Source organism: Oryctolagus cuniculus, chromosome 1 (genome assembly GCF_964237555.1).
Source record: "Oryctolagus cuniculus chromosome 1, mOryCun1.1, whole genome shotgun sequence".
Taxonomy (NCBI): Eukaryota; Metazoa; Chordata; class Mammalia; order Lagomorpha; family Leporidae; genus Oryctolagus; species Oryctolagus cuniculus.
This window is the reverse complement of record NC_091432.1, coordinates 157,225,048-157,297,136: the sequence shown is the minus strand read 5'-3', so window position 1 is coordinate 157,297,136 and position 72,089 is coordinate 157,225,048. Positions and strand designations below refer to the sequence as shown.

Here is a 72,089-nt window from a genome sequence, read left to right as displayed (position 1 = left end):
TCTGTGTAACTCGGACTTTCAAATAAAATAAATGAATCTTTTTTAAAAAGAAAAACATTAACGACTTTTCATGAAAAGTTAATACAAAACAAATCTTGTAGTTTGGGGTTGCTTGCCTGAGCCCAGTTGGAATTAAAATCAAGTCGCTTGTATCAAAACCCTAACACCAACAAAAAAGCATAAAGCTGGGAAGTAGTGAGCGAGAACCCTCATGCACACATGCCTATGATAAGAACTATTAGGAAGACTTCCTGAAGGGCTCCTAAACACATACATTGTAACAAGCACTCTTATCAAGGACTTTCCAAACTACAGTTTGCTACAAGGGTCTCAAGCACAGTAAGCTGGATGCACAAGAGATGGCTGACACACTTTCCTATCTAATGAACTGACTTCAACCCCTGTGATGAGATCCTGGAGCCAATATTCTCTATGTGCTTCTCTCTTTAGACTTTACTAGTTTCCCCTTGTATCAGCCTCCCTGGATATGCCCTTGGTTCACCATGGCACAAATCCCAGGTTATAATCCTTTTGTTTATTCCCAGATAATCTCATTATTTTGGGAGACTCTCTTTCTGTTGTTATTTAAGTTATTATGATTTGATGTTCAGGAATGAGAGGGATTCTGTAGTTCGTTCGTTTCCATCTCTGAGCTGATACCTACCAGCTGTGTACTTCCTCCACTTGGTTGGATTATCTGAGCCTCAGTTTCTGTACTCAGTTGCTCAGTTTTCATTTATTCTGCAAAATGGAGAAAACAGAAGCAGTCTCGCATGGCTGTTGAGAGAGGAAAATGAGATATTAACACTGAATGCCCACAGAATAGTGTCTGTTGTAAGCTGGTGTGCCGGAGAAGGTGCTGTGTTCTGGCTTGTTCCATGGCAGCTGCCCTTTCCACTCTGCGTGGAGAAGCATGAAGTGTTGGCGTGCTGGGTGGTCTTAGCCCAACTCAGCAGTTGGGCCCAGGGAGACAGAGCCAGGTTCGTGTGTTGACAACCCCACTTCCTTTGGGCTAGGAAGTTTGGAGAGGATCATTCTGTCTGGCAGGGTGAGCACCAGTATGACAAAAGGCCCCATTAGAAAAGCCACATGCTTTCTGCCTTCCAAGCATGACTCGTGAATGGAAACACAGGGGTCAAAAATCTCCAGAGCTGTCAGTGTTTGTGTAAAAACACAGGGCACACTCTCACATAGATGGCCCTCAGCCATACTCCTGGGCACTCTTTAGTGTCTAGCATGGAAGCTCCTGCTGTTTTCTCAAATGTAACTTACAATGTCAGCAGAGATTCAGTTACAGCTCCAGAAACTGGTAGCTAGAACATTCCACACTTCTGTCAACAGATTCTCCTCCTGCTAGCCTACCTCCCCTTGCCATGCTATACATATGTGTAGCTGGGCTGTGGTAATACAGGTCAACTGTATTCAAACTTTTTTTTTTTTTAATGAGCCTTTCTCTAAAGATAAGTGTCAAGATAATTCCCATTAAGGTGGTAAAATGCAATCATCTGTAGTTCTGTATGATTCAATGCAGGAAAGAACCTGGATGAATCTCCAGAGGATTATGCTGGGTGAAAAATAAAATGCCCATTCCCCAAAATTACCTTCTGTGTAATTCTTTTTTTAAAACTTTTATTTAATGAATATAAATTTCCAAAGTACAGCTTATGGATTACAGTGGCTTCCCCCTTCCCCCAATAACTTCCCTCCCACTTGCAACCCTCCCCTCTCCCACGCTCTCTCTCCCCTTCCATTCACATCAAGACTCATTTTCAATTCTCTTTATATACAGAAGATCAATTTAGTATATATTAAGTAAAGATGTCAACAGTTTGCATGCACACAGAAACACAAAGTGTAAAATACTGTTTGAGTACTAGTTATAGCATTAAATCACAACGTACAGCACATTAAGGACAGAGATCCTATATAAGGAGTAAGTGCACAGTGACTCCTGTTGTTAACTTAACAAATTGACACTCTTGTTTATGGCATCAGTAATCACCCGAGGCTCTTGTCATGAGTTTCCAAGACTATGGAAGCCTTTTGAGTTCACCAACTCTGATCATATTTAGACAAGGTCATAGTCAAAGTGGAAGTTCTCTCCTCCCTTCAGAGAAAGGTACCTCCTTCTTTGACGACCTGTTCTTTTCACTGGGATCTCACTTGCAGAGATCTTTCATTTAGGTCATTTTTTTTTTTTTTTTTTTTTGCCAGAGTGTCTTGGCTTTCCATGCCTGAAATACTCTCATGGACTTTTCAGCCAGATCCGTGTGCCTTAAGGGCTGATTCTGAGGCCAGAGTGCTGTTTAGGACATCTGCCGTTCTATGAGTCTGCTGTGTAACCTGCTTCCCATGTTGGATCATTCTCTCCCTTTTTTTTATTCTAATGGTTAGTATTTTCAGACATTAGTCTGTGTAATTCTTAAAATGACAAAATTCTGGAAACGGAGGACAGATTTGTAGGAGTTTAGGAAGCGAATGGAAGGGACATGAACTGACAATCAAATGGCAACATGAGGGATTCACATGATGATGGAAATGTTCTTGAATTCAGCTGTAATGACACCAGCATCCTGAATTTGATTTTCCATTAGATTGTTTTTTTTTTTTTTTTTTTTGACAGGCAGAGTGGACAGTGAGAGAGAGAGAGAGACAGAGAGAAAGGTCTTCCTTTTTTTGTTGGTTCACCCCCCAAGTGGCCGCTACGGCTGGCGTATTGTGGCCGGTGCGCTGCACTGATCTGAAGCCAGGAGCCAGGTGCTTCCTCCTGGTCTCCCATGCGGGTGCAGGGCCCAAGGTCTTGGGCCATCCTCCACTGCACTCCCGGGCCACAGCAGAGAGCTGAACTGGAAGAGGACCAAGCAGAACAGAATCCGGCGCCCCAACTGGGACTAGAACCCAGTGTGCTGGCACTGCAGGTGGAGGATTAGCCTAGTGAGCTGTGGTGCTGGCCTTCCATCAGAGTTTTGCAAGATGTTACCACTGAGGAAACTGGGTAAAGGGTACATGGGACTCGCTCCTATTATTTTTAACATCCACGTGTAAATCTACAACTATTTAAAGTAAAAATTTAATAAACAATCCAGCCACAGTGAATTTACCATTCATTTTGAGTTTCTTCCTTGCCTGATTAAGTTTTCATGCCCTGACTTGGAATTTGGGTTTCCATGACCTTAGCCCAAATGGTCTAGTTTTACCTATTAACCAAACAGAACTTTGCTGCATGAACTTCGGGCTTTCCCACATTTACTGCTCATTTCTAAAACAGAAAATCCTTCCTGCTTCATCTGTACATGTTCATGTTCTACTCAGTATTAGAGGCTAGGCCAAATGCTGCCTATTCCATGACGGTCACTTCAGAGAGAAGCCATTTTCCTGCCTCCAAACAATTGCAGATTTTTTTTCTAAAAATATTGTGATCCTCTATATTCTACCTTTAATTTGCATGATTTGTGTGCATTTCTCCTTTTATTAGATTTAAACATCATGAGGATAGGAACTTTTCTTTTTATATGAGGCAATTAATTTCTGCATGGCATTCGGAACTACATTTGCACAGAACAAGAAAATCATATCCATAATTTCTGTTGCAGTCCTAGATATTTTGTCCACAGTATTCTGACTCTTCAGTGACTCGTAGACAGGGGTGGATGCTGCAGCATAGTGGGGTAAGTCTCCGCCTGAGGCACTGGCATCCCACATGGGCACCAGTTCATGTCCCGGCTACCTCTCTTCTGATCCAGCTCTCTGCTATGGCCTGGGAAAGCAGTGAAAGATGGCCCAAGTTCTTGGGCCCCAGCATCCATGTGGGAGACCCAGATGAAGCTCCTGGCTCCTGGCTTCAGATCGGCACAGCTCCTGCTGCTGAGGCCATTTGGGGAGTGAACCAGTAGAAGGAAAACCCTTCTCTCTGTCTCTCCCTCTCTGCCCATAACTCTCTCTTGCAAATAAATAATAAAAAGTTTTAGAAAATTTTAAAAAGTGCCTATTAAATAAATGTTAAATATAAGAGTGAGAATAAGAGTGGGAAGAGATGTGCAATTTGGGACATGCTCAAGCTGACTTACCTCAAATGGTAGAGTTAGAAACATACCAAGGGATTCCAATTCAATCCCATCAAGGTGGCATGTACCAATGCCATCTCACTAGTCCCGGTGATCAATTTCTGTTCACAATTGATCATAATGATAGGACTAAGAGCCAAAGGGAGCACACAAACAAGACTAGTGTCTGCAAATACTAGCTGATAGAATAAAAAAGGGAGAGAACGATCCAACATGGGAAGTGAGATACACAGCAGACCCATAGAATGGCAGATGTCCTAAACAGCACTCTGGCCTCAGAATCAGCCCTTAAGGCATTCGGATCCGGCTGAAGAGCCCATGAGAGTATTTTAGGCATGGAAAGCCAAAACACTCTGGCAAAACAAACAAACAAACAAACAAAAAAACAAAAACAAAACCTAAATGAAAGATCTCTGTGAGTGAGACGAGTGAGATCCCAGTGAAAAGAACAGGTCATCAAAGAAGGAGGTACCTTTCTCTGAAGGGAGGAGAGAACTTCCACTTTGACTATGACCTTGTCTAAATATGATCAGAGTTTGTGAACTCAAAAGGCTTCCATAGCCTTGGCAACTCATGACAAGAGCCTCGGGTGATTACTGATGCCATAAACAAGAGTGTCAATTTGTTAAGTTAACAACAGGAGTCACTGTGCACTTACTCCTCATGTAGGATCTCTGTCCTTAATGTGCTGTACATTGTGATCTAAGCTATAACTAGTATTCAAACAGTATTTTTCACTTTGTGTCTCTGTGTGGGTGCAAACTGTTGAAATCTTTACTTAATATATGCTAAACTGATCTTCTGTATATAAAGAGAATTGAAAATGAATCTTGATGTGAATGGAAGGGGAGAGAGAGAGGGAAAGGGGAGGGTTGTGTGTGGGAGAGAAGTTATGGGGGGGAGGGGGAAGCCATTGTAATCCATAAGCTGTACTTTGGAAATTTATATTCATTAAATGAAAGTTAAAAAATAAAAAAATAAAAGAAAAAAAGAAAAAAAATTTTAAAAAGTGACTATTAAATAAATGTGGAATTTTTGGGACTTAAATTTTCAATTTTATTTTTGTAACTAAATGATCAAGATACTCTATTTGCAAATGTTTGAAATTAATTTGCATTATTTTAGGGCTAATAAAATCTACCATTTAGAACTTTAACAACAGGAATAAATTCCAATAAATAAATGCATACAAATGAAATGTAGCAATGGATATTATATAACTTGGCCTTTTTCAGGGAAAAGGAATAAAATATATACATATAAAATGCAATAATAGCTATTACATATTTAACCATATATCAGTCAAATGTCTCCAAATGAGACAAGGGTAGTAGCAGAGAAGCAGGAGTTACAACACAAACAGTATTAACTAGATTCTGCTGCTGATAATTTAGAAATCTTTCAAGTGTCACTTGATTTCTCTATGCCTCTGTGAACTGAAGTTATTGGGCCAGAAGAACACCAGGTTCTTTTCTAGCTCTGGCATTTTGTGGTTTTATGAATGTGGGATGACTGAGCATTGGGCACAAATGCTAAGCCATGTGCCTTTCAGTCCACTAATCCTTCCCATTGAATTCATGTGGGTTGAGTCTCTGAATCAGCCATCGGGTGACCAGCATCATTGTGGGCTCCTGTGCCGCATGTGAAACCAGCCTCTTCCGTTTGTTGTGCACTTAGTTCTGCTGTCCCTGACTATTAGCTACAGATTAATCATGATGACTGGTAACTCTCGGGTGAAAGTCAGTTGAGTTCAGACTTTGGTATTAGATGTGTTTAAATTTCTAAGCTCAACTCCAAGCCCAGCTTTTGGCTTACATTCCCACCTTTTTCTTTCTTTGATGGCAAATTTTAAGCTTTACCTGAAGGCAAAGACTTAAAAAAAAATAAGATGGAAGGGATGCTTCTTGTGTGTATAACTATGGCATTGCCTTTTTCAGTCCACAGAAATAGGGTTATAACTGAAGCTAGTCTAAGAGCTAGTACAAAGGGAGACTGCGAGAAAGAGCATGAAGCAAGTACACATGAGGTCAACATCAAGAGGAAAACTTTAGTCACTTAGACATTATTTTGTTGAAATAACTAGTGTCACAATATTCATTGAATAGATGAATAGCACACATAGGGCATCAGTTATATCCAAGGAACTCTGCTAAGGATTTTAGAAGCACTTAATATTGCTTAGTAGAAAATCCAATTAGATACATGTCATTATTAATTCCATTTTATAAATACACCAACAGGAACTTAGAAAGATTGAATAAGTGGTCCCAAATTTCATGAACAGTGAGTACAGAACAGAGATCTGAAACCAGATTGCTGGGCTCCAAGGGACCAGGTTATTATGCAGAACAATTATTGCTTCTCAAATATCAAAAGCCACATTATCATCTGAATGATTACTATATGAGAATTGTTTAATAATTGACCTGAGATCGTGCCACTAGTGAGTGGCAGAACCAGAATTTAGCATCTATTTGACTTCAAGGGTCAAGATATTTCTAGCATTATTGTACTTTGAAAGAAAAGCATAATTTCCATGTGACTAAGGGATTTGCAACTAATTGATATTAAGGTACTTCTCCAGATGTCATTTAGGAAAAATATTCAAATGAGTAAGCCAGGAAATGAAAGGACACAGGGTAATACTCTAATTATGTACACAAGGATCACTTACTAAAATCCTCAAGGGAACACAGAACTTTTCTTCACAGTTGTCTTCAGTCCTGAAATATTCTCATTGAGTTTATCACAGCACGTGCTAATTAACCAAATACTGATATGATTTTTTTTTTTTTTTTTTGTTAAAACCACCAACCTCTTTTGGCTGATTCTTTTTCAGTAACTCTGAGTTTGGTGTGTTTTTTAGGGTTTCTCTTCCAGGCTGAGACAGTGCTAACCAGCTTTACAGAATATTAAGGGTGCTTACAAGTTGTGTCCTTGTGTTAAGGAATAGCGAAACAAAAGGAATCCAAGATAACTAAATGCAATACACGATTCCAGATTAATATTTATCATAAGGGAAATGTCATAAAGGGAATTATAGGGATGATAAGAGAAAACTGGAAGTGCCAATAAACTGTACATTAGGTTCTAGTGTTCTGTCAATGTTTAGTTTCTGGAGTTAAAAAATTGTACTCTGGTGTTGTGAAAGAATGATTTTATTCCTAATTTTTTTATCTTTTTGATTTTTAAAATTTTCGTTGATCTACCAAGAATAGAGTTCATATATATTTCATAGAAAAAGCTCTAAGAACACAACCACATTTCCCTCACTCTTGTATAAAAGAGTTAAAAAACATGCCATCTGCAGATTACTCTCATTTGTCTCATGAGGAAAATGTGTCTATATAGAGAATGGGAGTGATAATAATATGAAGACTATTGCAAATGGAGAAATAAATGTACAAAAGGGTTCTGTGTACTGCTCTAGCAATTTTGAAATTTGAAATAATTTTACAATAAAAAATTAAAAATCAGTTGCCAGCCTAAATCAGTTTTATATTTACTGTTTACTACATTTTTCCCCAGGCCGGATCAATCTGTAAAAAGTCACTTGATAAAAACCAAGCAAACATGAGTTGCCAAGGCTATGGAAGCCATTTGAGTTCACCGACTTCGATCTTATTCCGACAGGGTCATAGTCAAAGTGGAAGTTCTCTCCTCCCTTCAGAGAAAGGTACCTCCTTCTTTGATGGCCCCGTTCTTTCCATTGGGATCTCACTCGCAGAGGTCTTTCATTTAGGTCTTCTTTTTTTTTTTTTTTTTTTTTTTTTTTTTTGCCAGAGTGTCTTGGCTTTCCATGCCTAAAATACTCTCATGGGCTCTTCAGCCATATCCGAATGCCTTAAGGGCTGATTCTGAGGCCAGAGTGCTGTTTAGGACATCTGCCATTCTATGGGTCTGCTGTGTATCCCGCTTCCCATGATGGATCGTTCTCTCCCTTTTTGATTCTATCAGTTAGTATTAGCAGACATTAGTCTAGTCATGACTAGAGCCTAGGGAGATAACTGACACCATAAACAAGAGTGTCAAATTGTTAAGTCAACAACAGGAGTCACTGTGTACTTACTTCTCATGTGGGATCTGTCCTTAATGTGTTGTCCAATGTGAAGTAATGCTATAACTAGTACTGAAACAGTATTTTATACTTTGTGTTTCTGTGTGGGTGCAAACTGATGAAATCTTTACTTAATATATACCAAATCGATCTTCTGCATATAAAGATAATTGAAAATGAATCTTGATGTGAATGGAATGGGAGAGGGAGCAGGAGATGGGAGGGTGGAAGTGGGAGGAAAATTATGGGGGGGGGTCATTGTAATCCATAAAGTGTACTTTGGAAATCTATATTTACTAAATAAATAATAATAAAAAAAAAACAAGCAAACAACAATGCTAAAACTCCAGTGAAACCACATCAGGATAGCAACATGTCAATTTCTCATGAGCATTTCTATAGGTCAGAAATGTCCATTTTTTTAAGATTTTATTTATTTTATTTGAAAGTCAGGGTTACACAGAGAGAGAAGGAGAGGCAGAGAGAGAGAGAGAGAGAGGTCTTCCATCCGTTAATTCACTCCCCAGTTGGCCACCATGGCCGGAGCTGCACCAATCCGAAGCAGGAGCCAGGAGTTTCTTCTGAGGCTCCCGCATGGTGCAGGGGCCCAAAGACTTGGGCCATCTTCTACTGCTTTCCCAGGCCATTGCAGAGAGCTGGATTGGAAGTGGAGTAGTTGGGACTCAAATTGGTATCCATATGTGATGCCGGCACTGCAGGTGGCAGCTTTACCCACTACATCACAACACCGGTCCCAGATATGTCCATTTTTAAAAAAAATACTAAATTCTTGTTAAATTGCTCAGCACTGAATTATGTATTTAAAAGCATTGCCATTCTCTTGGTATAAATATCTATTAAGAGATGAAGTTAACTTCCTAGTGATTTTGTAATTAACCTAAATATTTATGTATATGATTATTTTTTTCTGGAATAAACCCACTGCCCAGAAGCTAAGGGCCACTTCAGAACCATGGCCTAGAGTGTTTCAAGCCCCCATGGAGAATTTTGTGGTCTTTTCTTCATAGAGACACTATGTCTCCTTCACCGTGTGTTAAAGTGATGTTAAAATGACAATTGAGTTTTCTCCCAAACTTGTTTCTTGCCTCAGGTTTTTATTTTCCAGAATGCCACCTTCCTAGTGTGCTACAACAGAAAACTTTCAACCATTCTGAAAGTCACTGAATTTGGATATCCAAGGAATTTAGCTATCATCTCTAATTCTCCTTCTTAAATATCCTTTCACCCATCAAAATAGGAAGGCTCAAATATGTCTTCAGAGGACATAAAAATCCCAGAGTACATCAGCAAGTGAAATTCTAATGGAGAACTTGTGTTCCGTGTGAAATTGTAACCTGGCTATTCAGTATATTCTGAGATAGTCATCAGAAGACGGGTGTTTTGTAGATGGCACACGTGTACAACATCACTTCCAAAGGTCAAGTGAACTTAGTGAAATTCCAAGGGTCAAGTGAAATTAAAAGTACATGAATTACCCAAGGAAAGAGGCTTTGGAGTTCACACTCCCATCTGAATTATGTGAGCAAATAGCTAAACTTCTCTACCTTGAGGTGGCTTTATTTTGAGTTCATCTCAAAAATTAAAAAAAAATCCCCTATTCGTCTTCGGTTATTTCAAAGTAAAGTCAGAAGTAGAGATTTGACATTCTCTCTCTGGGAATGATGAATTCAGACTTCTAGAGCAGAAAATACTTTGTGCTATATGGATACTGAGGCCAATGAGATTGCATTTATGCCTGTAAAATAGAATTCTTCATGATAAAATTCCTCGTGGGCTCTCCTGCAGCACATGGGGGAATAAGATACTATTAACTTTTCAAGGTTTTAAGAATTATTATATGTATGGCTTTCATACAAATAATGAAATACAAATAATGTCTAAAGATTCAGGACAAGCCAATATAAAACAGATATTTTCTGTTTAATCCTTTAATGTCTTATTTAAACAGTGAAGATTTAATTTTCAAATATTTAAACTTGCTTCTGGCTTTTGTCTTGTTTTGTGTTCAGTACTTTTTGTTATACATTAACAATGTTCTGGTGGGATGGTGAGATGCCATTACAACATTAACTTGTCTACGTATTAATTTATTTATGCATAGTTTTATATACATCTTTTAGAAATATAGGCACTGTCTGGTTTCAGGAAAAGGAAATTCTCCTCTGTATTTAGATATTTTCCTTTCCCAGTGTCCAAAAAGCTTTCACTTCTTTTTAAGACTTTGGTAATTCCAGTGTTCAAAATGGTAATTATGTCTCAAATCTCACAAGGTAGTCCAAATTGCATATCTTATAGGCCCACACATGTCTGAGAAACCTTTGAAATAGGGATTGAAATTTATTTCAGATCTAAGCAGCTAATGAAATTCACTCATAATTACATCATTGCACTTGACTGTGGCAGCTACCATGGTGTCCTAACAATAGTGTCACTGAAGTATCTGTTAACATGAAATGATGGACTTATTTATACTCATGTAAAATTATTGTCCTTGAAATCACTAGGTTTAGATTTTAGGCTGGTGTACTGAGAACATTTTGGAAACTGCATAGGAATATACAAGCGTCCACTTGATTTTACTTGGGTCCAAGTCAGTTCAACAGGAGAGCATGACAGAATGAAAGCACCATTAGCAGCGCTGGTGTGAGGACAGAAGTGTGTCAGCACGGTGCAGTTATGGAGGACGTGTCTACAGCGGCTCCCTTTTGATCCTCAGATCTCTCCTTAAAAGGATCAAGAAGTGCTCTCTCGCTGCATAAAACAGCACCTCCCAATATGAGTTTTCTGGATGTTAATTGACAATAAATGAGGGTAGTGGAAAGGCCAGGCCTCTGCTAAAATGAATTTGAAAAGAAAGTAAAAAAAAAAAAAAAAAAAAAAAAAAAGCTTTAAAACTAAACAGGTTGCATGGTTTTTCAGACCCTAATATGCAATTTGAAAGTCCAAGAGGGGAATATATTGTATAGACTATTTCCAAAATTTTTAATGGAATATTGCCTGAGAGATTGTAGAACTTCTATCATTTTTTTAAATTTGTTAATATGAAGAGAATTGATTATATGTGTTTTATAGGTACAATTCTTGGAAGATAGCTATATTTCTTCCCACCCTCTTTACCTTGCTCAATCCCCTCTTCCTGCCTTGTACCATTTTACCCTTTATTTTTTGCAAATCTTATTAAGGTGCCAGTCCCATCAACTTCCGTTTGTGCGATCAGTCCCAGTTCGCATTAGACTTCCCAGTTCTCCTCCTTTGGCACATCACTGCACTGTCTGGGTTTTTAGAATCCTCATCGCTGTTTCACATCACCCTTCACAGCTTGCTTTCCTTTAGGTGGGTGGGATTGAGTCTTCGTTTACCTCTAAATTAAAGCATTTTGAGATAATGGAACATTCACTATTCTTCTGCCTTCTGTAATAACCATCATGGTGCCCAGAACTTTGTAGGAATTGAATACATGCTTATTGAAGGACTGATGCCATTTATCTCAAATGTGTGCTACTGGTTTCAAAATTCTTGCAGAAAATGTTTCTGTACCCTTTGAAAATGATTGATACTTTAATTTTTTATTTGCCTGGTACAGAGAGGGAGAGAACGAGAGTACCCATTTTTTCACTCCCCAGATTAATTCCCTTAACATTGTAGAGTGGTCCAAGACTGGAGCCAGGATGATAACACACAGTGCATGCCTTCCACATGGGTGGCAAGAACACAACCATTTGAGCCATCACTGCTACCTTAGCAGGTAGCTAAAGTCAGGAACAAGGAATTAAACTGAAACTCCAGTGTGGGATATGGGTGTCCTTTTTTATTTAGTTTATTTTTATGTATATGAAAGGCCTAGTAAAAGAGATATGGAGATCTTCTATTTGCTGATGCACTTGCCAAATGCTCACAACAGCTCATGGTGGGCTAAGTCAAAGTCAGGAGCCAGAAACTCCATCTGTGTCTCCCATGTAGGTGGCAGGGGCCCAAGTATTTGAGCCATCATCTGCTGATTATCAAGATCTAAATAAGCAGGATGCTGGAATTGCAAGTGGAGATGGGATTCAGTCTCAGGCACATGAATAAAGAATGTGGGGTATCCAAAGCTTAACAGGCCACGGTAACATCTCCACTCCACCTCTGGCCGACCTCACCACCTTTTTTAAGAATTTATTTTTATTTATTTGAAAGGCAGAGAGAGAGAGAGACAGAGACAGAGAGACAAGAACTTAACTGCTAGGCCAAATCCCACCCTTAGGACTTTTTTTTAACATATATTTATGCTCAGTTTAACAGTGTTTTAGAGGGACAAGGATAGTAAATCACTCTAACCGATACTTCTATTTGAAAAAAAAAAATTCAGACGGAAAAAGAATCATGCTAGGTTGTTTTATTAAGCTTTCTATTCAGATTACAGCTGAGTACTGCAGGCATTACTCATTCGACAAGCAGACAGGGCATTCTAGGAACTATCTCAGGACACTGAGGACTTCCTAACTCCTGGGAACAGAGCAACGTGCTCTGCAGTTATCGTCTATGTTAAGCACTTGAAGGAGTCATTAAGGGAAAGAGGCTAAATGACTACTGGTTCTCTTCTATAAAGTGATTTTCCTGAATAAGTAGCTACAAAAAAAAAAAAAAAAAAAAAAAAGCACATGACTAGGACAGAGCTACAGAGAGCTTGTATCTAAATCTGTGCTTTCTATTTAGCCTAGGACCTGGGGGTCACATAGCAGGGAGCAAACGATTCTTCCAAATAAGCTGCCTGTCAAGACTTTAATGTGTAGCATTAATACTAATGTGATTAGTTTATGCTAAAGAAAATCAGGAACAGAACAATTGAAGGTCTAAAACACATTCTATTTGTGACTGCTGCTGATATGTAGCCATTGCAGAGTCGTCTCTCTCAGAAGTTCCTTTACGAGTTCTTCTGTGAGATTTTCACTGTGACTGTCTTGACCTCTGTATATTGTTGGAGACCATATTCTCCCCTAGAAAGAGAGAGAGAAAAATCCACAGACACCATTTAGCTTAGCAGTGCAAATGTACTATAGTTCATGATTTCGTGCAAGTTTCTTTTTGCTTATTTGACTAAGGTTGATGGAAAAGTATTTTATGTGTATGGAGCATTTCACATAATAGCTTACCATAATAGTATTGTTTTTATATAAATTCTTTTGTAGGAAACTTTAAAATTTTCTTTCATTTTTAAATAGCCATGTACTCTTAGTTGAATTTCATAAAAATTGTCCGTTTTGGACAGTGTTCTACTTGACTCTAAAGTTCTAAATTACTCAAAAGATGACTCACCCCAACAAGGATTTTATCACTTCTGGTGTAAATTAAAGAAATTAAGATGGATGTAGTATAAGAGGATAGGTATTAAATAATCACATGAGAAGGGTACAGTAAAACTGGGAACTGAAGTACAGCTGGCATTCACCAAGTACGACTGGCATAGAAATGTGTGGAGTGGAACAGGATCACGTTTCCATTCTCCTTCTAAGGTGCTCCCACATTTTTCTGCTATGTTTTTAGCAGTATCTTCTAGCTCTTGGCAAAACAAAACCTGACCTTACTGCTAGAGTTTTCTTTCCATTTTCATTGTTGTTTGCTTTCTTTTTAAGAGGCAGAGATAGAGTAGGTAGTCCTAAATTCAGGTTTGGGGCTTTTTGTAGCATCTGCTTCTATACAACTTCCTTTATTCCCTGCTATTTGCCTATGTAACTCTTAGGTTCACCCCAAATAATCAGAAATTACCCCCCAACTCAGTCAGTTGGTACCCTGGTATCTTGTCAGATTTATGGGGACCTTTTATCAGTTTTGGAAACTTGCTGATTTATCCTTTTGGAAGAGGAAGCTGAAAGCAGCGGGTTCAGTTATTCTCCGTATTGTTTTGATGAGGGGACAAAATTCCATGTTTATAAGAGTATTCATAAAGTCACAGCACCATACACATGGATGCTTATAGAGAAATAAGATCTGCATCCCTTCTTGTGAGGGAGACAGGTAGGTTCTCCTGGGTAACCTAATCTCCTTACACTGATTATTTTCTTGGGCAATTAAGCTTCTGAAAATACTATTTAAAAGCTTCAATGAGCATGTTCTTCAAAGTAATTAAAGGGTTTAGCCTAAGTTGTCTGAAACCCATTAAGAGATAATATTTTAATAAGTATTTTATCTCACAGAGGTACTTAAATTAACCCATGATTTTCACCAATAGGCTTTCCATTGTGTTTTGGGTTACATGGGCACTTGAAATTCCTGCGAGGACTAAGTGGTTATTGTCACGTGCAGGCTGAAAATGGTCGTATTCTTCCAGTTTACAGGGCATATATTTAATTTATAATATGACACAAAGACATCCATTTGCATTTCTTTGTATCTCACTAAGTCTGTGAGTTACCAGTTCTGTGTGTCTCAAGTCTTCAGTGGACAAATTAGCTGAGACCTTATTCAAATACGGATTCTGATTCTGAAGGTCTGGAGTATCTGAGACTATTTCTGGTATACTTCCATGCAATACCCAGATTTCTCGTCCAGGGTTCATACTACGTGTAAACTATACAAGTAATGGGGACCCCCATTTCTCCTCTGTACTCAGAAATGAGCCTCACTGAGTCAGCAGGCACTGAGGAAACGTTTGCTAAACTGACTTAGAAAATGTAAGCCAGCCCCAAATATTAATTTGAGTTTTGCTTTAAAGCCAGCAGTTTAAAACACTGCCTTGCTCCTCTTTTCTGAAAGAGGAAAGAAATACCTTGTGAGGAGCTAAGAGCCGCCTGAATTTGAAGTGGTGTACAGAAGGACTATCCCTTCTCCAAAAACGCATGGGTCTAGAAGTGTCTCAGGTATTTTTTAAGCTTGTAGAATGTTCGCATATACGTAATAAGATATTTTGGGGATAGGACTCAAAATATGAAATTTATTTATGATCCAGATATCCTTATAAATATACCCTGAAGGTAATTTTAAATAATATTTTAAATAATTTGTGCATCAAAACAGTTGTGTGTACCTTGTACCACCAAGGTTATGACTTGAATACTTAATACTAATACTTAAATGATTGCCTATTTTCAATAAACTTTGTAAATCTCTTGAAATTTATGTACTTATTAGGCTAGAACCAATTTTCTCTTGCAATTGCAAAGCCTATCATGTTATTAAGTTCATTTTTTTCATTAATTGGTTCAATTAATGGCTTAAACAGCGGTCTTGGCAGGAGTTGAATTATCATTCAAAACCTTTCAAATTTTGTGGTATTTCAGGTCTCATATTTTTGCATTAGGGATACTCAACTTGTATTAGCAAAAATCTCACGTGATCAGTATTAAGTGAAAATTAATGCAGTTACATAAAAGGAGAAATTTCTATGCATGATGCCATTGGATTTGTATATGAAACTTTTTCCTTTGTAAGATTTTTAATGTAATAAGAAAATTTTGAGAAATAAAATGGTTAGAATTATTTGAGCAAAATTATCCATACTGGCACTAATTTTTGTGCATACATATGTATGTGTATTTTGGAAAAGAAAAAAGATTGTATCCCGATTTCAAAAGCAACTAAAAGCTCTCAATCTAGTCAAGACTATAAAATATTTTCTTTCATCAATGTTCCTTTTATATTTTTCTTAGTGCCCCAGATAACCCATTCAGGTGAGTTAAAATTCAAAGGCTTAATCATTAACATTTCAGCAAGTGAGAATCCACATACGCTGAAGGTTTTTGAGATAAGTCACCTAATTTACTTATTTAAGAAGTATATTCAAATAACTACAATGTTATATTTCCATACTTCTGACAATAACCAAATAGGATCCTCACCTCACTTCTGGAAATGATTTCCAAATCGATAATATGCACACATATAGCAAGCAGCTCTAAGAGTAGGCAATAGTTCAATTAGCAATATAATATCTTATTATGATTCCTTGTGACTAGTAGGAACTTAAAAAATTATATTTCCTCTCTGCCACCGCCTTGTTGTATTTATGGGGTACATCCAGCACTTAATAAGCTATTTGTTGTTATGAATCTCCAGGAAAGAACAAATGCAGATTTTCATTTAAGGTGGTATCTCTGGGTTCATTCCTCAGTAATGACAACCATTTTCAAGATTAGCATCTAACTTAATAAAATTCTTACAGTTCTCGTCCATTTCCAGACATCTTGAATCCACCAAAGGGGACCTGGGCAGATACCACGCTGTAGCAATTCACCCTGAAAAGAAAGAAACATAGCGCATTATAGAAAATAGTTAATCTGTGCAATAAGTCTTAAAGTTGGAATTGGAAAAATTCAGTAAGTTTCTAAGACCTGCATTCATTTCAATATACCATACTCACTGAGATTAAAGAAAAAGCAGCACTACAGGTTAGAATGCAGTATATGGATGTATATGAAGGTACTTCAAACTGGTAATTGGAAACTTGGAATTAAGAAATCAATTTATACTATATTCCTAGAAGTGCATCTGTGAGCTATATTGAATCTGTTCTCTTGGTACTACTATCACATTAGTATCAGATGGTAACAAACTATCAGATGGTATCAATATAAAAGTAAAAATAAAAAAAATAAGAACCCAGGGCCAGTGCTGTGGTGTAGAGCATGAAGCCGCTGTCTGTGATGCCGGCATCTGTTATGGGTGCCACATTGGGTCCTGGCTGCTCCACTTTCAGTCCAGCTCCCTCATGTGCCTGGAAAAGCAGCAGAAGATAGCCCAATTCCTTGGCCCCCTGAACCCACCTAAGAGACCACAGAGAAGTTCCTGCCTCCTAGCTGGACTTAAGATTGGCCCAGCTCCAGCTGTGGCCATTTCGAGAGTGAAACAGTAGATGGTAGATCTCTCTCTCTCTCTTTTTCTGACTCCGCCTTTCAAAGATAAGTGGATCTTTAGAAAAAATAAATGATTACTTGTTTTCAATAAGCTTTGTGAATCTCTTTAAGTTTATGCGCTTAATAGGCTAGAATCAATTTTTTCCTGCAATTGCAATGTCTGTCATGTTATTAAGTTCATTTTTTTCATTAGTTGGTTCAATTAATTGCTTATACAGAGGTTTGGCAGGAGTTGGATTTAATTATCAATTTGTTTGCTATCATATCTCGTAAAGGGTTTAACATACTTATGTCCACAAACATAAGTACAAAACATGAATAAGTGGAAGAAATAGGATAAAAGACCAAGACATGTAGTAAAAATTAGAATGCAGTTATACAAGCCATGAATGATTTGTGTAGCTCAAATTTCCTGCTGGCCAAAGGTAACAGTAAAATTTAATTATCTACATTTTTTTTTTTACCTCACATAACAGGAAAACAAATTTTTTAAAGAAAAACAATTTTCCTTTTTTATATATAACTTTCATGTCATAAAGTCCTAATAATAGGTGGGCAAGAATTTAACTGCCAAACTACACTGTACTTGGAAGAGTTGGGTCTTGTCTTTGATCTTGAGATAACATTCAGTTATTTTCTCAGTTAAAAAATCTTGCTGTCCCAGATCCCAAGTTCAATATTCTCACTAATCACAGAGATCTTAACCATGTCTTCCATATTGGAGGGGTAGTTCCTTAAACAAACTTGCTCTTTGAGATTTATTTTTTATTTATTTGAAAGGCAGAGTTACATAGAGAGATAGGGAGAAACAGAGAGAGGTCTTCCATCTGCTGTTACACTCCTAAATGGCTGTAATGTCAGGGACTGGGCCAGGAGCCAGGAGCTTCCTCTGCTGTCTTCCACGTGGGAGCAGGGGCCCAAAGACCTGGGCCATCTTCTGCTGCTTTCCCAGGCATGTTAGCATGGAGCTAGATTGGAAATGGAGCAGCCAGGACTCAAATTTGTGTCCATACAGAATTCCAGTGCTGCAGGCAGTGGCTTAATTTGCTATGCCACAAAGGTGGCCCCAAATTTGCACTTTAGAAAAGTAGATCATCTCCTTTTTGTTTAGCTGCTGCTTAAATTGAAAAATCAAATCCCTACTTTGAAATCATAGTTAAAACTACAGCAACTTTGAGATTGAACAGTTGTCCTAAAAACACCAAGCAGCTTTTATGCCTAGAACAATTGTAGAATAATATTATGCTCTAGGATAAGCTAAGGAAAATAGGCATGACTTATTATTGAGAAATAATAGTCCAGGGACCAGGAACAGAAGATGCAAACATTTGAGAAGCATAGTCAGAGTTCCTATCCTATCAAGTATAAAAATCAGCCACACAAACTAGGGCAAAGGTGAGAGTTCCTTGAGACTCAGTATGTTCTTCCAAAGTAAGAACTGCAGACAGCTGTAATAACCTCCAAGCAGGGAGCTGATAAGAGTTAAATGTTTGCACACTTAGGGTGCTGAATAAATGTGGTCTTTTCTAATCAAACTTGATTAAAGCAGAACTTTCCTTCCACTGCCTTTGTATGCATGATAACGTCAAGTGCCTAGAAATGACTTAGCAACACATATTGTATTAGCCTAACAATTAAATATTTTGGGGAGGCGATTTCAGGAAGCTAGACAGAATTAAAGTAAAAGCCTTCTAAAGTTCTTTCAAAATAGCAGTTACATTTTTATTTAATGGCGGCAACTGCTCTTCTAGCAGGTCATGTGATTTCAAATGAAATATTCAGTTCTGGAAAGGTTCAAGGTAACCTGCTAATGTGGTGGAAGGCTACGTTTCTTCCCTTTGACTTACCACACTGTTCCAGCCTGCAGAGCCGAGGACACTGTTACGGCTTTATCGAGGTCTTTGGTAAAGATTCCTGCTGATAAGCCATATGTAGTGTTATTTGCTCTCTTGATCACATCATCTAGAGATTTAAACTTCATGATTTGCTGCACTGGTCCAAATATCTGTATCACAAGAAGTGAATGATGTAAGCCCAAATAATAGGTTAAAGTTCAAGATTGTAAATATTGTAGATTTTTCTACAAACTATCTTAAGATTTTACAAGAACCAAAATAGGTAGCTGCAAAAATGGAAGGTGAAAACAGGTGAGTCTTAATCGTGTGTTACATCTCTTTCCAACAAGATAGGCTACAACGAACTAGGATTTATTTTCTTGACACTGGAATTCAAGAATCTGTGATTGTATATCAAATCATTAACTTCAGAATTTCTTTTCCATTTGGAAACATTTTAAATTCTGACTAATTTTCTTCATTTTCAAGTAAGTACAAATAATAGCAAGCCCAAGAAAGCAACACTTGCTTTCCTGGATAAATGGAAAGACAATGATTGATAAAAAGTATAAATACCAGTACACCATTGATTAAAATACCAGCTATGCTACTATATCTGGCTCTTTCCAGAATTAGCCAAATTAGAGAAAACAGCATGAATTTCTATTTGGATTCTACTGTAGCCAAATCATATAAACTTACACACACCAAACACAATGGTTCCTTACAGCATGAGCATAAATCCCAAACCACCCTGTACTAACGGAAGCATGAGTTCACTTGCAGTGGCTCTAATCACAGGATAGGAAACAAAAGCCACAATTTGCTTCTTCCAGCCTAAACCACTCAAAGTCCTCTCAGTAGGCTCTCTAGACAGTGCAACCCAAACGCAACTCTTCCTGTCTCTCAGCTCCAAGTAGGAGAAAAACAACTAGATCCTCTCTTAAAAATTAAGCTCTTGTTTCAATAAAATATTTATTAAAATTAAATAAAACAGGGGCTCCTGTGTTAGAGTTTTCTGGGAAATGTGAAGAAGGAAAGCAAAAATCAAAAATGATTAATGTTTTCTGATGTTCCGCATTGATTTAAGAGTTTGAGAGCTGGAGGTTACCATTCAATACAGGCTGAGTGCAAATCTTAAGGCTATAAATCTACACCTGATATTGTAACTGAGGAGCTAGATATCAGCTACTGCAATGAATTGTCCATATTTTACATTTTAGCTGAACATAATTCCTGGCTCCAGGCTCCTACTTTGAAGTAGCAAACTGACTGTTCTACAGATACTGCAGGAAAACAATAAATGTTTTCTTGTTTGAAGACTTTTCCTCCTAATCCTTTCTATCTGATATAATTGAAGATATAGAAAAACAACAGCTCTGATTAGAAAAGCTTTTGCCAACTAATGCAAAGTTATAATTATAATTCAATTGAGGCCAGAATTAATGTGGACAAAACTATGTTTGATTGTACACATGCATCTTTTAAAAAAGTATTTACTGTTTGCAATCTGATTATGTACTTTTCCCCTGGTTTGATGTTTTGGGGGATAAAGAAAATAACTTTCTCAGATTCTTTCATATCGTGGATGTGAAATACACACTTCTTGAAGGAAAGAATTTTAATTCCATAACTTCGAGTAGTCAATGTTTTATATTATAGCATACTATCTAACACTATTATAGCCCAAAGCCACTATATCTATCTCTGTGTTTATTAAAATCTCCACTGTCTATGAGTAGATTATTTATAATTATTAAATAGAAACTAGGTTTTCTTAGTTATTTGTCATATCCGGATAACATTTTTATTGATATTGATTAGTTCATGCTCACCAAATATTTACGTATAGTATGTAATCTGTCACATAATTATGTGTATGTATATTATATAATAGTAAAAATAAATATTTGCATTGTGTGCATAAATATTGTAAGCAATCATCATCTTGCCTCCCTATATTTTTCAGCTGTTACTTTTTAATTTTGTATATTACAATTAAATATTTGGTAAGCATATATATACCATATACGTACATATATATTCACACATAATTTTGTAATTGTAATTTTTAGTTATAATTAAGTATTTGGGAAGCATGTATATCATGCAAAAATATATTCATAATGTACATATTTATGTATAACGTACAAAAATGTTCAGTTATATATACACATTTAGGGAGTATAACAGCTAAAAAATATAAGGCCAAGAGTACACAGAGGATTGGGAGGGAAAGAAGGGATGAATATCATTTTCAAATACATGGATGACTCTTGGGCAGAAATATCATCTGGCAAATATGGGACCAGCAAGTAAACATAAGAAGCTATTTTAAGTGCATACTCACCCAGCAGCTTTCAAGAATACATATATTGTTATTAAATATTTCTACCGTATTATAAAATAGAAATAAATAAATAAAATAGAAAGTTTTTCTCCCATCTATAGAAACTTTGGATCCTTTGACTAATGTCTCCCCGTCCTCACCACCCACCCCACTCCAAGGCCTCTGACCCTGGTAACCACCATTTCACTCTGCTTTTATTATTTCCAAAGTTTTGGATTTCACATAAAAATGAAGTCATTATTTGTCTTTCTGTGCCAGGGAAATTTCACTTAACACAGCCTCCTCCGTTTATCCATGTTGTTGGAAATGATGAGATTCTTTTCCATTAATTAAAAGCTATAAAGGAAGCCCCTAAAAATTTGGCTGGAAATTCTTGGATAACCCAACAGATTCTTACCATTTTTAGTCTGGATCACAAATAACAAACTTTTATCAGTAATACAAATGAAGAATAACATTTAAGAAGAGATGTTAGAAATTGAAAGGGACACTGTGTTCACCCACCCACGGAGACAAAGCACAGCAGTAAAAGGAGCAGAACAGAACCATTTACCTCCTCTTTGGCAATGCGCATCTCATCTGTCACGTTGGAGAAAACTGTGGGCTGGATAAAGTAGCCTTTATTCCCCCATGGGCCTCCACCACATTCCAGTTTGGCCCCTTCTTTCTTCCCACTCTCAATGAGGTCAAGTATTTTATTATATTGTTCTTTGTCAATCTATTAAAAAAACAGCACAGGGAAGGAGAAGAAACAAAATTAGCAACATGTAAAGGTAACACATTGCTCAACCTGCTAGCCAGGTCTTCCCAATGCTAGATATTGCTGTTAAATACTGAAACAAAGCAGGGGAGGTTCAGGTTCATTCTTTGGGTATATGTACTTCTCACAAGTTTTTAGGAAAGAAACCTTGATGACAAAGTTTGGTATATTTATGGGGGAAAAACCCGCAGTTTTGTACTGCGGAAATATATAAACCTTTCAAACCACCATCATTTATTCACACTAGAAACGTGTCTGTTAATAATCTAACACATTTACGGGAAACTGTCATCTTAGCTGAAACTGCCATCTTAGGGAGAAAAAGAAAGAAAAAGAGAGCTCCGATACCCTGCTTCAATAGATCTGGCAGTTGGAAAGCCGATACTTTAAGAAGATTCCTACACCTGTTTGGATTTCACCATCTCTGAAGCATCCCCTCTGGCCAGGTCCATGCCCTTGGGCACCACCCACTACGGTAGTTACGGAGTTACGGCAGCCCTCTCAGATCAGGTCCCACTGGGATGGTGAGTAGATTTGATTTCAATTTCTGGCCTGTCCTAAGTGCCAGCAACCTGCCTCATCAAATGGGCCACATTGTACATGACAAGCATAACAGATTTTTTTTTTTTATTAACAATAGATTTATAAGAAAAAAAAAGATTAAGGAATTCTTGTTGGGAACACCAGGAGCACATATCTCTTCCCATTTCCCAGAATGTGGGGGGGAGTGGGGGCAGGGGGCTATCCATGACCTCACTTGCTACTTTGGGACGTTAAGTAAATATTTTGTTAGATTGCACATTACCGATCAGGGCTGCCTGTCTTGGGTGTGTCAGGGTTGAAGATCAAAGGATAGACAAGAAATAAGATAGCAGTGTCACTTTCATGGGTCTCTTATCTACTAAAAAATTGATTGCAGGCTTTTGGTGCAGATGCTACTTCCATGTCGGAGCACCTGACTGGAGTCCCTTCCCGTCCAACTTCCTGCTAATGTGCATCTCGGGAGGCACAAGGTTATGGTACTTGAGCTATAAACTTACCACCCACGTATGAAACCCAAATTGAGTTCTGAACTCCTGTGCGTGGGGAAGCAGCAGAAGATGGCCCAAGTGGTTGGGCCCCTGCTGCCCACATGGGATGGATTTCTGGGCTCCTGGCCTCGGCCTAGCCCAGCCATGTCCAATACAGCCACTTGGGAAGTGAACCAGTGGATGTGGGATCTCTCCCTCTCTCTCTTTCCAAAAATAAACAAATAAATATTAAATAAACAACATTTTTCCATGTAAAGGTCCAGATTGAAATATGTTAGTCTTGAGGCTGGCATTGTGCCATAGCAGGTTAAGCCACTGCCTACGTTGCCAGCATCCCGTGTTATGGTGCCGTTTTAAGTCCCAGTTGCTCTGCTTCCAATCCAACTCCCTGCTAATGTGCCTGGGTAAGCAGCAGAAGATGGCCCAACTGCTTGGGCCCCTGACACCCACATGAAATGGAGTTCAGGTCTGCACAACCTTTGGCTTAGCCCAGCCCTGTCCATTGTAGCTATTTGGGAAGTGCGCCAGTGGATGGGAGATCTTGATATCTCTCTCTCTTTCTCCCCTTCTTCCCTCCCTCCTTCTCCCCCCTCTGCTTCTCTCCCTCTGCCTTTCAAATAAATAAATCTTTTAAAAAGAAAAAAAAAAGTGATTGCAGGCTTTTGGTGCAGATGCTACTTCCATGTCGGAGCACCTGACTGGAGTCCCTTCCCGTCCAACTTCCTGCTAATGTGCATCTCGGGAGGCACAAGGTTATGGTACTTGAGCTATAAACTTACCACCCACGTATGAAACCCAAATTGAGTTCTGAACTCCTGTGCGTGGGGAAGCAGCAGAAGATGGCCCAAGTGGTTGGGCCCCTGCTGCCCACATGGGATGGATTTCTGGGCTCCTGGCCTCGGCCTAGCCCAGCCATGTCCAATACAGCCACTTGGGAAGTGAACCAGTGGATGTGGGATCTCTCCCTCTCTCTCTTTCCAAAAATAAACAAATAAATATTAAATAAACAACATTTTTCCATGTAAAGGTCCAGATTGAAATATGTTAGTCTTGAGGCTGGCATTGTGCCATAGCAGGTTAAGCCACTGCCTACGTTGCCAGCATCCCGTGTTATGGTGCCGTTTTAAGTCCCAGTTGCTCTGCTTCCAATCCAACTCCCTGCTAATGTGCCTGGGTAAGCAGCAGAAGATGGCCCAACTGCTTGGGCCCCTGACACCCACATGAAATGGAGTTCAGGTCTGCACAACCTTTGGCTTAGCCCAGCCCTGTCCATTGTAGCTATTTGGGAAGTGCGCCAGTGGATGGGAGATCTTGATATCTCTCTCTCTTTCTCCCCTTCTTCCCTCCCTCCTTCTCCCCCCTCTGCTTCTCTCCCTCTGCCTTTCAAATAAATAAATCTTTTAAAAAGAAAAAAAAAAGTGATTGCAGGCTTTTGGTGCAGATGCTACTTCCATGTCGGAGCACCTGACTGGAGTCCCTTCCCGTCCAACTTCCTGCTAATGTGCATCTCGGGAGGCACAAGGTTATGGTACTTGAGCTATAAACTTACCACCCACGTATGAAACCCAAATTGAGTTCTGAACTCCTGGCTTTGGCCTGGTCTATCCCTGGTTGCTTTATGCATCTGGAGAGTGAACAAGCTGATGGAACATCTCTTTCAAATAAAATGAAACAAAACTAAAACAAAAAATAAAGAAGGAAGAAAGGAAAGAAGGAAGGAGGGAGAGGCGAGGCCAGGGAAGGGAAGGGGAGGGGACAGGGGGTTGGGGAGTGGAGGGAAGGGGAGGTCATTCTCCTGGAGTGAGCTTTAGCCTGCAGTTAAGACACCAAACTCCAACATCAGAGTGTATGGTTTCAGTTACTGGCTCTGACTCCTGACTCCAGCTTACCACCAGTGCAAAACATGGGAGTCAGTTGGGATGGCTCAAGTAATTAGATTCCTATCGCCTATGTGGGAGAATTGCAATGAATTCCTGGGGTCCTGTGGACATTTTGGGAGTAAACCTGTTAAAGGGAACTCTTTGTTCCTTTATGTCCCAAATACAAGATATTCTGTAACTTCTTTGAATCTGAAATTCTTCCCCATATTCCAAGGTTCAGATAAAGCTCCCACACAGTTATTTCTAACTGCATACAACCCAGCTTGTTTATCTAGCTAGATTAAGTTCTATATGAAACCAAAAACTATTTTCTAAAATTTGTACAATGTTTGATACAATGATAGATATGATAGATCTTTAGAAAGAAAAGTAATCAGAACAGAAAACATAGAATCTCAACTTTTTTTGGAATGGGAGACCAACTCAAGATTAAGTTTAATATGTCTCTTGGCACCATTTGAAATTACCAAATATGATAAAAATTGACAACTATTTCTATATACTCATTAAACTCATGAACAAATATAAGGTGTTAATGGGATTCAGAGAGTTATTTTAGAGCTTTTAGGTTTCAATATCTGACATTGCCTAAATCCTGATTTTATAGCAGTGTTCACTACATTTGGCTTAAAAATGTTTGATTTGAAATCAACAGCATAAAACAGTATATAATCTTTAATGTGAAAGAATAAAGCTCTAGATTTAACTGCTAGGCTGTAGAGCAGCAGGATTTCTCAGCAACAGCCTTATTGGCATTTAAGGTCTGAAAATGCTTTGTTGAGGGGCACGCTGAATCACTGTTCTAGCATAAGATCCCAAAGAGCAGGAAGAAATTCAGGACCGAAGTTCCAGGAAACTGCTTAGTAGACAATGAACCAAGAACTGTGCAAGGAAGAAGGGAGAGTGGACCAGAGATTTTCTGAGTGAATATGGTTGTAAGTAGGTAGAAGAACACTGGGGGCCCCAGCAGAATAATTGTACTTTAACAACTCAAATGAGAAGTTTGCTACAAACCCAGGAAGTCAGGATCTTTGAGGATGTCTGTGCTACCTTTAGAAGGTAACTGAGGACCCTGGAGATGACTTATGGGACTCCTAGCTGTCTATATCTGGGGGATGGCAGCAGAGATGACAGATTAATGCCATGGAGAAATGATAGGAAGAGATGAGACGTTCCAAGTAGACAGAGCTATGACAGGTGCTTCAAAGGACATTTTGCTTTTTATTTGCTAAACTTCTTATTTGTTGATAAAATAAGCTTTTTATAGTAATATGAATTTAAAATGTTATTCCAAAATGAATGAAAGAGAAACAGAGAAATAGAAAAAGAAGAAAAGGAAAGAAAGTAAAGGAGAGGGAGGGAGGGTGGGAAGGAGAGAGCAGCAGGGAGGCAGGGAATATCATTATATTTTTAAGATTATGTATACAAATGATATTTAACTAATTAAATATAAAAATATGCTAAATAAAGTGTATGAAAGGGGCCATCATTGTGGCATAGCAGGTAAAGCCATAACCCGTGATGCTAGTCTCCCCTATGGCAGTCAATTTCTGTCTTGGCTGCTCTACTTCCAACACTCTCTAATGGCCTGGAGAAAGCAGTGGAAGATGGCCCAAGTGCTTGGGGCCCTGCCACCCACATTGGAGACCTAGATGAAGCTCCTGGCTCCTGGCTTCAGCTTGACCCAACCCTGGCCATAGCAGCCACTTGGGGAGTGAACCACCAGAAGGGAAGATCTCTCTCTCTCTCTCTCTCTCTCTCTCTCTCTGTGTCTCTCTCTAATTTTTTTTCAAATAAATAATTTTTTAAAACAAACGTTTATAAAGATGGTATCAAGATAAATTTATTATTGTGCAAAAAATTAGATCCATACAAATGATTCGATGGGTCATCTAAATTATCATGGACAATGTACATTATGAAAAGCTATGGCCGGCGCCGTGGCTCACTAGGCTAATCCTCCGCATTGTGGCACCAGCACACCCAGTTCTAGTCCCAGCTGGGGCGCTGGATTCTGTCCCGGTTGCCCCTCTCCCAGGCCAGCTCTCTGCTATGGCCAGGGAGTGCAGTGGAGGATGGCCCAAGTGCTTGGGCCCTGCACCCGCATGGGAGACCAGGAGAAGCACCTGGCTCCTGGCTTCGAATCAGCGCGATGCGCCGGCCACGGCAGCCATTGGAGGGTGAACCAATGGCAAAAGGAAGACCTTTCTCTCTGTCTCTCTCTCTGTCTACTCTGCCTGTCAAAAAAAAAAAAAAAAAAAAAAAGGAAAAGCTATGCATGGATTTCAATTTTATTTTGCTGCAAAAAATGTTTCTTTTATTTTGATTTTTTGAGAACTTTTAAGAATAATCTCATATTTAAAAACCAACAGATTGAGTAAAGCAACAGATATATAGCATTTGTCAATTTTCCTCATATCTTTAATTCCTAGCATAGCTATAACTTTTTTCGGCAGGAGAAATGAGTAATACAAAAACAGGATGATATCTTTTCCATTGGGAGTTAGGTCTTTTTGTAAATCACCCAAGTGGTATAGTATTTTCACCTAGGAAGATACATTGATGGGAAGTAATCTTACTCAATAAAAGTAAGGACACACTATTCTTGACCCTTGCGAATGTTATCCCTTCTGTTGTATACTCACCTGAGGGCCTTGGTTTACTTCTGGGGCCAGAGGATTTCCAAGAACATACTTCTTGGCCCGCTCAACACTCCTTCGAACAAACTCATCGTAAATGGATTCCTCCACAAAAAGCCTGGATGCAGCTATGCAACACTGGCCCTGATGGTAGAACACCCCTTGGTGTGCAAACTCAACGGCATTGTCCACTGCAAAGAAAGAAGACATTCACCTTACACAGCCACTTTCTAAAGGTTTTACATATAATCTTATATATATATATAATATATATTATATATAATATATATAATATAATCTATCTTATATATAATCTTATAACCTTATATATATAAGATTATAATAATATAATCTCAGAGGCAGTGATGCAGAATAGTCATGTGTTGTATAGTCAGACACAGACATCTTTTAAGTCCTTTTCCAAAAAATAATAGCAAATAGTACAATATGAATAAAATAATTGTAATTATAATAAGATTAATGGCATTATCAAGTACATTTGATGTGTTTTATGATTTTTATAAATATCTTCATTTATAACTGTACTGTGAATATTTCTTTCAGAATTTACTTTTTAACTAGATGACAAAGAAAATCTGAAATGTATATGGTATTAAGTAATTTTCAAAACATTCTTAGATACCCTGAGCCAGAGAAAAGTGATCTTTCTGTAAACAAAATATAACAACGAGGGCCCAGCACTGGGTGCTGGTTCGAGTCCCAGCTGCTCCACTCTGATCCAGCTCTCTGCTATGGCCTGGGAAAGCAGTAGAAGATGGCCCAAGTCCTTGGACCCCCTGCATCCATGGGGGAGACCTGGAGCTTCATTGTGGCCATCTGGGGAGTGAACCAGTAGATGGAAGAGCTCTCTTTCTCTCTCTCTCTGCCTCTGCCTCTGCCTCTAATTCTTTCAAATAAATAAACTTTAAAAACAAACAAAACCAAAAAAACCCAAAATATGGCAACTAAACTAATATACAGTCACCCTCCTACCTTCCATAACCTTATATTAAGAAATATATTTTCAAAAAGCAACCTAACATATACTGTATTATTTCATAGGTGTCTATAAATCTTCCTATCCATTTGTTTTATATGGTAGAATATGTTTTAAAAGGAAGAAATAAGTTGCTTCCTTAGTAGATATTAAACAATAAAATAATTTTCATTTTAATGTTCTAAGGCTGAAAATGGAAACATGAAAGTAATCCAGGTGTTGTTTTTACTAACTGGTGAACTAATCACACCTGTTGAAGTTGCAGCAAAAGCAGTGTTTGCTCAGGTTTGGCAACATAATCATGTCTGCAGACTGTTTAATAACATTGGATATTCTAAAAATCCTCCATTTAAGATCACCATATTAACATAAGCCCAAGAAAATTTGTGTTTATAGGTTCACGCCAATAATACAGCACTTAAAAAGTTTTAGGAATGTTTGATCATGTATTTCCTCAAATTAGTTTCTATTAATTTTGGATTTTATTTGGTAATATGATCAGATTGAGCTTATGATATTATATAGCAAAGCCGCGTCATAATTGTAGATTTAGTATATGTAAATTCAACCACATTTGTAAGGAAAACATATGTCTAAATAGGTTTAATTTTCTTTTGGCCATTTCATTTAATGAATGGATGACTCATACATATGGGAGGTGGAGGACATATAACTGCCTTCCCCTCAGTTGGTCTCAGTCCAAAGTGTTTGGGGTATCTCGTTACACTTAATTACACTAATTATTATATTATATTAATTAGTAACACTAATAATTAAATGTAAAAAGTATATCATGGCCTCTAAACACAAAACATTTCTGCCATCTGAGCCTCAACTGAAGAAACAGCTGTCTATTTCAAATCAGGATGAAACGATGTCTGTTAAACTTGTCTATGCATTTGATCTTAGGACAATGGAGGAGACTGTCAAGAGTATTTCTGGACTTTGATGTTAGAAGCAGACTCTTTTGTAAAATTCAAGTTCACTGTCTAGCACAATCAGGCACCAAAAAGGCTGAAGAGTGAAAAGTTGCCAAGTGGCTTCTACTCACAGTCAGCATCAGCAAACACAATGCAGGGGCTCTTCCCCCCGAGCTCCAGGGTCACCCTCTTCAGGTTGCTTTTCCCAGCAGCTTCTTTGATCAATTTGCCAACCTGAAAGGGAGCATTACAAAGGAGGTGGCTTATGCTGTGCTCATGAATTTATACGACACTGGTGCTGTATTCAAATTCCATTTGAGAGAAACATTCAACGGTTTTAAGATTTGACATCTTTATATCTAAAGATATATATTATATATAAATGTATATATCTCAGTGTATTCTATGATATTGGGGCAATGCTGTGTGGGGCAGAAATAACAAGTGCTCATGAAAATGTGCTAATATATTACCTCTGTGCAGTGGAGACAAGGGTCTTTTTTACATGAATCTAATGGGACATTAAAATTCTTACCTTGCCAAAAGTTTTGTTAGAATGGTTCTCATTGCTTTGATGGTGATAAAGGATGCAATCTACTGTTAGCCTCTTTGGTGAGATTTGGCAAGTTCCTTAATAGAAGCCAAGCAACACACCTGAAGAGAACTGAGAAAGATGGTTCTGGGAGCTCTTGAGCTGGTACTCCCACTAATTTGTGTGTGTGTGTGTGTGTGTGTGTGTGTCTTCTAAAATTATGTTATTCAAAGTTAATTCCATAGTTCTAATTCAGAAGTAGTTAGTGTACGTGTTCAGGCTTATGGAGATAACAATGAACAAAGACAGTCTTTGAAGACAGTCAAGCAAGAGATACACAACAAGGCGATGGGTGTGTACCCTCATGATTGTGTATCATGGACAATGGGAATACATTCAGAATGCTCCTCAGGTGCAGAGATAAGGAGAAAGCCAGAGAGGAAGCCAAGCTAGAGCAGGTCATGGCTACACATGAGCAAAAGCCTTGAGGAATGAAAAGATATATGGAGTACTCAGGAGTAACAGGGCAGAGTGGCAGCGATGGAGACAAATTATGTGGTAAGGAAGCTCTTCCCCTCCGCTTTTAAAACTAATGTGAGAAATTAAATGAGTGGGGAAGAGAAAACGGAAACGAGTACAGGACGCACATGATAACAACGCCATTTCCTGAGTGCTCTGTAACGTGCTAAATGTGTTACTGCTCTTGGGTTGTTCAGTTTTGCTCCACACAACTACTAAGGTAGATACCATTCTCTCTATTTTACAAATGAAGAAGCTCAAATTTAGCAAGGATATTTAACTTTATGAAGACACACTTCTGGGGAAGGTAAAGTTAGAATCTGAATCCAAATGTTTCTCAGTCTTTGGGTAGGTTAGTGTCCCCTCCAGTTTGCTACAGGGGCTCAGGGATGAGCCAAGGCAAAATGCTGGAGGTAGAATCTCAAGTGGTGGCCCCTGGTCCTAACAAACTGGAGAAATGAGTAGGCATAGGATCCAGACTTGCGAATGTATATGGAATCCTTACTGGGTAAGATCTAGAATGCAGGCTAATGAACTTGGAGGTTGCTTCATTTGCATCCTCTGTTACGATTTTAACTTGTGATCATTTTAAAATTCCTTGCCATGTCTTGAAAAATCAATTGTTTTGTCTACAGTAAATTCTAACTGTGAAGTTGCTTTTTCCCTCCCTCAGGGCTTAGTAAAATGCAAACCTTTTCTACTATATGTAGAAAGTATATATTTGTACATCTAATTTTTAAAAGATCAAGAAAAATAAATTTTATTTTCTACCATTTCAGTTCCTTATGTAAATATTTCTTTACATTGGATTGCTGACTAGGATTATAAAATAATCATAAAATTATCAAATTACTCTCATATGACTATCTACAATGTTCTTTTTGCTTCTGTCTCCAGGGAGTTAAAGAAACCAGTTTTCAAAATTCAGAGCAAGTTCTAGCACTGATTTAGGCATCACCATCCCTGTCTGTGAACCCCCTTGTATATTTCTTGGTACATTTTTATATCCTGCTATATTTCTTACTTGTATCAACGACTTTTAAGATGGGCTTAGCTTATTCTTCCCCCTCTATCCCACATTACAATGAGGAATGCACTATATTTTTGCATAAAGTATCTAATAAAGTCACATCATTTAACAGAATGACTCAAGAATTATTTTTGCCTAATACCATATGATTGCACCTCTTTCTTTTGCTTAGGACAGAAACTGTCTCAATAAACAGGACTCCATCCTTCCAAAGTCTGCCTTCCCTCTTGCTGTCTTGCTTCTACTTACAGTGCACACGGCTGAGGTCCTGTCCTTAAACCTTTAGGATGACCAGACAGGAACCAGAGAGACAGAAAATAGATCAGCTGTCTCTGGCTGCCTTTCAGAAGACCCACAGAAGAGAGAGCCCCAAACAAGGAGCTAAGTTGATTCACACAATCTAAGGAATAAAAATTACATTAATTTGTACAGCTCACTATGGCCTAATTTATATTTTCTGTCACTGCCTTACTAATCATAGCAGGGTCTCCATGGTCATATTTCTCATCAGCAAAGGTAGTGAGCACATTATGAATGGTTTACTCTAGTCCTTCTGAGTTTGTAATAGGTATTCCATTTCATCCAAACTGTATCTGCTTATGTTCTATAAACATATTTGAAGGCTTGAATAAGGAACAAATCATTAAAAAGAACTTTTGTTTTAAGGAAGTGTCGGCTCAAAACTAGTTACATAAAACATGCTTCTGGTGGCTGGACACGCACACACCCTGAACTCCTGGCCTGAGTAAATGATATTACCTCTGTTGATCCTGTGAAGGCAACTTTGTCTATGTCCATGTGGGAAGAAATGGCTGCCCCTGCAGTCGGCCCATAACCAGGGACAATGTTCACCACGCCGGGAGGAAACCCTGCCTAAGAGGTGAAAAGCAAAATAGTTACAAGAGGAACAAGAATGGAGTTCAAAAAAGGGGAGAGTATGGGATCAAGGCTGCTGTTTTAAACGACCTTGTGAGTTTCTCTACCAAGAAAAATCCGCTTAGGTTTATTAACACCATCAGCACTTCTAAAAGCCAAAGGAATCTCAAAGGTTTAGTTTTCTATCTATCTGTCAGAGTATAACAGGTCAGTTGCAAATTCCCATTAGCATTATTTAATCAGTAGAAACAGAAGTGTGATCATGCCATTCATGATGAAGCACGGATTAGTTCCTCCCCATGGAAAGACTCAGGGGGGAGTACTCAGACAACTGAGTGGGGGCACATCGACAGTTCATGTTATTTTCATCAAATACCTCATGTTGACATCTATTTGAAGAAATAGGTTTAGATTTTCTAATTTGTCTTTTTTTTCCTTTTTTTTTTTTTTTTTTTTTTTTTTTTTTTGACAGACAGAGTGGACAGTGAGAGAGAGAGACAGAGAGAAAGCCTTCTTTTGCCGTTGGTTCACTGCGCTGATCCAATGGCAGGAGCCAGGTCTCCCATGGGGTGCAGAGCCCAAGCACTTGGGCCATCCTCCACTGCACTCCCGGGCCACAGCAGAGAGCTGGCCTGGAAGAGGAGCAACTGGGACAGAATCTGGCACCCCGACCAGGACTAGAACCTGGTGTGCCGGCACCGCTAGGTGGAGGATTAGCCTATTGAGCCTCGGCGCCGGCCTAGATTTTCTAATTTGAATATTCCAGAGACTGTTTCTTTTAAAGCTTTGGTAAGATATGAATGCCAAAGGACAACAAATGTTTTGTAAGAAAAATATTTTAACACAATTTGGATAGTTAAAGTAAGTTTCATGTGTTCTTCCATCACTTTAGAACAGGAAGAGGCAACCAACATAGAAAGGTGAATCCACTCACGGGTAGAAATGCTACGGGATAATGGGGCACAGTATTCAAAACCAACAGATTGGTGAACATGGCCTTCAACCTTCAGATAGACTAAAAGTTGCAATTTGCTTAAGTTTAAACTAATTTGCAGAAACCACCAGGCCATTCATGGCAGTTAGCAAACTAATGCAACATTTCAACGTGAGAAATAATGCTATATTACTTGCAACATGAATTTATGGTCACAAGAGTTGGACAAAAGAAATGAAAACTGATCACAGGTGTCACACCAAGCCTTTGAGTCTGACTTCCTGTTTGTATTTGGGCAGAAACTCATTTGAGTTGACTGCCAGAAATCTCAGCCAGCAGCCACGCTAAATATATCCCCACCAGTGGATGGGGGTCAGTTGTAAATACCACAGTCTATTGGCCAGGGCAAAGCAAGTCTTCCTCTTGAGTTCTTGTATGTACTTTAGCTTAGGAAACTTACCTCTTTTATTAAAGACGCCACATGAAGAGCAGTGAGGGGAGTTTGTTCTGCAGGTTTCACGATCACAGTGTTTCCACAGCTCAGGGCAGGCCCTATCTTCCAAATGAGCATAACCAACGGGAAATTCCACTAGAAAGCAATATATAAAAATAGGTTCTTTGTATTAATGAAAGGCACATTTGCCAATCTAACTTTCACATTATGCACTCTGTAGATGTTAAATAATAATTACAACAGTTGTGTAACCATCTTTGTGTATTCTCGTTAAGTTCTTTGCGAAAAGAAACTAGTAGGGCTGAAAAGCCCTAAATAAACCATATATGGAAGGGGAGCACGAGAACGAGACAACATTTAATCAACTGCTATTATTTTTAGTTCATTTTCTACCAGGAAAAAATAATCACTTCATGATTTGGTTTATTAGTAAGCACAACATAACTTATCTGTGTTTCAAAAGTATGATTATTCCTCTCTCCCCATGCACCATCTATTGTAACTATTTACTGAATAACATTATTTAGTAGCATTTATATTCAGGACAAATATTTTGTTAACAAATATGTTAAGGGTCAGAGGCTGAAGCTGATTCAAATCTGATCTCAGACAAAAATCAGCCATGTGAACTTAAACAAATTCCTTGCTCTCCAAGTATGATTTCATTACCCGTAAGTGCCTCAGAAGTTTGTCCTGAGGATTAATCAAGAATGTGGGCCAAGAATTTAGATATATTTTACTATTCTGGATTTGTGATTTTCATACATTCCATTGCAATTTTTAAACTAATGAGAAATTTCTTTTAATGTTTACATTTCAATTTCATTAGAGCAAAACATAAGTCAATGCCACTTCTTATCTAAGAACTCAGGAAACTTCAGTAGTCTTTTATTTGACCTTTGTAGGTATGTCAATTCAAGAAAAATCATTTAGATAATCTCCTGTCTGTTAGGCTTAAAAAGAAATCTTTATGACTCTATATAAGAATATTACCTTCTCTACTACAATGAATTGAGAATATTTGATTCTGTAATCAAAAGATACAATATATTTCAAACCATGTCCCAAATGCCTCTGGTATAATTTCTGCCATGCCTTTTTTTTTTTTTTTTTTTTTTGAAAGGCAGAGTTACAGAGAGAGGGAGAGATCTTCCATCTGCATTCACTCCCTGAACAGCCACCACGCCCAGGGCTGAGTTAGGCAGAAGCCAGGAGCCTGGGTCTCCCATGAGGATGGCAGGGGCCCAAGTATTGACCTGTATTCTGCTACTTTCCCAGGCACATTAGCAGGGAGCTGGATTGGAAGTGGAGCAGCCAGGACTTGAACCAGTGATCATATGGGATGCTAGGGTCACAGGCAGTGGCTTAACCATCCATAATCCCAGCCCAATTTCTTCCATCCTTACTTAAAAATATTCAAGATTTGGTCACATAACATCCATTTGCTACTCTTCCCCACAATGAGAAGTCTCAAGGAGGAGATAAGAGTGCTGGAGAGTAAGACATACCACATTTCACTAAAATGATTTCCTGCAGCTGATGTGCTTATGACCTACACTTTACCACATACGTATACAACTTGGCTCTTAGAGTGAAACAACTTTTTTTAAAAAAAAGATTCATTTATTGGTCTGATTGATTAGAGAGAGGGAGAGACAGAACGAGCTCTTCCATCTGCTGGTTCAGTCCCAAATGGCTGCAACGGCCGGAGCTGAGTCCATCTGAAGCCAGGAGCCAGGAGCTTCTTCTGGGTCTCCCACGTGGGTGCAGGGTCCCAAGTACTTGGGGCATCTTCAGATACTTTCCCAGGTGCATTAACAAGGAGCTGGATTGGAAGTGGTGCAGCCAGGACTGGAACTGGTGTCCATACGGGATGCTGGTGCTGCAGGTGGCAGCTTAATCAAGTTCAACAAGTCCTACCTTTACTCTATATTAAACAAATATCTAAGCATCCACTTATGTTGGATGAAGCTTCACTCTCAAGTCAAATATAATTTGAACTTTTTTTTAAAAAAAAAAACATGTTAATTTTATAAAGACCAACTTACAGGAATGATTTGGCCACATACACCAACAGGTTCATGTCTTGTGTAACAAAAAAAGTCTCCATCTGGGAAAGAAAATACAGAGTAATATATTGACAAGTGCTTTTGACATTCATTAAGGTGGCCTGGAAATCATTTTATAAAATGAAAAATTAAAGCTTTTTTATTTTTTAGATTTATTTATTCGAGATGCATAGTTACAGAGAGAAGGAGGGACAGAGATCGAGGTCTTCCATCCACTGGTTCACTTCCCAGATGGCAGCAGTGGCCGAAGCTGGGTGAATCCAAAGCCAGATGCCTCCTCTGGGCCTCCCACACAGGTGCAGGGGCCCAAGCACGTGGAACATCCTCCACTGCCTTCCCAGGCCATCAGCAAGGGTCTGGAGTGGAGGTGGAGTAGCCAGGACTTGAACTGGCACCTATATGGGATGCTAGCTCCACAGGAAGAGGCTTAACCTACTATGCCATAGCACTAGCCCCAAAATTAAGGTCTTAAATAGTAATTTGGATTGATAGGTACCATGGAACTGAGCTAGGAAAAAGTAACAATGCAAAACTGGATAAAAATCTGAATGATAATGAATTCTCTCAACATCTAGGAGATCTATTCTCTAAATGATTTTTTTCTCAAAGTTTCAAATAGAAAAGGAATGAAAAATGAGGTTGGAGATGTCTGGCTAAGAAAAATTGTAGTTAAGTAGGAAAAATGTATTTTTTGACAGTTTTTGAAAGTCAAGTCCTACTGCAGGTAGAATTCTTTAAAAAATTAAATGCTATACAAAGAATCTTGAAAATGTTATAGGAAATGAGTATTAAACTGCATTGATTGCAAAAAGTTTTGAATCAAAATAAACTTATGCTTTACTTCTTCAAACAGTTTAAAGTATCACAATTGATCATGACAGGATTAAAAGTCAAAGGGATCACATAAACAAGACTAGTGTCTGCTAATACTAACTGATAGAATTAAAAAGGAGAGAACAATCCAACATGGGAAGTGGGATACACAGCAGCCTCATAGAATGGCAGATGTCCTAAATAGCACTCTGGCTTCAGAATCAGCCCTTAAGGCATTTGGATCTGGCTGAAGAGCCCATGAGAGTATTTCAGGCATGGAAAGCCAAGACACTCTGGCAAACAAAAAATAAACAAACAAACAAACAAAAAACACCTAAATGAAAGATCTCTGCAAGTGAGATCCCAGTGGAAAGAATGGGTCATCAAAGAAGGAGGTACCTTTCTCTGAAGGGAGGAGAGAACTTCCACTTTGACCATGGCCTTGTCTAAATAAGATCAGAGTTGGTGAACTCAAAAGGCCTCCATAGCCTTGGCAACTCATGACAAGAGCTTAGGGCTATTACTGATGCCATAAACAAGAGTGTGAATTGTTAAGTCAACAACAGGAGTCACTGTGCACTTACTCCTCATGTAGGACCTCTGTCCTTAATGTGTTGTACAATGTGAATTAATGCTATAACTAGTACTCTAAAAGTACTTTACACTTTGTGTTTCTGTGTGGGTGCAAACTGTTGAAATCTTTACTTAACATATACTAAACTGATCTTCTGTATATAAAGAAAATTGAAAATGAATCTTGATGTGAATGGAATGTGAGAGGGAGCAGGAAATGGGAGGGTTGTGGGTGTGAGGGAAGTTAAGTGGGGGTAAAAGCCACTGTAATCCAAAAGCTGTACTTTAGAAATTTATATTTATTAAATAAAAGTTAAAAAAATAAAGTATCCTCATATAATTTAAAACAGAAAAATTTTAAAAAGTCTTCCTATGAGTAATAAGCTTTTTCTACTTACTTATTCTAAAATTTTGTTTTTATTTTGCTTACCAAAGAGGAAATAAAACTTCCTTAATCCTAAAATATTTCTCAAGTAAACAATATTTAATTGAACCAAATTTGATTGATTTCTGGTGCATCATAGGTAGGCATGGTCATTCTGAAGGCTTCACTGTGCCTCACATCTAGTTCAGTTCCACTTCCCACAGAAGCCTCCTGGCTGTCACAGCGAGAACTCTCCATATCAAGATCTATTTGTATTTAGTTTTTCTCATCTTGTTCCAGAATAAAGTAAGACAGCTTCTAAAACAGTCACATTTCATGATACCATCAAGTTCATCTCTCTTTGAATTTCCTGGCTGTCACTTTTTTTTTTTAAGATTTTATTTGTTTATTTGAGAGGTAGAGTTACAGACAGAGAGAGGGAGAGACAGAGAGGAAGATCTCCCATCCGCTGGTTCACTCCCCAAATTGCTGCATATGGCCAGAGCTGAGCTGATCTGTAGCCAGGAGCCAGGAGCTGCCACCAGGTCTCCCACGCAGGTTCAGGGGCCTTAGCACTTAGGCCATCTTCCACTGCTATGCTAGGCCATAAGCAGAGAGCTGGATGGGAGGAGGAGCAGCACCTTGGACATGAACCTGGCCTACTATGCCACAATGCCCTCCCCCTGGCTATCACCGCCAACCCACTATATGTTCCAGTTAGATTGGAAATGCACACCAGGGCCAGCTGTGGAGAGTGCTGTGCTCCTAAAGTGAATACATTTATGTGGGTTAAACTCTACCCATGTTTCCCAAATAAACATTTTTTCACAGGAGGTAATTTTCATGTACATACCCCACTCAAATAACATGTGCAATGGCACTTCAAAAAGTTCATGGAAAATAGAAGTAAAAGTTGTGTTGATTTGGGTGCAAAATATTTGCAACTCCATCCACATGAGAGGTCTTAAAAACTCTCATGGAAAATGTGTATTATGAAAAAACGACACACTACACTTGGATGTCAATTTTTTTCTCTAAAGTGAATTTATCTTTTAATTCCTTTTTTCCATGAATGCTTTATAGCACCTTTATATACATACACATTCACACACGTGAATTTCTAGTTCAGGCTATAAATACAGTACCAAGTTGCTTTGAAGCTACTTGAAACAAATCAATGTGAATTCGTTTGTTTAATTAGTCTGTTCTAACTATTCTGAGTTTGACCAGGCACAGATGACCATAACTGACTCATACAGGACATGCGAAGAGGCTTAAATAATTACATTATAAGAGGGTATAAATGCCACTATGGGAATACAACCTAAATAATTTCACAGAGGCCAACTTTGAAAAGTTTGGGCCCCTAGAGAGAAAGTTGTCTCAAATCAGTTATTTGTCCGTAAGTATGTTCTTATTTCAATATTTTCTAAAATATCCAGAGTGTCATATTCTGTGTAATGTGCAATTATGCTAAAGCTGCTTTAAAAGCCATTTGACAAATCTTAACAGAACTTCCAAGTTCAGAACTGCATTGTCTCAAAGTCAAGGGGAAAATAATTTTGCCTTATTTGGTTGACATCTTTAAAAGGAAGAGTTTGAGATTTTTCAGCTCTATAGTAATCTCCTCACCCTCTCCTCTGAGCTACTTACCCATCGGCATTGTGCGGCCCTGGATCTTGTCAGCCCAACCTGCACAGTAGCGTAGGGTTTTTATGCAACCTCCTAAATCCATCAGATACGCATTGGGAAACAGTTTTCCAGCATTCAGTGACTCCATAGTCTGAAAAATAGAGCATATCCCAAATCTAAAATTCCATAAAAATTTTAGGTTAAAAAATACATATAACCAGCATTTTAAGTAATCATATGCTGGAGAATTTTGGAAATACAAGTCATCATGTCTAACCACCTCTTTTTCAAAAGAGACTAAAAGAAGACCTAAAAGAACTTGCTATGGTCATAGCAGGATCCAAGTAGAAAGTATAGTAAGTTTCTCTGCTCCTGCCTGCATTCTGAGTATCCTTCATCGAGCTGACATGCTAGGAACTGGTCACAATTTGATTTATAACAAACCTTGTATGGATGGTCCCTGCTCCCCATAGATCAGAGTTCCAACAAGATTTTACTTATCTCCAACTGTGCTGAAAATTCAGTGTTAGTGACTACTGTAATTCTTCAATAATGATTTTTAATTCTTACATCTTATATGGATATAGCTAATCTATTTAAACAAACTTGAGCTAATCCATTTAAACAAACTTGAGCAACACACGACTCTTTCATCCATGAATTTTCTTCAGCAAAATTTTCAACTGTGACACTCCCAGTTTTGCTGCTTATAATGATTTGACTGGTCAGGCTGTAAAGTTCAGTACGCTAACTATTACAGGATGGCCTATCTTTTCCTTTCCTACAGTGGCAATCTATGTATGATCCACAGATCAGATAAAGAAAGAAGCCAAGTTTTAGCTTGGCTAAACTGTTTTCTTCCTACAGAACATTTTGGTTAATATAGTTATATTGTACACAGTTTCTGGTTCTATATTTTTGCATATTTTGAATTATACTGAATCTGAGTAGTACGTGGTCCCTGAATTATTAATGCAGATGTTTTTAAAATGTAGCCCTTTTTGTTACTGCCACTTAAAGATCTCAAAGGTAATAATATTTACTTTCAAGCCTGATCTTGATATTAGTTTATATTAAATTGACTTCACTATAATGTTCAGCTTAAAAGGCAAAAGCAGACATGCCCTCCTCCACCTATAATGTGGGTTGACTCATTTAACTGTTCAAATTTAAAAGAAAACCGAAACTAATCAACATACATAAAATATAATTTTATACAAATATTAATGATTGCATTTTCTTTGCCTTTTTTAATCTATAAGAAGAGTATCATTTATCCTGGTCATAACTAAATGGATACTTTTAGGAAGGGAAAAGGAGCCATTTGTTAAATATTTTTCCTAATGAAAAATATTTATTTTGGGGAAATATTTTGGGTACCTTTAACAAACTTGATGGTATTTTCTATTAAAACAGTGCATTGGTCAAGTAAGTTTGAGAAACAGCAGATCATTCTAGGAGACTCTACACTGGCATGTAATCTTGTTGAAGGCAAAGTTCTAGAGTGAAGACATTTCTTTAATGTAGGTTAACTCAGGATTTGCCAGAGTTTAGATTGTGGATCTCATGGAAACAGGAAGTAACATCATGCAGTAACGAAGTACAGAGTACTAGCTGAGATGAGGTTCACTGGGTAAGTCTCATTCAAGAGCTGAGAGATGCAGTTTTCCAATTTGTTTGTATAGAGGATGTAAGGATCACTAGACTAGATCAAACGACCTGCCCATTCAAACAATGAATGTTTTTGAGACCTCTTGTTCTCTATCCAGTGTGGTTAATACTCACTGCCAGCAGCAGGCGATCTCTTTCAATTAAGTCAGCCAACTTGTAGAGTAGTCGTCCCCTCTCGGAAGCATCCATAGTACGCCATGGAGAGCCAATCTGAAAAGCCTGCCTTGCTGCCTTCACAGCCTTGTCAACATCTGCCTGAAGGTCCAGAGGAATGTAAGTTAGTGGGGTAATACATCAGATAAGCAAATTCAGTGGCACAAAAACCCAGCCACACACTGAATCTCCTTATAAACAGGCGTTGTGTCTCTATTAGCCCAAAATATAGCACGCTGTGCACACTTGCTGAATAATCTTTAGAATGATGAGCTCCATGTACTTGTATAAGCTTGATTTCCTAAAAGGGATATGTCATAATATCTTAATAGCTGGTACTATTTGAGAACTTTCCATATTTTCTAATAATTCACACATATAACTCATTTAATTCTCAATAATTTTGTGGGACAGATATTTTTCCCATTTTACTGATGAAGACGTTAAAGCAAAAACAAAGAGGAGCTTTGCCTCAGATCAATAGTAAAAGTAGCTGACTAAGTTGTAAATGGTGCCCATTCAACTGTAGAACCTTTGCTCTTCACTATACATTATATTCTGTGGGAATTGGATGACATGAATTCTGGGCTAGAATTCTGGGTTAGAATGGCTCACATACAGAAATCTACCAACAACAGATGCTGGCGAGGATGTGGGGAAAAAGGGATACTAAGCCACTGTTGGTAGGAATGCAAACTGGTAAAGCTACTAAGGAAGTCAGTCTGGAGATTCCTCAGTAACCTGAATATAACCCTACCATACAACCCAGCCATCCCACTCCTTGCTAATTTAATTGCCTTTTGGTAAATTCCAAACAAAAAAGCTGTCTGCACCTTAATGTTTATTGCAGCACAATTCACAATAGCTAAGATCTGGAATCAACCCAAATGCCCATCAACAGTAGACTAGATAAAGACATTATGGGACATGTAGTCTATAGAATACTATACAGCAGTAAAAAACAATGAAATCTGGTCATTTGCAACAAAATGGAGGAATCTGGAACACATCATGCTGAGTGAAGTAAGTCAGTCCCAAAGGGACAAATATCATATGTTCTTCCTGATCAGTGACAACTAACCGAACCCAAAAAGGAAACATGTTGAAGTGAAATGGACACTATGAGAAACAGTGACTTGATCAGCCCTTGTCCTGACTGTTGATGAACAACTTAATACTTTATCCCTTTTAGTATTTTTTTGTTCTACTTAATACTATTGGTTGAACTCTGTAATTAACATGCAATTATTCTTAGGTGTTTAAATTTAACTGAAAAGTGATCCCTGTTAAATATAAGAGTGGGAATAAGAGAGGGAAGAGATGTACAATTTGGGACATGCTCAATCGGACTTGCCCCAAATGGTAGAGTTAGAAACGTGCCAGGGGATTCCAATTCAATCCCATCAAGGTGGCATGTACCAATGCAATCTCACTAGTCCAAGTGATCAGTTTCAGTTCACAATTGATCATTATAATAGGATTAAGAGTCAAAGGGATCACATAAACAAGACTAGTGTCTGCTAATACTAACTGATAGAATTAAGAAGGAGAGAACCAACCATCATGGGAAGTGGGATAAACAGCAGACTCATAGCATGGCAGATGTCCTAAATAGCACTCAGGCCTCAGAATCAGCCCTTAAGGCATTTGGATCTGGCTGAAAAGCCCATGAGAGTATTTTAGGCATGGAAAGCCAAGACACTCAGGCAAAAAAAAAAAAAAAAAACAACAACAACAACTAAATGAAAGATCTGTGAGTGAGATCCCAGTGGAAAGAACGGGGCCATCAAAGAAGGAGGTACTTTTTTTCTGAAGGGAGGAGAGAACTTCCACTTTGACTGACATTGTCTAAATAAGATCAGAGTTGGCGAACTCAAAAGGCTTCCATAGCCTTGGCAACTCATGACAAGCGCCTAGGGCTATTACTGATGCCATAAACAAGAGTGTCAATTGTTAAGTCAACCACAGGAGTCACTCACTGTGCACTTACTCCTCATGTAGGATCTCTGTCATTAATGTGTTGTACAGTGTGAATTAATGCTGTAACTAGTACTCAAACAGTACTTTACACTTTGTGTTTCTGTGTGGGTGCAAACTATTGAAATCTTTACTTAACATATAATAAATTGATCTTCTGTATATAAAGAGAATTGAAAATGAATCTTGATGTGAATGGGATGGGAGAGGGAGTCGGAGATGGGAGGGTTGCAGGTGGGAGGAAAATTATGGGGGGTAAAAGCCACTGTAATCCAAAAGCTGTACTTTGGAAATTTATATTTATTAAATAAAAGTTAAAAAAAAAGAAATTCAGTTAATCAAATTGATTGCTTACATGTAGGCATTGTTTTAGATGAAAATAAAAAGCAAACCACAAGAATCTGAGATTGTGGATAATATGACTTATAAACTATATGCTGCTCTGGGTTTAAACAGATCTGTGTGACTCGGTTTCTATTTGGATCTTTCTGCTCAGTGTGTGCCATTGGGGTTAGAAAATCAGGCATCCTGGTCTCCTGATGAGTTATGGAGAAATTGACTTTGAGACAAATAATTCCAACATAGAGAAACATACCCAAAGACAACACTGCTTTAAACTGAGAAATTCTTGGGCTGTCTCAGGCTCTTTTTTTTTTTAAGATTTATTATTTATTTGAAAGGCAGAGTTACAGAGGAGACACACACACACACACACACACACAGAGAGAGAGAGAGAGAGAGAGAGAGAGAGAGTGAAAGAGTGAAAGAGAATGAATCTTCCAACCTTTGGTTTATTCCCCAAATAGCTGCAATGGTTGGGGTTGGGTCAGGCTAAAGCCAGGTGCCAGGAACTTTTTCCAGGTGCATGTGGGTGCAGAAGCCCAAGCACTTGGGCCATCTTCTGCTACTTTTCCAGAAGCATTGGCAGGATGCTGGGTCAGAAGCAAAGCAACTGGGTCTCGAAGTGGCACCCATATGGGATGCCGGCATCACAAGCGGAGGCTTAACTTGCCATACCACAATGCTGGCCTAGCTTTTTTTTTTTTTTTTTTTTCATCTTATATTTAATATTATAGGAGCAGCAATAGAGTAGCAGTAGTTAATATAGAATTCTGAACCAAAACAGCTCTTATTTGTGTGTGTGTGTGTGTTTTTGTTTGTTTTTTGACAGCCAGAGTTAGACAGTGAAAGAGAGACAGAGAGAAAGGTCTTTCTTCCATTGGTTCACCCCCCAAATGACTGCTATGGCTGGCTTGCTGCAGCTAGTGCGCCACGCCTATCTGAAGCCAGGAGCCAGGTGCTTCCTCCTGGTCTCCCATGTGGGTGCAGGGCCCCAGCACTTGGGCCATCCTCCACTTCACTCCCGGGCCACAGCAAAGAGCTGGACTGGAAGAGGAGCAACTGGGACAGAATCCCGTGCCCCAACTGGGACTAGAACCCAGGGTGCCAGCGCCGCAGAAGGAGGATTAGCCTAGTGAGCTTTGGCACTGGCCTTTATTTGTGTTTTGAATCCTTATTTAGCTACATAAGCTTTAAAGCACCCCATTACCCAATTGCCCATCCATCTAAAGGGGTGTTAAGCATCCCTCTCTGTGGAACTCTTATCAAAAGAATGGTTAAGTGAGGAGATGGCCCTTTTGAAATATAATCAAAAGAGGGAGACATACAAGAAAACCAATATATATTAATGTGTTATTATATGCTGTAATAAATGCAGTTATACCTTGATATCTGAGGGATGTTGTTCCAGAACCCCCTTCAGACACCAGAATCTTATATATAGTGATGTGGTATTTGCATACAACTTACACATATCATTCTATATACTTTAAAACATTTATACATATTATATGTAATTTTTAGGGAAGAGAAAGAAGTCTGATCCCTGACAGTACAGATGAACAACCTCCATAGGTCTAACTAGTTTTAATTTGTGGTTGAATCCACAGATGCAGACCCAAGCATACTAAGGGCTGACTGTCCTAAGGTGAAATATACTGTACCACAACTTCTTTAAGGTTTGATTTTCTTGCCTTTAAAATTGCAGTGGGGCTAATATTTAGCCTAGTGGTTAAGATGCCCACATTCCACATCAGAGAGCTTGGGTTTGATACGTAGCTCTAGATCTTGACTCTAGCTTCCTGCTAATGTCTACCCTGAAAGGTAGCAAATGATGACTCAAGTGATTGGGTCCCTGAGACCCTCAATGGATCCCATTCCTGGCTCCTGTCTTTGGCCTAGCCAGCCCCTGCCATTGGGAGCATTTGGGGAGTGAACCAGAAGTTGGGAGCTCTGTCTGTCTTTATCCCTGTCTGCCTCTCAAATAAATAATTTTTAAAGAATCAAAGTAAGTTATCTTACAGAGTTGTGTTGAAAATTAAACAATGTTACATTTGAACCATGTTTCCTATGTGTTAGCTATTAAGTGTTCATTAAATGGTGGTAACTGTTATTGCAGTCCTAGAAGTCAGAACTTCAGATAACTCTCAGTAATTTCAGAATATTTCAATATTTCCCTCCAGTTTTTACTTCCTTCTACTACTTTAGGCCCTTGTATTTCAAATGCTTAATAGTCTTCCCAAGATCATTCTCTCCCACCCCAAGTTCTCTTGCTTATTGTCACCAGGTTAATTTTTCTCAAATAATTTTGTCTTATCATTTTCCCTTTCACAAGTTTGTAACTGTTCTCTTTTATCTACAGACCCAAGACCAAACTCCTCTGCTTGGTTTTGAAGACCCAATATTCTTGGGCCCCACCTTACCCATCCAAACTTAGTGTTTAATATTTTTTCTAGTCTATCTGACTCAACGCCTTCTCACTTTTGCTAGTTAATCCTTCCAACCTCGAATGTTTCACCACAGCTCCACTTTACTTCAAATCCTATAAAGTACTTCAAATTGTTCATAGTAAAATCCAATTGAAAGATATTTATTTTGATGAAAAGTTTCTCAAGTCATGCATTTTTTCTTATTATGCATTTTTCATGAATTTTTTGAAGACTGTATGCACGGATTTCAAAAGTTCTTCGCTCCAAAACACTTATCTTTCAACTCTGTTTCAATACATTTTTTGAAGTACCTTCATACACATTCTTTAAGACTCAGCTCAAGTATCATAATCTTCCTAAACCGTAAGCAAACCAATCAAGACTAATAATAGTTACTTGTTAAGAGTATACTGAGATCCAGATACAAGGACAGGTTCCTTACAGTCCCATAGTTACCACAGGTCAAGTATCTCTTATCCAAAACATGGAGGCCCGGACATGTTTTGAACTTCTGGATACTTTGGGAATTTTTGCATATATAGTTCACAACAAGATATCTTGGGCTTGGGACCCAAGTCTAAACATGAAATTCATTATGTTTCATTTATTCCTTAGGCACATATCCCCATGTTAATTTTACATAATATGTTTGATGTGCCTGTGTCTTGACTGAGATTCATCTCATGAGGTCAGTTGTAGAACTTTCTATTTATGATGTCATCTTGGTGCTCAATTTTGGATTTAGAGCATTTTGGGTTTTGGACTTCGAGATTAGAGATGTCCAATCTGTACTATATTTATTTATCTTGACCCTTGTTGTACAGATGAGTAGACTTGGCTCATGGACATGAAATGCAGTGGATAGTAAAAACAAAATTTGAGACAATAGGACTTTAATATCTAGTTTTTATTGCTTTACAAGGCTGCCCCAATAATAATCTCCTCTGCAGTAAGTGTTTACTGTTATCTGTATTATAAGCTAAAATATCTCTTACTCTTCTGGGCCTATAATATGCAACCAATAAGCATTTAATAATTTTGTCATCTAGCTTACAAACTTATCATGTTACATTAAGTTTGTATAACGGTACACTTTATATAATCAACTTTACTGATATTGACATTTATATTAAAATCATAAATTAACCAATGCTACTATATAAAAAAGCTTTTACATTATTCAAAACTATTAGGCCTAAGGGCTTTTGTGCTTATTTTAAATTGCAGGACTACCATTTCTTGGACTGTTAATTCCAGAACTGGCATTTTGGGGATTTTATTTTTTAATTATCTAGGAAACGATATGCCTCCATTCATAATGCTGCACCCTATCCTATTGAAAATGTTCCCTTTTCGAGATAGGGAGCCTGTAAGCTGAAAACATGAAGACGTTTCCAGTGACGCTGAGCTTTGAAATGCTTCCTAAGCATATTTAAGGAAGGACTGAACTCTTCAGTCACTCCCAGATGGTATATTTCCATATTAAATCCATTCAGAGTGGAGGAAATAGTTATCAGGCAAGTTTTGCTTTTACACCTGTCATAGGCACTTACTTTAATGGACATTTACTTTTATCCCCACCAATTATTTGTTAGGTCATGCTGTAGCATTAAGAGCAGTTTTCAGGATTAGTCAATATAGCCTAAGAGAGCCACTGAAGTGAAAAGAAAACAGTTCCCACCCACATCTGCGCTTTGCTTTGTAACCTCCATTTGTTCTTGCCTCCTTTTTTATAAAGCCACTGAGAGGCAGTACATAGTCCATTGTTAGCTCCATTCTACTCATAAATTAAACCCCTAAAACCTCTTGGCTCATTATCTAAGAGTCAGTTCCAGAATATTAGGTTTCCTATGCCTGTGTAATTTACTAGGTTCGTACCTTTCCCATAGCAAGGTTGTTAGAGTTTGCTATACATTTGAAGGGAAAATTGTGAGAACAGAATAATTTAAAACTCAAAGTGTCTGAATAAATAAAAAATACAATATAAGAATGTAGGATATGAATCAAAGAATTGCATACCACAATTTGTATCATTAACAATTTAGTCTGAGTGATCAAATGTCCAGCCAACTTGATTAGCACTTTGCTGGATGTTAATGAGTGTCTTTGATCTCTTGGCTGAGCAAGAGCCATTGTCAATAAGCACAGCACAAATCAATTTCTGAAGCTTCAGATGTAACTAACTGCTTTCCCTTACTATGCTTTAGGAAGATGAATTCCACAAACTATGTCAAGAAAAATCCTTAGAACAGTTGACAAAGTTGTATCTGGAATGCCAGGTGTGGAGCTGTGTTTCACTGATGTGAGGAACTAATCCCAGGGAGAGAGCAAGGTGTGTTCAACTGGGAAGCCAATGGCAAAGCTAAGTTCCAGGCTCCAGAGCCTGGGGTTGGCGCTATGACTCACTTGGTTAATCCTCTGCCTGCAGCACCAGCATCCCCTATGGGAGCTGGGTTCTAGTCCTGGTTGCTCCTCTTCCAGTCCAGCTCTCTGCTGTGACCCGGGAAGGCAGTGGAGGATGGCCCAAGTGCTTGGGCCCCTGCACCCTCATGAGAGACCAGGAAGAAACTCCTGGTTCCTGGCTTCAGATTGGCACAGCGCCAGCTCTAGTGGCCATTTGGGGAGTGAACCAACCGAAGGAAGACCTTTCTGTCTCTGTCTATAACTCTATCTGTCATAAATAAAAAATTAGACTATTTTACCTCCTATTAATTGTAAACTGCAAACAATCTTCAGTTTGACTTCTTAGCAGAATTTATACCTATAGAGACAGAGTGGAAGAGGATCTTAGGAGTTAACTCTGCCCTCTTCTTGCCCTTTATTATTTTTCTGATCTCATCAAGCTTGCTAGCAGAGGTGGGGAATATCCTGCCCATGGGTTGTATAAGGCCCACAAAATCATTTGTTCTGTTCCTGCCAAGGCAGCCACAGGTAGGACTGGAAATTCAATAAACCTACAGTAGGCTAATTTTTAAGATGATTTTTTTATGGCTCATGAATGAGGTTATAAATATCCCAATGGCCTTTGGCAGAAAAAAGATTTCCCACTCAAGCACTTAGAGGGACATTGGAGGTAATGTGTGGTCCTCTAGAAGTCTCTTGGAAAGTAATCGCTCATCTTTGTTGGATGTGAACAAACATCTTTCACTTCTGGGTATGGCTCACATGACACAGGACACAAATTAATTAGAGAGGCAAAGGGAGAAAGATATAGACAGAGAGAGATTTTACATCTGCTGGTTCATTCCTCAAATACCTCATGAGGTGGGATGGACAACATGGAAACCAGGAGCCAAGAACTCCACTTAAGTCCTCTCATGTGAGTGGTTGGGAGCTAATTACTTGAGCTACCACTTTCTGCCTCTCAGCATGCCCATTATATGAAGCCAGGGTCAGGAGTGAAGCTAGGACTTGGACCCAGGCACTCTGATACGTGATGTGTGCATCCTAACTGGCATCTTAACTGCTAGGCCAAATTCCCACCCCGGAAATACATATCCTTAATGTGTGGGTTCAGATAACCATTCTGAAGGCGTTTATTCTTTTCACACGCCAGGCTATTTAATATCACTGTATCATACTTTTACAGTAATCACAGGGTAGAACAGTAGTTCTACCAGCCACAGGTTATGGGGTCAGAAGGGCAGCACTGGAATGCAGATTTTATTGTTTATTAGCAATGTCACCTTGAGTAGATTACTCAGCTCTTCTCTTCTGTCATTTCATCATCATTTGCAAAAGAGACTAAAACAGTACCTTCCGCATGGGATGCTTTTAAGTATTAAATTGAAACAGACTTTAGAATTTTCTAAAAGTTTCTAAGTAAAAGCGAGTTCGTTTTTAATAATATGAGCTAGAGAATAACAAAATTTTAATTTTTTAACTTAAATCACCTAAAATTCATTTTTATGGTATTGATGATTTACTTTGATGATTTTAATAAAATAATTCAGTAATATATTGTTCTAGAAGTCCTATATTAGCTATTTTAATTTCATCCAGCAACTTTTTAAAATCAATTTTATATGAATAAAGGATTTGTTTCCTTTTCAAATTTGTGATCAACCCCTTCTTGTGCAACCTGTGTCGCAAATCTAAATGCTATTCCAATTGAAAAATAAGGAAAAATAGTGTGACAGAGGGTACAATAGCCAGGGCATAGGTTTACCATTATTATATGACTACTGCGTGTGCTTTATGTGCCAAGGACCCCTTAGGGAATTTCTCAGGCTGCCTTAGAAGCCATTTTTCATGGTCTGCCTTCTTGAACTTGTAGTAGAACTTGCACAACATGGTAAAAAACAAAGACACTTGGCTTAAAATGAAGCTCATATTTGGAAACTCACCTTATCTCCTTCTTCAATCAGGCATATTTGCTCCTCAGTGGCAGGATTAAGGACAGGGAATTTCTTGCCGCTCACTGAATCATGCCACTCATTGTTTATGAAGATCTGTAGGGACAGAGAAAGTAGGTTAAAAAAAGGCAGCAAATTTTGGAAATTTTTATAGGCTTAAACTGAAGCATGACTTGAATATAAAAGATGTATATCCCTTCCTCCTTTGAATGGTTTTCAGTTGTTTCTGACATTTTATAGAAACATGCAGAGTATATACATATATCTACATACTAAAATAAAGTAATGCTTTTAGTTTCATGAAGGTATTATACAGTCATTTCAACATTTATTTTTTTTATTTATTTTTTTTTTTAATTTTTTTTGACAGGCAGAGTGGACAGTGAGAGAGAGAGACAGAGAGAAAGGTCTTCCTTTGCCGTTGGTTCACCCTCCAATGGCCGCCGCTGCAGCCGGCGCACCACGCTGATCCGATGGCAGGAGCCAGGATCCAGGTGCTTTTCCTGGTCTCCCATGGGGTGCAGGGCCCAAGCACCTGGGCCATCCTCCACTGCACTCCCTGGCCATAGCAGAGAGCTGGCCTGGAAGAGGGGCAACCGGGACAGAATCCGGCGCCCCAACCGGGACTAGAACCCGGTGTGCCGGCGCCGCAAGGTGGAGGATTAGCCTATTGAGCCACGGCGCCGGCTTTCATTTCAACATTTAGAAATACAGACTGGAGGAAGTAACATAGAAAAATGATGCTTTTACATGAAATAACTATGAATTTGAGGCAAGAGTAGAAAATTTGATGTGTCCAACATAGTCTCAGCCCTCAAATGATGTTAGCCTTAGTAGACAATTTTTGATTAAATAAGTTAAAATTGAAATCAAAGAATCTGAAACCCACCAGCTACTCATGGATAAAATTATATTCTGAATATGAGTATACTATGATATTTACCATTTCTACAAAATGAGGTGGAGGATTAGCTTTTCTGTTGGCCTGTTCAGACCAACACAATTATTCCTATAGTAAAACATATCAAGCTATCTGTGTTCAGGAGTTCAAAAGAGTTGTAGTGCAAGCCTGGAACTGACAGGAAGATGTGAGAATGAATAAGTAGCAGAGGAAGGGGCCCAAAGCACTTCAAGTGAAGAGACTAGTCACACAAATATACACCAACCGCGGTATTAAGAAGATGGAAAGACTGAGAAAAATCCTTGTTTCTCCCAATCCAGTATTCAAATACAGGTGAGGACCATAGACTTTTTCATAATATCCCTCAAGAAAAGTGTTGGCATCTTAGTTCAGCTTGAAGATAAATTCAGATTAAAGTGCCGACTTGTCCAACGTCTCAGAGTGAATCAGCATTCCAGCTATCAGAAACACATTTTCTAGAGTCTCATAATTACTCTTAAAGAGTATGTTCTTTTCTGGACCCTGAGCTCTTACTGCTTAGTCTTTTCCTTCCCTAGGGATGGCTGGGAAACACTTTAATCAATGTGTCCAAGCTCACCTCTCCGTCCTCTCTAGATTTCTGCAGCTCTCAGTCCAAGCTCAAGTTCTAAGCATGTTTGTTCCATTCTTTCTTCTTTTCTCCTTCTCACATAGTCTTCTGTTAATGTTACATGTACTCCTTAGTCATCCTTTTGTGTCCCTTTGTTTTATACTGTTGTAGAAAATCTCTCCCGGTCCCCACCTCTACCTACCTAAAACATAATATTAACTTGTTAAAATAGTCCTCTACCAACTCAGCTCAATTGTTGTCTACACCTTACTCAGAACCCTTTTGTGGTTGTGTGTCAGGGAACTCCATCACTTGACACTTGAGGTGGTTTATGATTTGGCCTCAGGTTCTCCAGTGTTTTGTCCTATGATGCCCTCAGTTTATCCTTTGTTTTCACCTTATTTTTCTGCTTCAAACACTATGCCCTTTTTTTTCCCCCCACAACTTTATTCACATCGTTCTTCAGACTTGAATTTCACTATTTTCTTCTACCTCCACTTCAATCATGAGTTTGATGCAAGGATACTCCGGGAAAATGGTGGCCAATGTGTATTTTTTTTATCTGTTTTCTGTGAATGTTTTAGAGTATTCCTGTTTGTCATCTCTTCATGAAAATTTCACTGGTTGTTCCAGTTGAATTTAGCCTCCTTTCCAACCTAACAGGGGAATATCCTATTATTAAATCATTATTTTTTGCCCTGTTACAGCTGGATATCTACAAATATTGGGCCTTCAAGTTCCAAACAATACACATCATGGTACCATACTAGGATTTTTTTTTTCTTTTTTTCCTTTTTTTTTTTTTTTTTTTTTTTTTTTACAGGCAGAGTGGACAGTGAGATAAAGAGACAGAGAGAAAGGTCTTCCTTTACTGTTGGTTCACCCTCCAATCGCCGCTGCGGCCAACGCATAGCGCCAATCTGAAGCCAGGAGTCAGGCGCTTTTCTTGGTCTCCCGTGCGGGTGCAGGGCCCAAGCACTTGGCCATCCTCCACTGCCTTTCCAGGCCACAGCAGAGAGCTGGACTGGAAAAGGAGCAACCGGGACAGAATCCGGTTCCCCGATCAGGACTAGAACCCGCATACCAGGATTTTTAATTCAGTCTTTTGAAACTTGGCTCAGATTCTCTCACACTTGCTAATTCTTCCTTCCTTGTGTCCTGGGGATTGCATTGCCTTCTCAGATTTTCTATCAGTAAACTGAGAGAGCACAGTCTCACCCTGCCAGATACTTTCAGAATCCTTCTCTTCTATAGCACAATTTCACTAAAAGTATCAAGTTAAAAGAACATAGAAATTAATTGCAGCTTGTTAGGGTTATTATCAAATTTTCCAGCTTCTGTCTGAGTCCCCTTGTTGCTTAGGCAATACCTTAGGCTGTGCTGATTTGTGTTTCTAAGTACTCAATAAAATACTCCGATACACTATATCTTATTTTACACTATATCTTCATAATGTCTTTTGGCCAAAGAATTATTTCAATATGTACATGTCATCTAGTTTCACTGTTAGAATTTTGCATTTACGTTGTTCCTAAAACTCTCCCTTCATATCAAAGTCACTGAATGTTCTGTAAACAAGAACTGACCAAAGTAATAACACAATTTTATCTGGTAGTCTGCAGGCAACGGAAGAGAGTATCAGTAGATGATCCTAAGTTACCAACAACTGCTCTATTTTATTCGGTTTTGACTTTTAATATCAGAGAGCACTGTGAACCTTACTGGCTTTTGAACTTGTGATTGTAGTTATATAATCCTGAATTATCACTTTAATTTTAGCAGAAGTGTGTGTTTCAAATAATAAGTAAATGCTCTGAAAGGTACTGTGGGAAAATGTGGGATGAGTTAGCTCTCTGCTCTCAAGGGACTTATCATCTAACAAGAGGATATTTATATCAAGATCAGCAAGTAAAGAATAAAAGGTTGTAAGCAGGGATGGGGAACCTTCTTTCTGCCAAGAGCCATATGGATATTTATAACATCATTCACAGGCCATACAAAATTATCAACTTAAAATTTAGCCTGTTGTAGGTTTATTGAATTTTGAGTCCCACCTGTGGTTGTCTGGCAAGGCCAGGCCAAATGATTTTGTGGGCCTTACACAGCCTGTGGGCCAGATGTTCCCCACCCCTGGTTGTAAAGCAAAGCAGCCAGAGCAATGCTTTAGTCATTAAATTGCCTGGCAAGACTCATGGGAGAGAAGGGTGTCTGCTGGAGGAGTGAAGCCTTGAAGGATGGGATGGTAAGTGGAAAGAAGGGAAATAAGGATCAAAGAAAAGAACAGTCTTGAGATATTTGCAATGCAGTAAAGAGATCAATCCTGTTCAATAGTTCCAGTGGAAACAAGCCATAGGTAAAGTCTGACAATGAAATGAAGTCAGTTTGTGGAGTGAGAGGTGTGGATTATTCTAGAGCACGTGGATGTTCTAGGAATACTGATTTTAAAGTACCCAAATTAGTTTGAAGTAGTCCAATCAAAATCCAGGAGATTAGCCTAGATATGACTTTCATAATCCAACCATGGGTCCGAAGGGTCTAGAATAGAGTGATATAGCAGTATAGCCTGGGAAGTGTGAACGTGAACATATTGCCACAGACAGGGCTTTCTGCACAAAAACTGAATGAAGCTTAGATATTGTAATAATCAGGGCTGGTCTAAGGATTCCCCTGTCTTCCCTTTAGCTATGGGAAATTTATGTGCAGGAACTACCTCAAGTCTCTTTTCTTCTATCTTAATTCTATTAGCTTTGCTTTTGGCATTTGCCTTCCAGCTAACTGTGTGATTAAATGTTTTTGAATAGTCAGCCTTCCTGTAGTTATCTTAAGTGGTTATAGGGAGAAGTCTAGGCTAATATATGTGCATTGTAATAGTTCTGAAAACTATTTTACGCTGGTTGAAATAATATCATGGCAACAATTTCATTTTCCATTTGCTGTTTGTCTTTAGCAAGATGAAGGGAAAAGGAATGTTATGTTATAGAAGTAAAATATTCTTGAGTCTTGTTTAACTATCATGTTAGCTATATTCTAATTATGAATTTGGGACTCAGGATGCTTTTGAATAATATATATGTATAGTAAGCATCAGCATGAAGGTCACAATATTGATTGGACATAATAGTTAATGATGTATGTGCTTGAACTTTAAGTGCTTTTTTATTTGGAGAAACAATCAATTGGAAAGTGAAGGCAACCGAAAATCGATTTCTACTCTTTTAGATATGTGAGATTTTAAGGGAAATATCATATTACTTTTAATAAATAACTGCTGTTTCCTGGATGCAGTTCAGTGTGTAAGACTAAGTCATAATTTTGAAAAAAATGCCTTTCTAGAGTAAAAGTTATTATGTCTTAGATTTTTTTAAATAACACCACATTATATATATATATATGTGTATACATATGTGTATACACATATATATATATATGCCATTTACTCAAAATATTTCTGATTTGGATCAAACTGAATTTGACTAGTGGGCAAAATAAAGACCTACCAGCCCGTATATGGCTATAAAGTTTTGGAACCAATTTCCTAAAGCAGAGAGCCCCTTACTCACTCTAACAGGTTCCCTGATTCGCATTACTTGGCAGAGCAGCAATTGGGCCAGTGACTTTAGTTACGGTAAGGGAAGCCAGTACTTTCCTGGTGGCAGAGAGATTTTAAAAGAGCACTTTTTCAATGCAACTTGAATGCCTGAGTCATGGCACTGCAAGTAATGGAGCCGTAAATGTGGAGCGAGTAATGTCTGTTGTAAATGAGCAAACCTCTCTCAGTCCTAGTAACCAAACCAGTTTCAAAGGCCATGAGGAATGAAGGAAGACAAATGAAAGACAGGGAAGAGTATGAGACACGGAACCAAAGTCAGATGTGTGTGAAACATTTAAAAGAATCAAAGCTAGATTTCTGGCAACTGCTTTTTTATTTACTTATTTATCTTAAAAATTTTATTTATTGATTTGAGAGGTAGAGTTACAGAGAGGGAAAGACAAAAAGGTCTTCCTTCAGTTGGTTCACCCCCCCCCACCCCCAAATGGCTGCAATGACTGGAGCTGGGCTGACCCGAAGCTTCATCTGGGTCTCCCACTTGGGTGCAGGGGCCCAAGCACTTGGGCCATCTTCTACTGCTTTTCCAGGCCATAGCAGAGAGCTGGATTGGAAGAGGAGCAGCCGACAAAGTGGTACCCACATATTATACCCCAGCGCTGGCCTCTCTGGCAAGTACTTTCAACTGACAAGCCACGTCAGTGAAGCAAACTGTTAAGACCCAAAGTAGACATTGTGTACAACTCTGTGTCTTCTGTTGAGGAACATTTTTTTTCCCTTCATACTATTTGTTGAACTCATCTACTTAGTGTAGGGTTAACTATATGATATTTAAGTAAAGTAAAAATTGATCTTTGTAAGAATTAAGAGTGGGAATGTGAGAGGGAGGAAGAGGAAGGGTTGTCGCACAGGTGGGTGGGAAGAAAAGGTAGAAGTGTCACTTGTTCCTGAATCTGATTATATAAAATACATGAAATGTGTATAACTTAAATAAAATAATAAAGGAAATTAAAATATTTTGAACAAAAGACCTGAGGTAGGAAATATAAAAGGAAATTAAGGAGGAAATAACAGATGAGAAGGATATGTTTTACAGCACACAAAGGAATGAAAACAAAATAAGAGTGGCCAAAACAAAACAGGCAAAATAAAATATTACTTTCATTTTTGTCATATATCTATATGGTCTGACTTCAGTATGATGATACAGAGTTACTTCAAGAAGTTCAAGGACAAATGGGATTTAAAGATGCTAATTGAAAATGAATCTTGATGAAGAATGGGATAGGAGAGGGAGTGGGAGATGGGATGGTTGCAGGTGGGAGGGAGGTTATGGGGGGGAAAGCCACTCTAATCCAAAAGTTGTATTTTCAAAATTTATATTTATTAAATAAAAGTTGAAAAAAAATCAAACTTTAAAAAAATAAAGAAATATGGGACAGAGAAAGAAGTCAACATTGCCCTGGCTTTCCAGATTTTCCCTCCTAGATTCCATGAATATAAAAAATAAAATGTTTTATTTTTATGAGGAAAAAAAAAAGTATGCTTTTTTGGGGGCCAGCAGTAGGTTAATCCTCTGCCTATGGTGCCGGCATCCCATGTGGACGCTGGTTCTAGTCCCGGCTGCTCCTCTTCCAATCCAGCGCAGCTCTCTGCTACGGCCTGGGAAAGCAGTAGAAGATGGCCCAAGTCCTTGGGCCCCTACACCCTCATGGGAGACCTGGAAGAAGCTCCTGGCCCCTGACTTCTGATCAGCGCAGCTCCAGCCATTGTGGCCATTTGGGGAGTGAACCATGGGAAGGAAGACCTTTCTCCCTGTCTCTCTCTCTTCACTGTCTGTAACTCTATCTCTCAAATAAATAAAATCTTTTTTTTTTTTAAAAGACGCCTTTTTATGAACATTTTGAAGATTCTTCGGAAGCTCTTTTTTTTCTCTTTTGAAAAACCCCTTCAGTCTTTAAATGCAGTCGGGGACAAAGAAAAGATACCAGAGCACTTGTTTTGAGTCACACTGTCACTGTGTCATTCAGGTGACAAAGATGTTTGTCAGCAACTTTGTCACATATGTCCTCTGTCAAAGGACTAGGATATAGAAGCCTTGGAAAGCTCCTTCATATTTAATATTTAACAGTCAAGGTCCGATAACATGATCGCTTGTACTTAAGTACTCTTCCTTCTAAGGAAATACCGAATGTGGAACATAATTCCATTGTTTGTTATTTGCATTCCTTTAACTTCTAAAAAGGCATTGAACAGCAGCTGACATAGTCAGACAGTAGGGCCAAGGTAGAGGAGGTAGTGGGTCAGGCAAAGTTTTATGAGCTGTGATATTTGTATAAATTCCCAGCGAACAAATTTCCATCAACAATTCCAATATTCTAATAAATTGGTTAGAGATACTATAATATTACAAAACCAAATATTCAGAATACTTAACATGACTTCTAAGCAATGCTTCTAAGTTTGTGGAGACTTTTGACACATATACATGCACACACACACACTCAAAACATTAGAGGTTCATGACATTCAAATGTATGCAAATACAGTGGTACCCCCAAATCCATCAGGGGATATGTCACAAGACCCCACTGGATATCTGAAGCCATGGTTAGTACTGAACCTACATTCCCCATACCTCATACATACCTAAAGTTTAATTTATAGATTAGGCACAATAATAGATTACCAGTAAAACAGAACAATTATACTGTGATAAAAGTTGTATGAATATGATCTCTCACTCTTCCTCCTCCCAACAATTTACTGTACTTTCACCTTTTCACTTAAAGGAAGCACGTTATGGCTTTGGATGACAACTATTGATCTTTAGGGCCATTACTAAATAAAATAAAGGTTACCTATACACAAGCAGTTAGATACTGCAATAGTCGGTCTGATAACGTAAGTGGTTACTAAGTGACAAATAGACAGGTAGTAGGTATGCTGGACAAATGGATGATTAATCTCCTAGGTGGGATGGAGCAAGATATTGCAAGATTTCATCATACTACCAGAATGACTTTTCATTTAATATGTTCTGACTGTGGTTGGTTGACCATTGATAAGTAAAACTGCAGACACCAAACTCATGGATAAGAGGAGACTGCTATATTTACTTTCCTGATTTATTTATTTTTAATTAAGTAACTGTGAAGCAATCATTGCTCAAGTCCTTCTGTACAACGTTCCATGTTGTCTCTTGCATGTGGTAAATATGTAATATATCTCTTGGCCATAATGATAACAGCATCAAGAGAATCTGAACACTACCATCACCACCTCAAGCCAGATAATTTCTCTTTGAAGACAAATGCATATCTGTTTTACAATGTCTGAATTCCCATGAGGTTTCCTTTTGCTGATCTGGTCTATACCATCCATGTCTTTTCAGAAGTATTACCTTTGGATTTCTTGTCTAATGAGTCGTTTTTCAAATTCTTTAAGAGTGTCTTGCCTAGTCATCACATTATGGAAAATAGTGCCAAATTTAATAGATTGTCAATATATTAAAAGTCATAGGAACACTTTTAGGATTGAGAATCCTTTTGAAATGGGGATAATGTCTTCTCTTAGTTTATACAGTATTTATTTTAAGATTTTTGCTGATTAGGAGCCAAAGGATAAAACACAATAGAGCAGTCCTCAGAGATGAGCTAAAATATAGCCTTTTAAGTGAATGGTCATCTCCTATGAGGAAAATCAACAATGAGTTCCCCCTCTGGTCTGTGGCTATGATCTAGCTGGTTTCTCCGGGACTCTAGCCCTTCCTGAAGGGGAAGATAAATGATTCCGACTTGCTTGGACGAGAGTGAGTTTCTGAGAGAAACAGAAAGGCAGATTTTGAAGTAACCTTATGGTGGTTGCTCCAAGCTGACTCAAACTTTTAGACCATTGCTGCACTCCACATTTTGAGTTGTGCCAGCAAAACCTGGAAGACTTAGAAATGTAGAATCTCAGAGCCAGCCCAGACCTAATTCTTGCAATCAGAGTAAGGTAAATGCAGGAATCAGTATAAAAGCAGTTGTTAGGGACAAATATGAACTAGAGGATAATACCTTCCCATAGGATATGAGTTATTGACTTGGGACTTTTTGTTGATTAAGTTTTCTTGAGATTGAAGTGCTACTGGTTTTAAGATCTAGGGAAAAATGCCATTACGTGGAAAAGTATCAGACTAAAATGATAATATTCCAAAGCCATTGCGTTGTGTTTTGTCTTAAAAGCTGTGTGACCTTTAACAAATCAGTTATAGTCTCTGAACTCAGGTTCCTGAGCTTTAAAACAGAACTCTAGTAACATCTTTCGCTTTTCCCATGTAGTTAATTATAACCCCCAGATAAGATAAATAGATGAAATCATCTTTGAACTGTGAGAGGCAGTACAAGTAAAAATTTCACTTACATGAGGAACTGAATAATGTGTCCTTTAAAAATTATTTATTTGCTTATGGGAGAGGGAGAGAAGGGGAAAAATCTTTGATTTGCTGATTCATTTCCCAAATGCTTGCAACAACCAGGGTTGGACTAGGTGGAAATCGGGAGCCTAGAACTCAATCTGGGTCTCCCAAGTGGGTGGTAGGGAATCAAATACTTGAGCCAGCACTGCTGCCTTATTGTAGCAGGAAAGCCAGGATGAAGAGCAAAGCTAGAGCCGAACTCTCACACTCTGACAGGATACGAGGGCCTCCCAAAGGGTGATCCAACTGCTGGGCCAAACACCTGCCACGGGACCCGAATCATCTTAGAACATGGAGTTATTTGGGGAGAGAGTGTTAAAGAGAAGGGACTAAAATAGTTAATAAGTGCCAGGCCCTTTACCCAAACCACCTCATTAAAATTTTACAGTCACATTCCAAGGTGGTCATTATTATTCCAAATTCACAGATAGGGAACTGAAGCTCTAAGAACATTATCAGGTTGGCCAAGGTCATACCAATTAAATCAGTAGAAAAATTGGAAATTAAGCCATGTTTATCTTTCAAACAACTGCACCTTATAGCCATTAAGCTATATGTGACAGTTTCCAAACCCAAAGCAAACAAAATATTGCTTCAGTCAGAGTGACGTTCTTCTGACTAAAACAGTACCACAATAAAACCAGATTTTCCTTGAACCCAAGTCCTGAACTTTAAGTGCCCCTTCTTGATTTCCTCAAATACAATTCATCAGTCAATCTGGCCCCTCTTCTGTTGCCAATCTCACCCATGCTCTCCCTCCCTCCATGCCAGCCATGTTGGTCTTCTGGTAGATTTGTGAACCGAACACACTCTTGTCCACACTGCGTTTGCATGTGCTAATACAGCTAGATCTCGGCTCCTTCCCACTCTGTGGCCACTTGGTTCTTTGCCTCCCTCAGGCTTACCTGAAATGCCGCTCCCTGACAGGAATCATTCCCAACAACCTCACACAAAATAAGTCCTTCCCTTCTTGCTCCGAGTTTTCTCTTTTCTCCCTTTAATCTTTTATCCTAATTTGTGATTAACATATTCTCTTGCTTGTTTTCTGCCCTACATAACCCCATCCGGGAATATGAGCTCCATGAGCCAAGACTCAGACTAGTAAAAATCAGAGACAAGAAGGAAAAACAAATAGGAAGAAGTGTGTGTGTGGCGGGAGGCGAGGCAGGGTATTTGGAAATGCATGTGACCTGAATTTGTGTGCTGTAAGGATGTTTTAAAAAGATAATTGTGAGGAAAAACCAAATGCCTCAGAATATGCCCAGCACATAGTGTTCAATGACTTGTAACTCTTTTCTATCAAATCTTTAACCCAGTAGGGTAAAACACACCAGAAATCTAGGGACGTAATCTACTTGAACCAAACTGTATTCTATCAGAGTTAAAGAATGGGAGCTTACTTGGAATTGCGCACACCTCTGCCCTCACAGCCTCTCCCAACTCAATCCCAAATTTTGCATCAAAACTCAAAGCCTGTTTCTCTCCAAAGCTCCTCTGTTACTCTAAGTTGGTGGAAAACGTCCTCCTCTGGCCAGGGAACTTAAGCAGCAGCTAGCTCTCCTGGTCATGTTCCCCAAGGGATCAGGATGGGCAGATTAAAGAATAAAGAAGGGCTAACCAGGATTCCAGCAAAGTCCATGTCCCCAAGTGGTGGTACTAACAAGACACTTGTTAGTGCGAGGGCTCAGACTGTCACATTCAAAGTCCAGCTGTGTCACTTCCTGGCTGTCTAACTTTAAGCAAGCTGCAAAGCCACTCTATTCCTCATCAGTACGATGGAAATAGCAACCTCATAAGGCTATTGTGAAGGATTAAAGAAAATCATTGTGAAAAATGTAAACAGTCAGTGGCAAGGCAAACAGAATGAATTTGAGTTGCAATTTTTCCTGTGTGCGTGTGGTTATGTGTGAAATTTCATCAGCTGACAAAGGTCTTTTCTAGCATGAAAAACTGGTGTTGAATGAGTTAAGTTTAATAAGTCAGTTAATATTTTTGGATATGAACTCTGACAAAACTTGTCTTCTAGAATTTCCCATTTGTCTTTATGTTGTTGTTAAAAGTAGAAACGAGTGTTGTGAAAGGAGAATGGAAAACAAAGTTACCAAATCCTGTAAGAGAAAATTCTTGATCCCTGAAATCCTGGATAAACCTTCGGAACTTCGCTCCAAAGCAGTCTTTGTCAGGTGGGACATGACTGTGCAAGACACTGACAGAGAAACTAGGAGAAGAAAATGAAATGAGAGGAACACTTGTGGGAAACAGGTCTAGGGAAAAAAGTTGGGTAAAAGAAAATTCTGGAAACACTGGAAAGAATTGAGAAAAATAAATAGGACTAGGAAAACTAATGTTTATCAATTCCCATTTGTTAGGCTTATTTCAAGTGTTTTCTATGCATTATGTCCACTTAACAATTTCATCCAACAAAGGTGATAGGTACCTTTATAATCTCCAGTTTTACACATAAGGAAACTGAGGCAGAGAGCGGTGATATATAGTTTCCCAAGTGATCATAATACTTGGAAAAAAGCTCTTCATTTATAGCTTGGTAAAATGGGGGTGGGAGGTTGGCAGATTTTGGATTAATTCAGAATGAAAAAGGGGAGCAATAAGGAAAGGGATCAGATATCAGTTATATCAGTTCACGTGGATTTATAATGATGTTATTGAGGCATTAAATTACAAAAGCTCTTATAAAATTTTAGCAAGTTTTCCTTAAACTCTGATCTCCTTTATCTACCCCAACAAAGAAATAATCGAACAGCGTTAGAAAATAAGACATTAAAGGTTACACAGCAATGAATTCTTTTGTTTTGGGTGATGTTTTATTCATTTTTTTTCCGGTTTGGCTCTTTTACTATAGTTGTAATAATAAAGCTTTTGTTATTCAACTCTGATTGCCTTTTCCCTCCATCTTGCCCCAACAGCCAATATACTTCTAGCAATTACAAAGAAAGACACTGAAATATTAACAGAAAAATAATACAGGAGTTTAGGGACTGATCACAGAAGCTAATACCTCAGACACTAAACACCCTTGCTTACTTGTTCTGCAAGCAGGAAACTTAGCTAAGAACCATCACTTTTCCAACTCCTTTTGCAAGTGCAAATCCAACACCATTCTTCAGTGGAACACAGTAAAAAGAAAACGCAGAGGCATTTGAGAAAGCTCACCCATTTAGATTTAATTACATACATAACTGGTGTCCTCCCAAGTGTAAAAATGTTGTGACCAGTAAGACAAATAGTAAAATGCTATCTGAGTAGAACAGATCTGTATAGAAGATGCACAAGAAAACAACATTCACAAACCTCCATGTGGGTGTTTATATTCAGGAAAGTACTTAAACACAGAGCAAGTGTCTGCTCTTTGAATTTTGGCTTCTTTTAGACACTTCAGTCAGTCCTTTCACCCTGGAAGAGTGTTCTTATGTAATGACTTCACAATGAACAGGAGATTTCAATCTTGGAAGCATCTCTCTGTGTTAAGGGATGATGAGTACTGTGCCTGTTAGCTTTTAAGGAACATCTCGTTTTCTAGTGTGATTACTCACATGCTTAATTCATAAGTACTAAATGAAGCTTAATTCAGCACAAAGCTTATTTCACATTAGAGCTTCCTCAAGGTTCACGTGCAAGGAAGATTTTTGCAATGTTATGTAAAGCCAAGTTTAAAAGGTGTGCGAGGCGGGCATCCAAACTACCAAAATATCTAAGGAGAAGATATTTGGTTATTAGAGAAAAATAAGCTCATAATAAAAGTAGTGGAATAATGTAAACATGGTCAAGAATTTTATATCTTCATGAACTATTTTTAAAATGTACTTTGAACTGAAATTTCTTGCGAATGACAAACTTAGAGCAACAACATGAGAAAGACTGGCTGGAGTTTTGTGATATTTTGAGCATCCTTTTGCCATATGTACATTGTTTGAGAGCATGGGCTCACCACACTTTTTGTGTTCCTGTTTGTAATAAAATTAAGTAGGAAAAATTTTTCCCCATGGTAGAACTCTGAAAATAATACCTTAGTACACTTTATAACTGCTGGTCAATCATATTACAGCCACAATCTGACTGCAGACAGTCTCCTAAAGGAAGGAGCCAATCAGCTGAGCCACTTCCTCATTCACTGTGCTTGTGAAAATGAAAATGCAACAGATCTTAGAATTTCAGAAACCATCCCCGGGGTAAGGGTAGGGAAATGGATATACAATAACAGGGACTTCACTTTATCATGAAAGTACAGCGTTCTTATTTTCTCATTGGTTAATTCAAGAAGCAAAATGGCTCTCCCCTGAGTTGCAATAGATCATTTCCTACCTTACTTTCTGCATCACACCATAAAGCTAACTTTAAGTGAGTTTTGGTTGGACTGCTTTTGTATGTTTGTCTCATGGCTCTGTTCTGCAGTTCGGGGCTCTGACAGGGAAGCAGGCATGTAACAGTGAAACAGGCCAAGTTCAGAAAGATTCTCAGAACTACTCGAGCAGCATCCACTTCCTAGTTCTCCTGAGGATTGCGAATCCTGGATCTGGCTCCTGCTCCGACTTCTCTAAATATTTATCAGTTAACAATTACACATCAGTTCCCAGGGCAACAAATTTGGCTGAAGAAATAAATAAGCATGCCTTCTCTCCCCAAACATGCAAAATAACGCATGCCCATTTGAAGCCTTCTACAACAACTTCCATCTAATTAACAGATTTAGCTTTGATTTTAACATGTAATAAACATCTTTAAGAAGTTAGGTTATTTCAGTATATTCCATTTCTACTTTTAAAAAAAGTGTTTCCCATTTGTTTGCCTTTTTGCAGTAAGTTCCTCTAATGAGTATTTACTTCTCATATCAAATATATTATTTATACTAAAGTTAATAGAACTGCTTAGTAAAGACCCCTGAATAACGACCATTGAATCTTTTACACAGGAGAGAATTTTTTTTTTTACTTGAAAATATTTTCAGCAGAAAATTCAGGAAAAGTTGTTTGATATGATTTAGAATGCACTACTTGATCGGGGTAAACCCAGGCGTGCATTTTGCCAGTCTTTTGTTTTTGTATGAGTATTTGCAAAGGGCTCTTTGCACTAGTTTACTTAAATTGACCTTTTATGCTTTAAAAGGATGTAGTTTTTACAAACCCGAAGTAAAGCAGCAAATACAAGTTGTACTAACCTTGGTATATTGAATCTTCAAATTGGTGAGTGGGGTAGGTAAGTCTGCCATGCCTGAGGACGATTTTCCTGGTTCGGCTCCCAGAACACAGGTGACAGGCTCAGCAATTTGGTTCTGATAGAGCACTTGGCTTTATTTGTTCCTTTTTATCTGCACGGGCTAAGGTTTATTTGCATACTGGGATATGATTGGATGAATAAACTCGGAGCAAAAAAAAAGAAAACGACACTACTTATTTGTAACACCTAGGGCAGGAAGCCTTTGACTTTAAACTTAAATCCTTAAGAAACCAGCTTTCCAGCATGGAAGTTGCATCTGGAGACAGTGCACTATTTGCAGATGAATTAATTTACAAAGCTGAAACCTGTGATCAGGGTATGCAGAACAGCTGCTCTGGCCACTAAGGCCAGTTATTATTTCTTTTGACTTTTCAGGCTTTTTCTGCTGCTGCAATGTAACTTTCTGTTCTCTGAAAAAGACCTGGTATCAGAGAATTTGAGGACTGAAAAATGGTCTAAAAGGGCACATGTTCTCAAAAGAAGCTGCTGAAGACAGAACCCTTGCCAGGTGTTTTCAGGACCAGGCTGTTAGAAAATCAGCCCCTGAAAATCTGGGTTCTACAGCAAGAAAGTGCCCTGTCTAGACCCTACCCTGTCAGCTGTAAAACATCATATCACTCAAGGGTATTTTCAGTGCGAGCTAAGGAGACCTGCTGTGATTTCAAAAGCCCTAAGCGATCTTTATTTGCTATGTGGGAACAGAAGAGTCAGCAAGACTTTTAGGCAACTCTGAGTGCACTGTCATACACAGCCACCATGATTAGTAACACGGCGATGTCGTCTGTTAAAACTCATTTAAAATGAAAGTAACCTCTGGCTTTGGCAGTTGTCTGTATCAGTCACTGCTGTAGGCAGTTGTACAAAGAAAGAATTTAAGCAAGACTCCCAAATAATTCAAAGTCGTAGTGTTTCAAGCTGGGAACATTCAAAAAGGACAATTTTTAACTGTGGTACTCCCAGTTGAAGGACAATATGTTATTGTATTGAAGCTCGAGCAAAAGTTACAGCAGGAACAAGATAACATACTTTGAATGCTTTGATTATTAAGAATTAACAACATTTTTTTTCCAGTGAAAATTGCCAGCTCCCCTGCCAGTGGCATTTAGGTCGAGAAACTAAGAACCACTGAATAGTTTTTGCAAGTCAGGTGCCAAAATCTGTTTGTCTTTCTGCCCCCTCTCCGTATCCCCACTTTCTGGACATCGTGAGAGTGAGTAGCTTGCTCCCAGTTGGTCTCAAATCTAATAAGTACAAGACCAGGATTTCGTTGCAGGCCAGTCTGTATCTAAAACCTCGGCTCTTCCCATGTATTCTCCCAGTCTTCTCGATAGGGTTCCCAGATGGGCTCAAGAAGCCACTACAATGGTATATAGTCACCATCATTGGCCCTTAAGACTTTTTTTTTTTTTAATCTAAAGTAGGGTTTGGCAAGCTTTTTCTGTAAAGGTACAGAAAACAATTATTTCCTGTTTTCTGGACCAGATGGTTTTTGATACAACTCACTTGACTTTGCTTATGAGAAGCTTCAGACAATACATAGATTAATGGGTGTCTGTGTTTTGCAATCAAATTTTATTTACAAAAACAGGAGGCTGGCCAGATCTGGCTCATGGGCCGAGCCCCCTGTATGCTAAGCCCTGCCATTCACCAGGTGCTTCACTCCTCTGTGCCTCCTCGTTGAGAACCAGATAGAAAGTGCTATGCTCTTTCAAGATTTCTCTCTCTCTCCCAGTTCCATTCTGTTTGGGAAAATCTAATTGTTTTTTCTTTCAAAAATGTGTTTTGAGTTAAATGCACAATTACACAACAGCTGTTACATAACTTGCAAAGCAGTGCTTCAGCCATGCCCAAACAGCTGTGTTTTGCTACTGTCTTCTCCCAGCTTCGCAGTTGTTTGTGGACACAAACACTGGTTTATTTGATGTCCGGTTAGTGAAAGCTCAAGGGTTCATAGCATACTTGGCGTGTTGTATCATTCCTTGGATGAGCACATCCTTGACTGCTTTGTATTGACCAATTATCTAAGAACAGTCCCTTTATGTCAGGTATTACCAAACAGAGGCAAAGGAACGGACTTGGAGACAGATTTCAACACCTGCCCGATTAAGTCCAACAAATATTTACTAAGCATCAGTTATGCGTCAGTGATTCTCAAATCTGAACTTCACTTGCAGACCAATCTTTTCTTTCTGGAAACTACAGGGGCTGCATTTATATTTTTGAGGTAAGCATTGCCCTCACCTGAGAGTTTTCCTCGTAGAATCACATATTCCTGGGGATGGTTACCGGGGTCAGAGGCTTAATGAGACCACTTTCCTCCCTCACAGAGAGGAAAATGGCTTTAGTGAGAACAGCAGGGCCAATGAGACCACTGAGGTCCACGACAATGTTGGACTCAGCGTTGTGTATTTTTCTTGTATGAGGTGAATTCAAGGAATTAATGAAAAATCAGAAAAGGAATTTATTTTGGTGCAAAACTTTTTGAAATCCATGCTGTTTTTCATTTTATTTATTTTCCATGAATTTTTTTGAAAACTCCCTTTATATTAGGAGTATGCAGTGGGGGAGTGGCTGGTGCTTTAACTTGGGGGAAATAGCCAAAAGTGTTTAATCATTTCTTTCCTAGGGACAAGCTAGATTGCACACACACATACTTGAGGGAGGGAGAGTGATAAGAAATATAACAGAATAATGTAGTCAGCTCTTGAGTGTGACTGCTTCCAGCCCTTTGTGACAGCTGTCAGAATATCAAAAAACCTACTAACCATGACTTCAATCATTACTGAAACTACTCTCTCGTCTTAAACAAACTTCTCCAGAATTCCATTCAAGCCTTAATCAGTAAAAACACAAAAGATTATTTACAGGAGTAAATGAAATTAAAAAAAATATCAAACATTCGGGGCTGGTGCTGTGGTGCATCGGGTTAAAGCCCCAGTCTGCAGCGCCAGCATCCCATATGGGTGCCAGTTCGAGTCCTGGCTGCTCCACTTCTGATCCAGCTCTCTGCTATGGCCTGGGAAAGAAGAAGATGGCCCAAGTCTTTGGGCCCCTGCACCCACGTGGGAGACCTGGAAGAAGCTCCTAGCTCCTGGCTTCGGACCATCTCAGCTCTGGCCATTACTGTCATTTAGGGGATGAACCAGCAGATGCAAGACCCCCCCACCCCCACCCGGCTCTACCTCTCTCTATAACTCTGTATTTCAAATAAATAAAATAAATCTTTAAAAATATCAAACATTTTCACAAAACTTAACTTTATGGTGAAATAAAAAGCCTCTGTGATGGGCTGAATGCTTATATCCCCTCGATATATGTATGCTGAAATCTGGAATCCCAATGTGATGGCATTCGGAGGAGGGGAGTTAGGGAGGTGATTAGGCTGTGATGATGGAGCCCTCAAGAATGGGATTAGTGCCCTTATCTGGGCTTTAATAATTTGGCAAAAGTGGACCTTGTATGTGTAGAGACAGAGAATATGTGCTTGATGGGGAAGTTAGTGATAAAAATGAAAGTGGAAGGCAGAACTTGAGCATGTGAGCAAATATGCTTGTGGGCTACTTTCTGTTCATTAGCCAGTCTTCAGCAATTAGCAAGAATTCCTCCCCTCTGATCTCTCTGGCCCCTCACATACCCTATCATTGTTTTCTTCTTTCTCATCTGTTACCGAGAGATGGTAGATGCCCCTCTTGGCTGATGCAATCAGAACACAACTTATTTAGGGACATCACTAAGACAAACAATAGATTAAAGACACTAGAAGATAATAATTTTAGTTTAATGATTTTTTGCTAAGCCTTATAGGCCAAGGCCATTTCTTTTGTAAGTGGTTCTGCTTCTTCGAATTTGAAATAATTTTGCAAAAATAGCACTCAGTGTGTTGCCTACAGTTTCCAGTATATTTTCATAAGATGGAGAGAGAAATTAAAGGCACTGCAACATCAGTAAGGCAGTCTGAATGTAGACTGCTTTTCCCCACCTTTTCATAACTGTCTTTAGGTACTGATTACCCAACAATGTATTCAACAACTTGATAATATTGAGTGACTACAATGCATTTAGTTCAGTTTTCTTTGTAATAAGTCTCCTATTTACTTTAATAAATCAGTAGTCTAGATAACAATTTAATTACATATAATTATATAATTTAATGTAATTGTGTATGTAAGTAACAAGTTCAAATGAATACTAAGATTTTGGAGCATAGAGATTTGAATATAGGTAAACAGACTAGATTGTGCCCTAAAATGACACATGGGTGTCATTAGTTTTTGGATTTCTTTCCCTTTTTTTTTTTTTTTGCTTTTTTAAAGCCATAACCTTTTATGATTTATTTATTTCAGCAAGAGTTTGCTGGTGATGAATTATATCAGGGTGTGTGTGTGTGTGTGTGTGTGTATTTGGTCTAAAGATATCTTTTCTTTTTAACCTTAAGTATTGTAGTATATTTTGGCTGGATCAAGAATTCCTGGTTGGCAGTTTATTTTAGCTCTTTGGACATACAATTGGACAATTCCAGGACCATCTTGTTCCCATCACTTCTGTCATGCCATCAACTGTCAATCTAATGATTGCTTCTTTGAAATATATCGTCCTTTTTTGGTTGTTGCTGTTGTTACCAAAATTGTTTTCTTCTTTTTATTCCTCTGCTTTACCAAGATGTCCCTATGGTTGGATTTTTTGTTTATTTAGCCTGTATTATGTTCATAGGTCTTCAAAATCTGAATCTTTATACCACTCATAAGTTGGTAAAAGTTCTCAGATATGACTCCTGTTGTATTTTCCTCTCCTTTTTTCTGGGACTCCATCTATATTTTAGCCTATCGTGTCATTGTACCCTTTAGTTATTCATCCTCTCATCCATTTTTATCATTTTGTCTCTCTATGCTTTATTATGGAAGCTTTCTTTTAATTTATTTTTTCTTTATCTGCATCAAATTCTTGTTAAGTATCCAGTGAATTCTTAGCCTAGGTCACTTTTTTAACTCAAGAATAATTTCCTTCTTCTTCTTTTTCAGTTTGTAAGTCTCTTCTGAAATTTTCAATTCTGACTTTTGAACACATATGTTTTAAAGTCTGTGCCTGTCATTCCAATTTGCTGAGCCCCTCCATTTCTCTTTATATTATCCATTGTCCTTCAGGTTTATGTTCACGTTTTCTTCTAACTCTGCTAGACATTATGTGCTAGTCATTGGACTGAAAAATTTGATTAATGGCAGGCATTATGGTATAGAAGGTAAACCACCACTTGGGATGCCCACATCCCATATCTGAGTAATGCGGTTTAGGCTTAACTGCTGCTTCTGATCTAGCTTTCTATAATGCACACCCTGGCAGGCAGCAAGTGATGCTCAGGTACTTGGATCATTATAATCCATGACAGAAACGTGGATGGAGTTCTGAGATCTTGGCCTCAACCTGGTCCAGCCCTGGCTTTGTGGTCATGTGGGTAGTGAACCAGTGATTACAGGATCTCTGTCCACCTTTCTCTATCTGTCTCTCTTGCTGTCTCTTTCTCTCTTCTCTTTCTTTCTCTCTCTCTACCTGTCTCTCTCTCTGTTACTCTGCCTTTCAAAAAATGAAAACAAATAAATTTTAAAAATTAAAATTTGCTTTTGAAAATTAATCAAGGATGACATCAGCATTCTTTTCCCAAAGAGTATGTATATTTCCTCACGCCAACTCTTCATATCTTCAGCTCTTCCAAAACAGTGATAGGCCCTAGCGTTCTGGGATCAAAGTTAGAGTCTTCTATCAAAATTATCCCAGCCTCTTTCTTTATGCTCTGAGCACTTTTATGCTCTGTGTACTTGTTAAATGTGTGACACAGTCTGAGATCTCCTTCCTGTCCTAAAATCTGGTCTGACAGTGCTTCACTATCTGATTAGCAATTTTATGTCTTTGTGATTTTTTAATATAAATATTATATATAATTATTCTAGTTGTTCTTTAATGGGGACTCCAGTGCAATTACTTGTTCCATGATTACCAGAATCAGAAGTTGGGAAAAATCTCCTTCTTTTACAAAAGATTTATTTGTTAATTTGAAAGGCAGAAAGAGAGAGGGAAACAGACGGACAGATATTTTCCATCTGTTGGTTCACCCCCAAATGGCCAGAACAGCCAAGTTTGGGCCAGGCTGAAGCCAGGAACCAGAAACTCCATCTAGGTCTCTCACATGAGTGGATGGGCCCAAGTACTTTGGCCATGTTCCACTGTCTTCCCAGGCCATTAGCAGGGAGCTGGATTGGAAGCAGAGCAGCCAGGACTTGAACCAGTACTCTGATATGGGATATTGCAAGTGGGAACATGACCTGCTGTGCCACAAACCTGTCTCCTCTAAATTTTTCTTGATGAAAAATTTGTTAAATTTTTTTTCTGTCAGTCGTTTGTAAGGATCTTGTTTGCTTTTTCATAGTATTCTCATTTTTATTATGGCATGTTTAAATATATTTTATTTTATTTTTTAGGGGATTCATTTTGATAACAAAAGGGGATTCCCAACCTTCCCAAGTATTTGGAGATTTCTTAGCTGTCATTTCCATTAGACATATATTAAAACTCTTAAATAAAAAATCTTTAAAAGTAAAAAGTGGGGGGAAGGCTGGTGCTGTGGCACAGTAGGTTAATCCTCCTCCTGCGGCACCGGCATCCCATATGGCTGCCAGTTCTAGTCCTGGCTGCTCCTCTTCCCATCCAGCTCTCTGCTATGGCCTGGGAAAGCAGTAGAAGATGGCCCAAGGCCTCCCTGCACCGTGTGGAAGACCTGGAAGAAGGTCCTGGCTCCTGGATTTGGAGAGGCGCAGCTCCAGCCGTTGCAGCCATTTGGGGAGTGAGCCAAAGGTTCTGAAGACCTTTCTCTCTGTCTCTCCCTCTCACTGTCTGTAGCTCTACCTCTCAAATAAATAAATAAAAAATCTTTAAAAAGTATATTCTTTGAATATACTTCAAAATTCTCATATTTTGAGCTATCTGTGTTTCTTCCTAGATAAGTTTCTTAAATCTATATTCTATTTACTTACTCTATTCAGCTGTTTTAAATTTGCTGTTTAGGTCATCTTTTGAGTTTTAATTTCAGTGACTTTTTTCCCTAGAGCTTTATTTGATTTTTAAAAAAAAAAATCATTTTCATTTTGGCATTGTTATGCTGATTTAAATGAAACAATGAGTCTCTACTCATTGCTTAACTAAAGAATACCACAGATACACTACAGGATCTATCTCTATGCATAAACAGTGAAGAACCTTTCTCTGAACTG

The 72,089-nt window shown here is 38.5% G+C and overlaps 1 protein-coding gene across 2 annotated transcripts; it reads right to left on the bottom strand.

Moving 5' to 3' along the window:
* Positions 1 to 12,502: 12,502 nt before the first annotated feature.
* On the bottom strand, positions 12,503 to 65,446 carry ALDH1A1 (aldehyde dehydrogenase 1 family member A1). Of its 2 annotated transcripts, NM_001082013.1 has the most exon segments (14): positions 12,503 to 13,118; positions 16,278 to 16,352; positions 18,818 to 18,975; positions 21,709 to 21,873; positions 27,472 to 27,656; positions 29,514 to 29,607; positions 29,610 to 29,615; positions 32,223 to 32,336; positions 33,734 to 33,862; positions 35,776 to 35,837; positions 39,200 to 39,329; positions 40,964 to 41,104; positions 50,094 to 50,198; positions 64,772 to 64,890. In NM_001082013.1, coding segments are annotated over 14 exon segments (1,488 nt in total). In that variant the 5' UTR covers positions 64,823 to 64,890; the 3' UTR covers positions 12,503 to 13,045.
* Positions 65,447 to 72,089: the final 6,643 nt, after the last annotated feature.

Bases quoted from the DNA above. Each gene is read 5' to 3' on its own strand.
- ALDH1A1 (XM_051857372.2), bottom strand. From the start codon at position 64,822: ATGGCAGACTTACCTACCCCACTCACCAATTTGAAGATTCAATATACC. The intron at 32,337-33,733 runs GTAAGTTTCCTA...TTCACCTCTTAG, and splicing joins TGGCGTCTTTAATAAAAGAG to GCAGGGTTTCCTCCCGGCGT. The intron at 29,617-32,222 runs GTAATATCATTT...GCTCCCTTTCAG, and splicing joins CCTTCACAGGATCAACAGAG to GTTGGCAAATTGATCAAAGA.